This window comes from Bidens hawaiensis, unplaced genomic scaffold (assembly GCF_021521415.1).
Source record: "Bidens hawaiensis isolate Kalapana, Puna unplaced genomic scaffold, B.hawaiensis_p1.1 tig00012474_1, whole genome shotgun sequence".
NCBI lineage: Eukaryota > Viridiplantae > Streptophyta > Magnoliopsida > Asterales > Asteraceae > Bidens > Bidens hawaiensis.
Window position 1 is genome coordinate 1 of NW_027492021.1, and position 62,620 is coordinate 62,620.

Sequence of the window (62,620 nt, forward strand, 5' to 3'; positions counted from 1 at the left end):
GAAAGTGGCAGAGACGTTATAATGACTTGGTAGGTCAATCTTGTAGGCATTGTCGTTAATCTGCTTCACAAATCGGAATGGGCCATCTGCCGCAGGTTACAAGTTACCAAACTGCTGAAAAAATGTATTCGTCTCAAATGGGTGCACACCGAATCTCCTTGCTTAAACACAACTTTACGGTGATACAAATTGACCTGAGTTTGGTATTGCAAGTTATGTTTAATAATCTGATCATGAACCTGCTTACGAATCTCCATAATTTGATCAACGTGGTATGATCTAACGGGGTAAACTTGTTATGTCCGTATACAACAATAAAGGCTCCTCCTGGTTAAGCTTTGGTTGGAGCGATTATACGAAATTTAGCTTGGGCTAGTACCAAATCCCACTCCTTAGGACTATTGATAGTCGAACCATTAATCATGGTTTTTAAAACAATAAATCATAAACCAACAGTATAAATGTCAAACCAATCGAACCGACTAATTTGCTTCGATTTAGAAAGTTAACCAGCTTTCAACGGATTATAAACACACATACGTATATAACACATACATTATCCAACTCTACAAATTAAAAGACATTCAAAACTAACATTAAGGGGAAAAAAGGTTCAAACAACCAAAGTGTACCCCTAAAACTTTATACCAAAACCTGCGAAACTGATCTAAAATTTTATCAAAACATGTAACACCAACACGCATGCATTCTAGTTTTAATGTGTTTTATGAGTTATTTTATTTTCAACTAGGCACTCTTAGATTTCATATAAAACAGCACACAAACAGTGGCGAAGCCACCCTTTGCTCACTGGGTTCGGCCCCCGGTCTTTTTTCGGTTTTATATATAACCTATGGTATCAATCCATTAAGCGAACCCATTCTTTTTCGACGAGCGAACCCAGTGTCATTCTAAAAAAAGTATTCGAACCCATTAATTATGAAAATTTTAGTTAAAATTTTTTAGTAATGAATATTTTTTAATATAAAATATAAAAAAACTTTAAAAATTGCTAATAAATATCATAAATTGGCCAATAAAACTTATATATAGATAATAAAAAAAGGTCCAACTTATTCATAGAATTATCTAGTGAACTCAACCCAATTAGCATTCTTAAACATAATACCTAAGTGAAAATTAAATTAAAAAAAAAACAACAAGCATCGCCTCAACGATCAATAAATTATGTTTCTATCAACCAAACAACCATCGCCTCGTCTCCTTTGTCAGTTCGCCTCAAGGCTTCAATCAACGCCTTACCTGTCGCACTTCAACGATCGGAAGACTGACTCTTTCTTTGATGAGCCTTCAATCGATCCAGACCTCACGACGAATCTTGCTTTGATTTTGCGTAATTAGATGGGTGACGACTATATATATGTGTGTGTGTGTGCGTGCGCGTTTGTTATATTGAAAATGAGTTCTTTTTTTGAGTCGCGATTAAAGATGCTATGAATCGTTTCCAAAGCATGAATATGCGTAAGAAACAGTTATAATATGTAATATATTTTTTATTAAATATAACTTTGGGCCCGACTCGTTGGGACCCAAAAAGACGTCAAACCGAGCACCGAAAATGCCGAACACATGGGAAAAAATTCCTAGCTCCATCACTGCACACAAATAACCATAAAATTAAAACATAACCAAAATCAGTTAACTGATTATCACGCATTTAAAATCACAATAATCACGTTTCACGGTAATCACATTTAAAACGCAACACCAATCCAAACACCCTATTTCTTACTAACAACCATCCCTAGACAAACACTAGACAAAACATGCAGAAACACAACCAAACTACACTTTCAACTTGTATTCATATTCATAACATACGAAATTTGACCTTCACACGTTGACCAACAAACCATCATTCGACTTTCTCACTTTGACCAACCGTCGTTGACCCATCATCACCCTCAGCGAACACCTTCGCAATTTCATTAATCGGAACCAACGGTAGATACTGTGCCACCTGATAACCATTGTCTGCCATGTAACAGACAATGTAGTTGTATTTGGCAAGCAAAAAGGCGATGGCGGGGACCACTATTTGAGCTACTTGAGGGAACACTGGAAGCTTGTGCAGTGACCGCCACGCAGAGACCGCATATTTTGTGGCTACTGGCTCGTACGTTTTGTAGAGCTCTTTAGCAGTGGGCTCGTATTTTACGTACAATGCATTAGCTACTTTTGACGTGGATTTGAATGACTTGGAAGCCAAGTTCTTAGAGGCTCCGGGAAGATTACGGGCAGTGTATTTGGCTCCGCCTGACACTTTTTTCATTAGTGTCGGCAAGTGGCGATGGAGGGCGGCCAATAACTCGCCCACCTGCACAAAACAAGAGCGTCAACATGTTAACTTTTAGTAAAACCGTCAAGTAAATTTACTCCGGATCGAATTGCTACAAAATCGAATTTAACTCAAGCTAAGCTTAAACCAAAATTTGAAAAGGACCTCGAGTCTAAGCTTCATGCAACTTTCTTTTTGTAACCCTAAGAACTAAGTAGTAAGAACTAATACAACACAACTTAACAAGTAAAGATTAAAGGTAGAGTTGTTCAGATAAAAAGAAAAGATTTAAAGGTAGAAAACAACATTAGTTATATATGAACCTTACACCGAGTCATTGTTTAGATTGGTATTTACCCTTTTAATGGATTTACATAATATATCATATAACGAAATAATAAATATTATTATGTATATAACTATAGTTGAAGGAAATCAAATAATATGTATTATGTTGTAAAAAGTATATACAAAATAATTATATATAAGAATAAAAATCAAATAATAAATAAAAACGAGTCGAATTAATCAAACCAGAATTTCCTTGATGCGCACGCACCAAGTTCAAGGGTGTAAACGAATTGAGCCGTTTGTGAGCTACTCGAGATTGGCTTAAATCGAGCTGAGCATAAATGAGTTCGAGCCTAAAAGGCTAAAAACAAGCTCATCTAATAAACGATCCCGAGTCCGAGTTTTAGTTATCAAGCTCAAATAACTTCACGAGCCCAAACAAACATGTTATTTTTATAATTTTTATTTAATACACACACAATTTTTACTTTTACATACACACACATAATTTTCTATTCCACATTACAAAATTTCAATAAATACTCAACTAAATGTTATATATTGTTTATATAACAATTATAACTATGCATTTACAAATAACTACAAATGTGTATAAATTAATTAATAAATATACACGAGTCAAGTCCGAGCAGAGCTCAAGTCCGAGCAGAGCTCAAGTCTTAATGAGCTTCGACCAGGGGTGCAAATGAGTCTAGACGTTGAGCTCGTCTGGTTTTGACTTAAAAGAGCTAAAGTTCTACCCATTTTTATCATTTTTATAAGCTTGAGCTCCATTCACTTCAAGACTTTTTTTTTTTCTTTCTAAATCTCGAGCTTGACTTGCTAATTGTTTTTCAAGCTCGAGTTCAGATCAGACTCAGCTAATTTATTATTTATGAATTAATTAATATACATGTTTAGTTATTTTTATAACTTTTTCTAATTATAACTTTTATACATAACATAATATATACTATTTACTTCGTTCTATTAAAATTTATATATAATAAATATTACTTATAAATATATATATAATACATTAAATAAAAATTATTAAAATAATGGAATTGTTTAGGCTTGTGGGCCATCTCGAACTCGTAAATCATGCTGATCGCATTTAATAAGTTTATTTTAGACTCGAACAAGTTTATTTTAAAATTAAGCTGGTTTAACCTCGGCTCATCGAATTGCAGCTCACGAGCCGCTTGACTTGTTCGCACCGTAAACCCTTTCAGCCCATCCACTTTGAGATAATTAGACTGGATTACAGGCAACAAAGGAGATAATAAGAGATCCAACGCTCAAAAGAAATGCATACCTTTATATCCAAGAACATAAGGACCGCAATAGGAATGTCCTGAAACTCATCACAAATTGGTTCGGCGACGGATCTAACAACGTTTTCAGCGGATTCAACACGGGGCTTGAACGAACCGGCATTCTCCTTGGCGTATTTGTAAACCGTGGCTAAGAAAACAACCAAATAGATGACCAAGGTTCGCACAAAACCGAGATACTTGAGATGCTTCTCTCCTCCATCCTTCTGTGCCTACCATTTCACATTCAATTGCATCAATCCAACAAAACTAAAATTAAGAAAATTCTAAAAGTAGAAAAACCAGATCCAAAATCATACGAAAAATAATCCAAATTCGACACATTCGTAGGATATCATCATCGTTCCTCGTTGTACATTTTTGCTTATCGTATTGTGAATTCATCCAAAAATTAGTTTTCATCTAATCGCGAAAGCTTATATTATGCAATATCATCTAGGAAATATGTAAATGTATTTTATTACGTAACGAAAGAAATTAAATTCACACGGAAATCATTTTGTTTAGATCTAAAGCAGTCTTTTAGATATCATGTACAACACGAAACACAAGAATTGAATTAATGTAATTGTATCTTATTACGTAACAAACAAACGAGTTCATACAAATATCATTTCCTTGATACAAGAAAACGAATTCATATACATCATCTATTAAATTTATTTAGTTACCAGAGGCTCCGACGTGGTCTGAGTGGCTTGAGGTTCCGCCATGAAGAGAAGCTGACGGAAATGAAATTGTAGAGGAAGAAGAAAAAGAAATTTAAGCGATGTTAATGTGTTTAATACAACCACCCTCAAATTGTGCGGAATATTCGTCAAAACTACAGGGTTTTAAATCAAATTCCACCGCTAGTTTCTAATGTTTACACGTGTTACCAAGTTGCTAGTATGCACAAATTAAAATATGTCCACCCACCCATAACTCCATTACAAAATACTACTCTTTATGTATCTCCCTTTATATTCTGGATTCAGTTCACTGGACATTCCCTTATTGTGCATATATCTCATGTGATAATGCAAAAGCTTGAGAATGGCTAGCATTATATCATTCACATTTAGTGAGGCTATTGGCCTGCTTCTTACTAAGTGAAAATTGTAAATGTAGCTTAGTTGGTTTCATTATTACATATATTATATAGCTATGCTTTTAAGAAATGGTGGTATGGAGTTATTTAACATATATTGATTCAATGACAAACAATTACCCCAAATTGAACGAGATCAACAAATATTTGCATGATTTTAATTTGTGTAAATAATTGTAAGACAATTAGGCTTATTATAATACAGAAGATGCTCTTTGTCACATTAATGTCTTGCCTTTAATTAGTAACTTTTCTTAACATAGATCAATGTCACTTTCATATTCATGCTCCAAAAGGTAAATTTGTTAAAAACTTTAATTACTAGGCCAGGGACTCAAAGTTCATCTATGTTTTAGTCTTTAATTCAAATAGTAGATGTTAATTTAATTTATGCATTAGTGACTCCTGTTGCATTAATTGGAAAAGATGTGTAAAATAACAAATTCCAGTTTGAAGTAAAAGAAAATAGCTTAAATATCAATAGCTTAATTTTCAACTTCAAGATCAAATGTATTCATGTTGCATGAACAGGAGGTTATCTTAACAAACATTCAATCGAAGTTGTTTTGTTTTTCTTAGGTGCCATCTCAATCACTTGACTTTGGGAAATGGTGTCGGCTTCTAAACCATCACAAAGTGGTATTTCATATTTGTTCATCAAGAGCCTATGATGACTAAAGTCAAGATCGTTCCTTGGCATTGCATAATCGAAGGAAGGCAACTGTGGGGTTTCTGCTTGCAACCTCTATTGCAGCCAATATCTAGCCCAAACTTTTACCCGTTCAAAACATTAATATATATATCGTATATAGAGACCTTATTTGACCGTCGGGCATGAGTTACTGGGTAGAGATAAAAAAGTATTGGTTATGTTGAATTTTGCTATATGCCCAATGATCTTGCACGTTTGTTGACTTTCATTTTATCTTATTGATGTGAAAAATTAAGCTATTTGCTTTTACTTTTGTGAACATTATGTGAGATAGGGGCGGTTACATACTTGGTGCATCTTTACGTCTACTCAGTTGCAGTCTTTTTCAACATTTTTATCACCCCCTCCCCGCAACGCGGGGGTTTTACCTACTAGATGCATTTATTTCGCCTAAAGCATTTTGAGCAGTGTCTCACCGAATACCACCCTATACCGCGTCTTTTAAAGGCACCAAATCTTCATTAGACATACCACGTATAACACTTTCGCTTGATGATAGATTTATTTAAAATAATAGTATTCATTAAAATAACAAACCCTCTATTATAGATTTCTCTTGCTTATTAAGCCATGCATAGTAAAAATTTCTAAGCCTCTGGACATTTTGCGACACACAACATGCAGTTAGCTTTTCAGAGTTTTGAAAAAAAATGTGTAGTCAAAACTCTAGCCAGATTTCTCCAACAATCATTACTCAATTACTTTTTTTTTTCAATTTTCATTTGTAACTTTTTTAAATAAAAATTAGACAAAATATTTCATTAAATAAAAAAATCACATTAATTTTTTTAAAGCTACACTTAATTAAAAAAAATACTTAAAAAAATTACATTAAAATAAGAAAAAAACATAATACTACTTAAAATAATTAAAAATTACTTAAGGTTGTATTTTTTTTCATTTATTTGGTATTTGACTAAATGCTCAATTTTCGGGTCAATTTCGGGGAGCTCTCTACTTAAAGGTTAAAACTTCTAGATCCGAGTCAATTTGCTTCGCTACAAGGACACCTGCGACTTCCTTACGGACTTGAAGACGTTCATACCCAAGGTCTTGTATGCTTTGGAGTCGATGGTTCATTTCCTCGAATTGATTGGTCATGTCGGCACTCGTACCGGCCCGTCGCCGACGACAACCATGCCTCTTTCCCATTTCCCTTGCTCCTTCTACCCCTCAATCGAGTCATCTCGAAGACATCCTCATCGACATGCTCTAATTCATAATCATTTAAGTTGATGCTTCGAGCATCAGAGGTCGGCGTTTTTGGATCAACCGAAGACGAGGTTTTGAACCTTTTTGGCCTATGACCTTGGTTTAAAAAAGCGTACTTAAGGCGAGGTGAGGCGAGAAGCGACCCAAGGCGAGCACCTCAACGCTTTTGCCTACCCAAGGCGAAGCCTGTGCAAAAAGCGAACGCTTTTTGCCCTTTTGTGCGAAGCGAAAAAGCGAAGAGGCGAAAGCTTTATGTATATAAAAGCGACCAGTTAGCCCATTTTCAACTTAACGTTTATAATTAGTCATTTCTAGACTTTTCGCATTTGACAATAAACTTTTGAAAGCTGAAACACTTTTAAGTTGTGTTCTTTTGGAAACACTTCCGAGTAATTTGGTACTCGATAACTTGTTTCTATGCTACTTTTATATTTTCGGCAATTAATGTGGTACTCGAAAAATTGTTTTACACTACTTTTGAAATTTTGGGATATATATATGTTGATGTATTAGACGTTTAATATATATTATAATGCGCTTTGTATATAATATATGGCTTATAAAAAATTAAATATTTTTTTAAATATGGTCGCTTCGTGTTCAAAAAGCGTTCGCTTTTGCGCTTTTCGTTTTTCGCCTCGGCTGAGAACCTCTTCGCTTTTGTTCGCCTCACACTTTTTTAATCCAAGCCTATGACTTATGCGTTTGCTACGAGGCCCCATTTAGGGTGATCCTTCATACAATTCCAACAACTCATGTGAAGGAAGTTCCATTTGATGGATTGGAACTCTATCAACGTCTTTCAGTGACTTTCGCATCAGCCGCGCTGCTTCCCCACGCCTTTTTATTTTGATAGTAAACCGTTTGAAAACGCTGGCATTTGTTGTTTATGTCGGTCAATATTGAATCATTTCAGGGTACTCTCCCTTGTCCGCAAGGTTATGAAAGTCTTCCATAACTTTGGTCCAAAAAATGTCGTTCGTTTGAAAGTTCGCTATAAAAAAAGAAAGTTTAAAAAAACATTACTATGAATTTAATATTATTATTAAAACTAAATAAAAAGAATAAAAAATAATATTAAACTACTTACCGGATCTTCCGATATCAAGAGCCATACCTGAGCAAGTAGCTGATCATACTCGCTTGGTGTCTACGATAAAGTGGTCTTTTTAGTCCTCGGTTTGTTGAGGGGTTTCTTTATGTGTTTTCCCTTGCGTCCGGCTCTTCCATGTTGGCTCGGCCCGGTTTGTGTTTCCGGCATCGTCTCATCTTTCTCGGGTTGAGAACGGCTATCATATGAATTTCTTTTATCGAGTAGTTTTCTGCTAGTATATTCAAATGAATTTCTTTTTTAAGGCAGTATGAATGGAAGAACCACCGGTTTACCTATTTTGTTATTTGAAGTGTTTGGTGGATATTGTATACCAAGCTTCTTCTATCGGGCTTTAGGCACTTTTGTGTATAAATGTATAATAATGCCATTTATGTGCATGATGCGTTACGCTTTATGAGCCTTAAGTTTTACGCGGACTCTTGTCGCACATGCTTTAGCTTTTAGTTTGATGGGACTTGTTTTACACTTTGTTGTAATTAGAATTTAAGCCTTGGGTGTTAAGGATTTATAATCATTCACATTGGGCTACAGGTTAAGGCTTTGACTACATACATATGGGCTTTAGTAGGCCTTTTGTGCTTTAGGCATTGAGCACATAGAAGTTTTATATTGAAAGAAGCAGGCCGCTTACAGGCAGGCAGCAAACCCTAGGAAAGGAAATGGAGGATTACCAGAGGAGGCTTATTGAAGAGGTGTTCGGAGAGTCGTCGGAAGAGTCAAACACTAGTATTAGTATTAGTATTAGTATTAGTAGGAGTGATTGTAAATGGGAGCGAGTGAATGAAATAAAGGGGTTAAGCTTATGCACACATTTCTTAACTCCTCATCAACAATCAGCACTGCTACAATCCATTCGACAAGGTGCTCGCTCAGACGCCCACACACTCTTTTTAAACCTCCTCTGTATAATTAAGATTAATATTTCTTCTTTCTTTTTCTGCCTGCCTGCCTGCAGAAGGATGGTTCACTGATGCATCTCACAATCAGGTTTCATAATTCACTAACTATCTTCATTTATTATTTGAATTTGAATATATCTACATTCAATATTCACTAACAATCTTTATTATTGAATATAGCTTTAGTTTTGTTAATCATAATTTGGTGTTGCAGGCTATGAGGTTTGGCGATCTTCCAGCATGGGCGAACGAGCTGTCAATGTGTATACGCGAGCTTATCCTGTATACTAATTATGATCCTGAATCAATTGGTGAAATGGACGGACAAGATTGCCTATTTCCATCGAAGCTACTTAATAGAGAGCCTCTTTTTGATCAACTCATTGCTAACTCATACCAGCCAGGTGAGGTGCGAAATCAACTGTCTTTTGCTTACCATTTTCTCGTTATCAATTTACACATATGCGCACGTACACTTTATGAATAATTTCATGACTATTTCTGAGGCCTTAAACCGGTTTATTTAAATTTGCAAAGAATTTATTACTTATTTTATTTTGAAGAACCGGACAATAGTTCGGTTAAACTTCTTAAAATGTATGTTTTTATAACGGCTAATTTCACAAAAACATTACCATTTTCTTGGGTCAAATCTTAGTACTTAAGCAATCAGTTTTTAGTACGCCCAAAACAAGGGCTGTTTATGGGTCGGTTTGCATTGATTTTGGGCTCAAAACAAACCAAAAACTGGAAAATTGGTTTTTAGGTTTTCTAAAACCGTTCGGTTTCGGTTTGCATTGATATGCCCCCTAAAGGTTGCAAAAGTTTTTTTTGTGGTTTTATAGTTTGCCAGGCAAATGCCCTTTAACAACACCCCCCCCCCCCCAATGAAAGTTCAGGTTCAGTTTTACAATAGTTTCCACTTGATTTCAGTTTTTTCTGTTTTAAAATTTGGGCTTGGAATTACTAGGATGAGAAAAGAGGCAAAAATAATGAATCTTTGTGTAAATTGTTTTTGGTTAATTGATTATTACACATTTTAGCTTTAAGCTAAAATATGTAGCGTGCACAATTTATTAATGTTTTGTAAATGATTTAAAATCCATTTTTCGGTATGGTTCCAATCGATTTTGTTTTTTTCAATTTGGTTTGGTTCCAATCGCAAAACCGAAAAATCTAATTTTCAAAAAAACATTAAGCCAAACCGTCGAATTTTTATTGGGTTCAGTTATTTTGGTTCCAAGCCATTTTTAGACTGGTTTATCGCCTTTTCTGACATGCTCATTATTTTCCATTGTTCGAATTTTCAGGGGATTTGTGCACATGTTGACTTAATGCGGTTTGAAGACGGGATAGCCTTAATCTCGTTAGAATCATCTTGTGTGATGCATTTCAGCCGTGCTCAAACTGATGTAAAACAACCTGAGCTCAAGATCCCAGTATACTTGACACCTGGATCTTTACTATTAATATCAGGTGAAGCTCGATACCAATGGAAGCATGAAATTAACCGCAAACCCGGGTTTCAAAAATGGGATGGCTTGGAAATTGAGCAGAAAAGAAGAACCTCCATTACATTAAGGAAGCTCTGCAATAGTGAGTAGTACCCCACTGCAGCTTTGGTTGTACTTTCTTCTTTACAAAAGTCTTACCTTATATATAAGATTATCATTTGATCCTGAAGTACAAAATATAGATTTTATAGACATTAAGAACCCGGTCCAGATGAAACAAATCTTCACTAGGTTACCGGCAGGCGATTAGCTAAAGCTCACGCCTAACCCCATCTTGAAAAGCATCATGTCTCAAACCAATCCGAGCCCAAGCTGAGGCAGATACATAATAGCAGTGGGAGTGTGGTGAAACCCGCTCTCACATGAGCCAAGCTGAATGCTGCGGTAGTCTTAGGTAACTGAGTTCACTTAAAAAGAACCATTCTCCATTCCTGGTTCATCAAGACACTTAATCGTGTGACCAATCACTGATTCTTAGTCTTGATCACAAGTTTCAATTGTTACTATGAACTCAAGAGTTGCAGATCGCATCACCAAATCATTGTCATGCCGCCTTTTTACAAATTGTAGTGCGATAAATCCTAACCCAACATACTATTCACCATTTAGCAAAAGAAATCGCATAAATTGACAAGAAAAGTGAAGCAAAATTGCATATATACATGTTGAATGGACAATACAATAATATTTTTAGGTGGCATTGAGTATCAAAAATGAGCATACAAAAATATGGAAGGCAAAGGCTAATATGCAGAAGTGAAAGCCTCTTCTGCATCAATATTTTCAACAATGCCACTCATGTTCTTTCCTTTCAAAAAACCAGCATACCAATGTGCAGAAAGCTTAGGATATCGAGTCAACTCCTTGTCATCCAAGTCAACATAGTACAAACCATAACCGGATTTGTAGCCATCCAACATCTCAAAGAGATCAAAAAACGACCAAGTAAAATATCCGAGCGTGTTTGATCCATTCCTATTATCACGTCACAAAGAAAAGAAAAAATTTGTAAAAACCGGTCAAAATAACAATTCAATAATTTGATTTGGCTTATGATTTATCCTAACGACCTAATTGGTAAAATACTTTTTTAAACAATAAACATGCTAAACTGGTTTAAAGTCGCCCAACGTGCATTTTTTATAGCCTCCTAATTCTTTATACTATTAACGTTTGTGTGCAAATCACCCCTTTCTATTTATCAATATATGATACGAATATGCTATCGCGTCTTCATTGGTGTACTTACATAACTTATTTAACAAGAATAGTTGAGTTGTACCTTATTGCTTCCAACACAGCACCGATATAGGCATGCAAGTACTCAACCCTTGGGGTGTCAATCAGTGTCCCATTACGCGGTTGTGTTTGGCCTGTCAATATATATATATATTTTACTTTTAGTATATCCCGCGGATAGCGTAAGTGAAACACATGTTTTCACTTGATATATATATATATACCATTTTCATGGATGTAAATAGGAGGATTTCCATATTTTTCCTTCAGATAGTTAAGTAGCTTTTGCAGACCCATGGGAGCCACATCATACTGAAATATATATACAAATTAAAGTTAGCACTACAAGTGGAGGTTATGATAAGAAGAGAATAACAACCAATATCCAAATATTCAAACCTGACTTGGAGAGTATATATTTCCACTGTCTGTGTTTCATACAAAAAACACCATATGTCAGTATTTAAAGAATTATTCTACTTATAGGTATCAATTTCAAACTAATTAGAGGGGATTTATGTGTTCAAGTTCTGTAATTATACAATAACTTGTTATATAAAATTACCAGTTACCCGACACACCCGACCCATCCATTTTGCCACATCTATTGTGTGCTAGCTTGTACTATCATAAAATCAATACACACATATAAGTGTTGCTGCTATGTCAGCCATATTGTCCCTAGTCTCCATTTCAAGACTAATGGGGTTGTCCTTGATTCCCACTGTGCAATAATGGTTTATGCCAATGAAGTCAAATGAACCCTTGACTCTCTCTGATTCAAGTTTGGTAAAATTTGGAATTCGGTTTCCTGCATTTTTCTTCATTATTTCTGGGTAATCCCCGTTCACCAATGGATCCAAAAACCTGAAAATTAACCACTAAAATAACTCAATGTACAACTATAGAAGAAGCTTAGAGAAACAAAATATAAAAACAAACAGAGAATGCTTTTTTATAGAGTATTACAATATATAAAGCAAAAGAAATCAAAAATGTTTTTATTCCACTCACCAGCCCACATAGAAATCTTGTGCTCTTTCGGCAGCTTTCATATCTTCAGTCGTATTTGCATAAGGTTCAAACCAATAGGCAAACACATTTATTCCAACAAAACCTTGTTGTGTGGCCTGCATCATTATGCAGACAGGTATGAATAACCACTGGCGGGCTGATTTGGGCTATATTTTCTCACTAAGGGTCGAACGGGTAAAATGAAAAATATAAAAGAATTAGCTTCAAAGGAAATGGGCCAAAAGTCACTCTAGGTGCATTTTCAATGCATAAAACCTCCTAAATCGGCTCGTTAAAAAACTAGGTTCTCTTACAGGTCTACAACTTTTTCTCTTACAGGTTCAAGTGTAAAATGAATATATATAAGAATTAATTAATAATGAAACAGATCAACTTGCTCTAAATCATCTTATTAACAAACTTCAGACTGTTATTAGATACGAATTTTGTAGTTGTATTCGACACACTAATTTTATAAAGAGAGAGTTTAAAATTATGGGTAAAATCATTTCACGCCAAGCCGGTCTGTTTTGACATGAAAAGTTCGGCCCATTTTCAACCTACCCATTTCAAGACCTCTATAGATTTTAGAAAAGATTTTACCTTGTATTTTTTATGGTACAACCTTACAGTTGATGCATGCGCCAACAACAGATGGTGAGCTACAATGTACGGTTCAGATGTGGAGTCGCCTTTAGTACAATTAATTTGCCCAAATGGGTAAGAACATCGTAGAGGTGGCAAGATAGCCACATCATAACCACCAAGAGTAAACACATTAGCTTCATTAAAAGTAGTCCAGTGCAAAACCCTGTCACCAAATTCTCTGAAGCAAACACCAGCATATGCAACAAAGTCTTTCCTGCATTTGGAAAACAGTAACCGATAAATAACCAATGGTTACGAAAGCAAAGTTCAAGTTTGTATGTACACTGATTGTCTACTAAGCCATCCTCCATATTCATCTTCAAGAATTTGTGGTAGGTCATCATGATGTAACGTAATATGTGGTTGTATTCCTGAACAATCAGCATCGAAAAATTACAAGTCGAACTTCGTTTAGTGGAAAACGAGTAATGATCCAACCATTTTTACACTTTATTTATTAAATGTCACATATGGTAAGCTTGAACAATAATTCAGTTATACTTAACCATGGCTGATAAGCCTGTCGATGAAATCATTGTAGTATTGCAATCCCTTTAAATTCACGGATCCTCTGCCATCTGCATATATAAAAAAAGTTAAAAAAAAGTTGCACATAAGCAAGGTAGGCAGAATTATTAAAGTTTTGTAATAACTGATATTTAAACAAATAAGTTAAACATACTTGGGATGAGTCTGGACCAAGATATCGAAAACCTAAAAGCCTCCAAACCCGTGTCTGCCATAAGTTGAATGTCTTCCTGCACATATTATAATATATATGTTGAGCTAATTAAGCTGATGTTATAAATTGAGGTGTAAATAGTATGTATGTACCTTGTATTTATGGTAGCCATCACATGCTACATCACCATTTGCTCCATTATAGTAGCCTGAGATCGATGGGTTAGATCCAAAAAATTAACACTTGCACCTTAAAAAACATAATGTAATGAAATGCCATATATATTTTCTAGATCCAAAAGAAATAGATAAGTGGTCATGAAGAGTTACTATAAGATTAGCATCAAATGCATAATTCATAAAGTAATAGCTGATAAGCAGAAGTTCCGGAACCAAAAACGAAATGAGCAGGGAAATCATGTCGTTCGTAATCATCAACATCACCACCGTATGCTGCAGTGTTTCCCGTTACTTTAAGAAGAAGAAGAAGACGAACAGAATTCGACATGATGGAGCTGCTGCAAGTGGCTGAATTTCCCTCTTAGGTTTCTTGGCGTCACTAGTGATTGTGACGACGTTGTCTTTATGTAACCATGTGGATTCGTGGTCCAAACATAGAAAGACACTTCAAAATGGGAAAAATAAGGTTCACAAGTTGTCCATAGGAGAGAGAAATGATGTCCTGGGATTTTAGATGTTCCGTTATTTTAAATTGTGAAACTCAGTAACTTTTAGATTATGTCATCGGGTGTTATGTCATTTCAAATGGTGAAACTAGTATAGTTATTTTGTGATATGGCGGATCTCACTGCTCTCTCTTCCGCCGTTTTGACAGATGGGTCTCACAACCCGTCGTAGTCTACCCATATAGAAGCATTTGACATGCATCCGTCATTTGAAATGGCAAATGTGAATAATATCTGGCATCCATCTGTCATTTAAAATGGCATACATCTTTCACCTTTTTTTAGGGAAATTCCTAAAATAGTCCAAAGTAAGAAAGAGAGTCTTCAAATAGTCTAATAAATTTCCTAATTCTAGAAATAGTCCTTGGAAATCAATCGGCGCCAATAGGTTTGAAAAAAGTTGAAAAAAATCCGATGGTTTTCAAAGATCCAATACCAAGCTGCCAAGTGTCCCACCCCCGATGGTTTTCCAATGAAATCCGTCTGGACCGATAATTTTGAAATAAAAACCATCTCTCATGAAAACCATCTCCAAAAATCATGAAAATCCGTGTTTTTTTGAAATTCATCTGAGCCAAGGAATTTCAAATGAATTTCGTCTTCGAAGATGATTTTCAAAAAAACATGCACCACCACCACCACCACCATCATGATCTCCACTTTCCGGCCACCACCCCACCCACCGCCGCCGCCACCACCACTCCCACTTTTCCGGTAAACATCACCTCCATTACCCGCCCATCATCATCACACCTTTCCGGCCACCACCCCAACTACCACCGCCACCACCACCACTCCCACTTTTCCGGCAAACATCACCTCCATACCCGCCCGTCATCATCACACCTTTCCGGCCACCACCATCACCATCATCACACACGGAAAAATGTTCATCAGATTACACTTTTGGTAATTATTAGAAACTTTGAAGCTTCATTCAACATTTCGTATACACGTTTGGTAATTACTAAAAACTTTGAAGCTGATGTTTGTCTTAGTTTGTGCCAGATCATCATTCGTTTTATTGCTACAAGATGGTTGCTTAATAATATCTATTGCCCTTTTTGTTTTTTTTTGTTACTTTTCTAAATCTGAGTAATTATTTTGCAGGCTGCGTAGCTCACTTTGGCTTCAGTTTAAACCGCACCAGATTGCTGCTGGTGCAATCTGATGATGGTGGGTGGGGTGGTGGCCGGAAAGGTGTGATGATGATGGGCTGGTAATGGAGGTGATGTTTACCGGAAAAGTGGGAGTGGTGGTGGCGGCGGCGATGGGTGGGGTGGTGGCCGGAAAGTGGAGATCATGATGGTGGTGATGGTGGTGCATGTTTTTTTGAAAATCATCTTCGAAGACGAAATTCATTTGAAATTCATCTGCTCTGATGAATTTCAAAAACACACGGATTTTCATGATTTTTGGAGATAGTTTTCATAGGAAATGGTTTTCATTTCAAAATTATCGTTCCAGACGGATTTCATTGAAAAACTACCGGGGGTAGGTGGGTAGTGGTACACTTGGCAGCTTGGTATTTGATCTCGAAAACCAGTGGCGGACCCAGGATTTTTTGTCGATGGGGTCCCAATTTTTCGGTTTACAAAATTTTTCGGGTCGGTCGTTATTCGGGTCGGGTCGAGGCGAGGAACATAATAAAACACGGAACTATGGTGTCATTGGAAACGAGTAAGTAGAAAGAATCTAAATTAGAAACTAGATGAAACATACATTTTTAATTCATACCCGAAAAACATGAACGTAATCTGATGGAAGGTCTTCCAAATCAATTTTCTTAGATGTATTACTTGAAGAAGACGAGGGCTCAAACTTTCTTTTCAATGATTCTTGCATAATTAACCCTAAAGTTCAAGTTTTTAAGAAAACTAAGTCACAATCTAACAACAATATACAACATACAATAAATATACAACATACAATAACCAACATGAGTATAAATGTATAATTATATATAAAATCAATCAACTAATTAGCCCTAAAATTACCTTTAGTTTGAGACAAAATCAGAGGAAACAAAGACTTATAAGACTAAAGAGGGGTGAACGGTGGCTGGAGTGAGGCGGATATGGGCGGAGATGGGCGGAGGCTGGCCGGAAAAACTGAGAGAGGCGTGAGTTAGGGATAAGCAGTGGGGTTGAGATGTGTGTGGAGGGTGTTACGTCTGATGAGTTGGGTTGGGATATGTTAAAACCCATGGGCCAAAAGTCAAAACTAAAACTAATATAAAGTAAATTTTTAAAAAACGAAATACATAAAAAAACGGGAAAGAGCAAGGCTCGAACTCGGGTCATTCGTGTGGTATTGGAAGGGGGTTTCCACCAGACTAGAATGGTAATATTGATATGGGGTCCAAGTGTTAATTTATATGGGGTCCTTCAAAAATTTTCTATATCGCTTCTAAATAAATTTTAAAAAACATTGGTGTCCCGGGACCCCGACGGCTACTATGTAGGTCTGCCCCTGTCGAAAACCATCGGATTTTTTTCAACTTTTTTCAAATATATCGACGTCGATTGATTTCTAAGGACTGTTTCTGTAATATGGCTTTTTAAGTGACTATTATGGGAACCTCTCTCCTCATTTAAACTATTTTCAGAATATTTTAATAATATTTTGAAATGACAAGTGTTAAGAATATTTTTATATTTTAATTGTTTTTGTAATAAATCATATTAACTAAAATATACATATATTTTTTGCAAACTTTTCTTTTTTTATTATGGATATTAAAAATCATATTAATTTGTAGTTTAATTACTTCACTTTAAGCTAAAATTCATTAGCATTCAGCTAGCCAATCATGAATAGCTCACAATCAACCTACTCGTATACTACTTGTCACACTCGAATTTCATATATAATTCAAGTGAATATATAACTATTTAGAAACACAGCAGATGACATCTAACGTCTTTAATCATATCAGCATCATCCGCTTAGATAATCTTAATCTCTTACAGAGGAAACTCAAAAGCAAATATTATGAAACCATTCCATTTTTATAAAAAATCCTTAATTGCAAAGGCATTAGCAGTGGGTTTGAAGTGACAATCATCCAGCCCAGTAGAAACCAGCTTCTTCTCTGTCAAATCTTTAAGCGAGATCCTGTTAATAACAGCACGGATTTCTCGGTCAATATTAATGTAATTCGTGTGTATTGTACAAACAAAGGGACTAAGAAAGTTACTCAATTCGGCGCAAAGGGATCGCTAGTTCTTCAGCAACTTCCATTTGGTGTACCCCTGATTCCGTGTCTCTAAAACACACAAAATTTCTCACATTAGGCAAACAAGTTTAATCATTTAGATTTAACTGCATATTTAAAATGAAATACAAAAAGAAAATACTTACCCACTAGCCAGCAGATAATGTAACACACATTCATCACATCCGATGAGTTCAGCAGCAACATCTTGACCATGTTGACCAGTGAACTAACAGTCAACAAACAAACATGATGCAGCTAGTTATTCTAATGGTGGTGGCTGAATGAGTGGATTGAGTAATGATGGTGCGCCCGTAAACAAACCGAACAAACACGAACGTGACATGTTCGTGTCATGTTTAAACACAAACACTTAAAAGAACAAGGTTTATTTGTTCATGCTCGCTCATGAAGAAAATGAGTTTGTTCGTGTTCATTTATGTTCATTTGTTAATATTATAAATAACTATTGGTTTTTATTGGTCCCAAGTATTTCATTTTTGCCGGCGCTGGTCCCAACTATCACTTTAACTGCCAACAGTCCCAACTTTCACACATGTGTCTGCCACCAGTCCACGACTAACCGAGTACTAACTCCGTTATGTTTTAGCTAACGTGTCCATCCTACGTGTTAAAAAACGTTGACGTGGCTGCCTGCGTGTATATTAATAACAAAAACCCTTCCCTGTATATTCTCGCAAAGTCCTCGAAGCACACGAACCCAACCTCGTTTCTTATCAACCTCACTTATCATACGCCTACACTCCTCTAACGTGCACCGTCCCTCACCAACAATCATCTCAAACACCGCAAACAACTCCTCCGCCGTTATCATCCCGTCACGGTCCGTATCAAACACCTCAAACGCGCCTCTTATCTCCTCCTCACGCGCCGCCGGACCAAACGCCGCACCGATCACTCCAAACTCCGTCAAGCTTATGCTTCCGTCGCCGTCGGTATCGATCTCGTCGATCATTAGCTTTAACTCCTCAGCCGGAATCGGTTCGGATCCTCCGATCCGGTTTAGTAAGGATTCTAGCTCTGATCTGGTTATTCTTCCGTCGCCGTCGGTGTCGAGTAGGTTGAAGGCTTGGATTAGTTCGTCGTGTGGTGGTAGGACGCTCGTCGGAGTGGTGATGCCGGTGGATTTTGGATTACGGTGAGATGATTCCGGTGAGGTGGATGACGTGGCGAGTGATGAGTTGGAGGAGTGGAACGACGACGTATCGGATCTGGAAATGGAGGTTCGTTTCTTTTATCTAAATAGGTTCTTAGGGTTTATTTTTGCGACGAGTTTCATGATTTATAATATTTTTGTTATTAATATACAGGAGGAGAAGGGTTTTTGTTATTAATATACACGCAGGCAGCCACGTCAACGTTTTTTAACACGTAGGATGGACACGTCAGCTAAAACATAACGGAGTTAGTACTCGGTTAGTCGTGGACTGGTGGCAGACACATGTGTGAAAGTTGGGACCGTTGGCAGTTAAAGTGATAGTTGGGACCAACGCCGGCAAAAATGAAATACTTAGGACCAATAAAAACCAATAGTCCTAAATAAACAATCATAGTTGTCAAAGACGCTAGACGCACTTAAGGCACATAGGCCTTTCATGAGTCCTAGGCACAAAGCGCAACAAAAGTGAGGGTTATATAACATTTAATATCATCTGATTAGCACCAAAGTTCACGAATATTAAACAAAAGTTAACAAACAAGACATGTACAACTTTGGTCGTGTTTTTAATAAACAAACATAAATGAACTTCCCACAAAACAGTTCACGAATAGTTCATGGACCTAGTAATTAATCAAAATGGGTTGAGGCGACCCATTAACACATATTATCTTTTTTTTTAGTTTTATAATTAAATAAATGTGCTAAATGCCTGTTTGATTTTCAGTGAAATGATTAGTTAACTTCTTAAAATTTGACCTATTATATTTAGGAAAATTGGTTTTTATTGGTCCAAACTATTTCATTTTTGTCGGCGTTGGTTTCAACTTTCATTTTGGCTGGCAACGGTCCCAACTTTAATATTCGTTTCTTCCACCAGTCCGCGACTGACGGAGCACTAACTCCGTTATGTTTTTGCTTACGTGTCAATATGAATTGTCAAAAAACATCTTACGTGGCAGCCATCGTGGATTATTGTATATAATAATACAGGTTCATCCATAATTCTGCAAACCCTAGAAATCTAATTGATTAATCCAATCCATGTTTGTTAAAATTAAGTTAGGGTTTTTGATTAGTGGATTAAAATGATTCAAAACCATGTTTTAATTACCTCGAATGATGCCGGGAAAGGGGTGAACAAAGTTGGCCGAAGCTCCGAGCTTGGAGGAAGGATTACGGGTTAAAGAGGATATATCAGTGAGATTTGAGAGGATGAGCAAGTTTAGCTTGGTGTGTGGGTCCTATTTATACTAGTAATTGCGATGAAATTCATTAATCAGTGTTAATTGCTTATGGCCGATTTTCCGGTGAAGGTTATGGGAATTAGTTCGACGGTTAAGGCGTTAAAATATAATTAGAATGTTAATTATTGTTGTTTATTGCCGTCTAACTACGTTATTCTAAATTAACGGATCAAGAACGGCTGAAATGGGGGTGTTTTTTGATGGTCGGAGCCTCACGCCGTTGCCGGCGGCGGCTCGCCGGGAATACAGGCTACAGGGGGGGGGGGTTAGGTTATTTTCTATTAATTTAATATATTTCAAATTTACAATTTCAGTTTAGACCCTAAAGTTTGAGGTTATATTAAGTATAAATCAATTATCCACGGTGGCTGCCACGTAAGATGTTTTTTGACGACTCAGATTGACACATAAGCAAAAATGTGACATTCGTCAATTTCGGGTCTTGTTTGTATTCGTTTTTGTATTTGTTTATTATGTAAACCGACCCGATTTGTAAACCGAAGCTTATGTTATAATCAAAATGATGGATTTATGTTACAATATTGTTTCACACTTGTTGGGTCTTGAAAACATTATATTTTTATTTTTATTTATTTATTTATTTATTTATTTTTTTGTTGTTTTGTGTTTTTGTCTTGATCCATTTTGCATGAAAACTCTTGTGTCTCACACCCATATTTGACCACCAACATTACCCTATATATACACCACCTTTCCTCTTCATTTTCCCTTGCTACAACTCCAAAAAAAAAAAAAAAAAACTTTCTCAAACATCAAAGATTCAAGGTTATCTTCTTAAGTGTTCTTGAAAGATTTTGGTCTTTCATCTTAATTAGTTTATGTAGCCTTATTAATACTTGTTTATGGTTGTGCAACATATATATAATATACACCCCTTATTTACCTTTGGTAGTTACTTCTCCGATTCCGGTCGGTGAGGTTTCGGGCCCCATAAGGCAAGGCTTCATGGAGGACTTCGTGTCCTTGATATATATACATCTATATAACTTGTTCATACATATTAATCTTGCTTATTTTAGTTTGTTGGTCATGTTAACAAGTTCCATGGTTATGGGTTTTTAAGTCTATGCTTCGGTTTAACCGTAAATAGCTCTAAACCGTAAACCGAACTTTGTTACTAGTTTTGTTTGTTTAAACATACTTAGTGTTAGATCTAAGTTTCTAAAATCATTTTTACAAATTCTATGGTTATGGGTTTGTAGAATCTTACCTCGGTCTTAACCCGAAACACGATCCGAACCGAAAACCGAACTTTTGTTTAAAGACTTTATTGTTAACTTTTGGTATTTTTTTTATTTGTACATTATTATACAAGTTCTTTAGTGTTTGGACATGTGAAAACCATCTATGAACTTGTTGTGAGATGGAAACCGAACCAAACCGATTCTTGCTCGCTTAAGACACATAAGTTTTTTTTTAGCCATCAAGACTTGTATATTTCTTTAAAAATAGTTACATATTGATTTTTAAATATTTTCTTAAGTACTTGGAAATGTTGGATCCAACTTGATCTCATAACAAAGTTTGGACCGACAAAACCGAACACTCGCTTAACGTGCGTTGTTAGTTCTAAAACAATGGAACTACATACTTGGTTATGTCTTATTAAATTTTATTGAGTTATCTCATAACATTCAATATTTTGGAAAGTTGTCTTTGGGTTTGACCAATTATCAAGACCCGAACCGACAACCCGAACACTCGATAAAAAAAACCCGTTTTAGTATCTTTATTCCAAAGGGATTTGCATTCTTGCATTTTACCCACCTTATTACTTAACATAGGTTGAGTAAATATTAAGGTTAGATACTTTAACCCGGTTTCGAGCAAACTTACATTTTTAAAGGGTTATTATTATAAATTCTTAAATAATCACATTTTAAACCTTGAACTTTAATTATTTACATTTCTCAACATTTATTTTGTTTAAAGACCTTCAAGACAACCTTTCTAAATTCAAGACTTCTTTTCTTTTTAGGCATTGTGCGTTAAACTCGTCGTTCCAACAAATCTCCAAATTATCATCTTTCAAGTTTACCACTTGAAGGTGAGTACTTCATACCCCATTTTCCATCTTTTATTTTGGGGGTGACATTTCATACTTATTCAACAAAATGCTTTATATTTGAATCTTAAACCACAAACGTAGTTGTATACTTTACCTAAATAATTGCTCGATTTGGTGTTCTATGCTTATATGCTTATGTGTTTATCGCTTTTGGTTGGTGGAACTATAAAATCTTAGACTATTTGGCATCCCCTTATAACAAGGTGTCGTTAATGTAATGTAATTAACGATAACTATAAAATCCTAGACTATTTGGCATCCCCTTATAGCTAGGTGTCGCTAATGTGTTTAGCGATATCTATTTATCCAAATTACCACTTTTATTTATCGTTTCGTATGCAAGTTTTGTGGCTATCTTTATTATATACTAATATGATTAAACTTATGAATTGCTCACCAACCTTTGTGTTGACAAACTTTATTTTATGAAATGTTGCAGGTTTGCATCTTGGTTGATTTATGATTGTGCAGAAAACGACATCAAAGACCTTAGGATATTAGTAAAATGAACAATATCAATTTGCCATATTTTGTGATATCTTGTTTATGGTTATTTTATGGATAATTGTTATGTGACATTTTCGATGTTGTGAAATGAAATGAGTTTATTAAATACTGTCACTTTAATTAGTGTCATGTGCTTATGGACAATCGTTACACCTCGGCATGTTCCGCCGCCTTTGGTCGGGGTGTGACAAAAAACATAATGGAGTTAGTGCTCCGTCAGTCGCGGACTGGTGGAAGAAACGAACATTAAAGTTGGGACCATTGCCAGCCAAAATGAAAGTTGGGACTAGCGCCGACAAAAATGAAATAGTTGGGACCAAAAAAAACCAATTTTCCTTATATTTATAGATGATACATAACCCGAACCGACCCATTTATAAGTGAAACTGAGTTTATTGACTTACTTGATTTGATGAGGTGGTTTGGTAGGTTTGTGTGTTGAGAGATGAACTTGGCATATGAGTTTTGATTACTTGTGCTGGGTTGCTGTTTCTAACACAAACAAAACACATATATAACCCGAATCGACCCATTTATAAGTGAAACAAAGTCTATTGACTTACTTGATTTGATGGGGTGGTTTGGTAGGTTTGTGTGTTGATAGATGAACTTGGCATATGAGTTTGATTACTTCTACTGAGTTGTTGCTTCTAACAAAGACAAAACATAATATTTGTTACAAACAAATACAGTTAAAAGTTGCAAGATTTCATCTTTGAATATCACATATCAAATAAGAAGAAACCAAAGTGAAGTTATGAGATCTTACCATTAACTTTGTGTAACAAGAGTGGACATGCATGCATTTAGCAAAGTGGCGTGTTATGTCGTCAAAATCAGTCACCGGCCTATCAATTTACAGTTTTTCTGTTATCATCTATGCTATTTGAGAAAAGAAGATTAAAAGTAACTAAAAGACTACTTGATAGAAGTGACCAGTAAATGCTTGTCCCCCTGAGAGCCTTTCAGGTGACCATAAACACGAGCATACATGCGTTCCCTAAATTGTAACACAAATAAGAAAAAGCGAAAGACGAACAATGTTAAGATTCACAAATCAATAAAAGAAAAGAAAACGAGAACGTACTGTATCGATTTCATCTCCTTTGTGTCAACTGGTCCATGAACCCTAAAACATCACACAGGACAACATTATATATGTTGTGAAACCATGTAGCAGGAATGAAACTTAAACACGAGATAAGTTGCAAGCATACCATATTTTGCAGCGAATGCGACCAGTACCATCATGAAGCTCAAAAGAAATAAGAGTAGCTGACTATGTTCCGCACCATCCCCACCAGTTTAACCTAATTTGAGAGGATTGAGTAAATTAATTTAAACCTAATTTTGACAAAATAAAGACAGACAGACAGACAGAGATGAAATCCAAAGGAAAGGAAAGAGTACGTACATTGTAGACGTCAACAGTACCATAGGTGAGAATATTGACTTTATCTTCCTTTGATGACAAGGCATCGCTGATTTGCTTCACGGTTAGTGGAAGCTGCGTCTGCATGCAACAAAACCCTAACTAGTATCAAACTCTTAAACTGCTAATTATAATATTGTTGAGAAAGATTGATACCTTACAGTTACTAGGTGCAGTCTGAGATTGCATCTATTCCGATCAAATTCGTGGAACCCTGTGATAGGCATCTAGGCCCAATTATTAAAATTGTCGGGCATGTTCAATATTAGCATATATAGACTTTTATATGTAAAAAACTGAAAAAATAAAAAATCAAAATGAGAAAAAATGGAGTCAAATTGTTTTCTAAGAGAGATAGAGATAGAGAGACAGTTTTAGGTTTTTATGCAGTCTGTCATTTCAAATGAATGAATCTAAAAAGTTTCAGACTACATCATCTTTTAATTTTTTTCAAATTTTGATAGGTATCTATCATTTGAAATGACAAAGGGTAATAGTGTTAGATATATCTTATTTGAAATGATGAGATTAAATAGTACGACTAACTAATTTGTAACTAATTTGAATGACACATCTTTCACTTTTTTTAATATACACTATTTACTCTTTGCATTTCAAATGATAAAAGTATTTTTAAATTATTATTGTTTTTGTAATAATTCCAGTTAACTAAAATATACATATATTTTTTGAAAAATCTTTTTATTATCGATATTTAAATCCTATTTGTTTGTGGGTTTGGAGCCCGCCCTCTCATCTTCATTCCTCACATGAGTAGCGGAGCACCCTCAAGAGCAAACCCACCACAGGTAAGAAAACCTCACGGTGTAATCTGAAATCCCCTATTTTTTAGTCACTTCTGAGACTTGAATTCAGGATCTCCTCCATGTTTAAAACTAAAGTGTTGGTATCTTTCACCTCAACCACTTATGCCAGAGATCATTAATTTGTAGTAATAATTAACTATTATAATCTCATAATTTATTTACTGTTAATATAAATAATAATAAAAATAATAGTATTAATAATAAGAATAATAATTATTATATTAATATTAATATTTTTTTTAACCATAGCTTTTTTCTGTCTAGGCCACCACACCCCCAAATTGAATAATAATAATAATAATAATAATAACAACAACAACAACAATAATACTTATTCACAATGGAGTCGGGACGGAATAATCACCCAACTTTGGGGTTGTATCGGAGTAATTGTCATGTTAGTTGTGATCTGTACGTGGTTGTTATCATGTGTATATGGATAGGTAGGAATAGTATGGTACTATTGGATATAAACTTTTGATACTCCATGCAAGCATCTAGTAGCATGCTATGCTGATATGGAGGGCGATTTGGATCTTCTATTACAAACACTGACCCATACCGGGTTAAATTTACTCGTCACTTGGTGGCAAATGTTGATACGTATATGCAAGCACTGGTCTTATTCAGGCCAAGTCTATATGTTATTTTGGTATATAGATACAGTAACGGATGTGTGTGATACATGTGTGCTATTTGGTACCTGTGTATTAACTAATATGATTACCTTTGTGATGAGTTATATAGTGAATTACATCTCATAGATATCCCTTAGGTGATAGATATCATAACATTCTGAGATAGACCCAAACTGAAGCTAGTTTTGTTTCATAAGTTTTACCTTAAATGGGTCATTACGCATGCAACAAATAGTATTGCTCTCCTTTAGAGGATAATAGGATCACTGAGATTACTTCCTCATGCTTCATTAAGTAAGTCTTATGTAGGTTCAAGTCTATACTCGATCAGATATTACTCAAATTGCAACACACTAGATATGTCTAGATTAATGCGAAGTATTTAAAAGAATATTGAAATATCTTTAAAGGAAACGAGATACTATAATTTAAAAGAAGTGAAAATTCAAACCAGTTGATTACTCTAAGCATCGATATATTCAAATATAACATAATATGATTTTTGGGATATATTCTGATGTCAGCAAATATATCTATCTAATGGAGGAGTCATAATGAACTAATAACAACCTAATCAATAAATGTTGTTGAATATTTATCAGTGGACTCATAAGTTTATTAGCTCCATATAAATTGTATATTGAAGACTTACTGTGATAAAGTCAGCTATCATGTTTTCTCAAACAGTAACAGTTCGAGAGATGTATTAGAATTCGACATAAAAATAATTATTCGTTTTTTAACGAATTGAGGAAACTAAATTTTCGTATCAAATACATTCATGATATGCTTAAGGATTCTATGAATAAAGGTCTATTGCCCATAAACATTATGAAAGCACTTATAATCATGAGAGGTTTATTGATGACCATGTACAACTGCATATCGTGTCATGAATAATGAACTATTAAATTTTCCTCACTAGTTTTGATTTTGTATGTCTCTTAATATGTTTTGCATGCATGATGACATATAGACAAATTATTATACAAATCAAACGTTTTAAAGGGCTTACTTGAAAAAGTTTATCATAACTACTTAGGTTTTAAATAAGCACTGCAGCATGATTAATGGGGGGTCCTGAGCTGATGTTCAATTCAATGACTGTATTTATCTGCTCTAGCTTAAGTTTAAAGCTAAAATGAGTGTTAACTCTTGATCAGGCTTAGCTAATACTCATAATAAATGATTACTCGGCCAACTATTATACAAATCAAATGTTCTGAAGGGCTTACTTTAAAAAGTTTATCATAACTACTTAGGTTTTAAATAAGCACTACAGCATGATTAATGGGGGGTCCTGAGCTGATGTTCAATTCAATGACTGTATATCTCTGCTCCAGCTTAAGTTTAAAGCTAAAATGAGTGTTAACTCTTGATCGGGCTTATCTAATACTCATAATAAATTATTACTCGACCAAATGGGAGAATGCAAATATATTTATATTTATATTTATTTATTAATATGGCCATAGTTATCATTCATATTATAGTAGATCAAAATTATTAATATACCTTATTATATACTAGGTTGGTAATTGTTGACGGGTCAGATTCACTCTACTAGCTAATAAAGGGTTTCCTCTTAGGTGTATATATAAAGAGAATAAATTAACATCATAACCTAATCACACACATATACAATTTTATGTGCCTCCTCTCACCTAAACCAGGTCCCTTTTAAGAACCCTAACACCATCCTTAACTATACATCCTAAAGGGGAAGTCGATTAAGATGAAAATCATGTCGACTTACCTCGTATGCAGTTTCTACTCTCCCTACTGTAACATATACCCATATAATTATAGGTTTATCATATTATCATGTTTTTTCATTACTAACATGAAGAATTAATCAACATGTTGGTGGTGGTTGTAGTTATAGTCAATGGTAAGAAGATTTAGGGTTGGGTGTTGTGTGAGGTTTGAAGAAGTACACCCAAATAGTATTTTGAAAGGATCTAGGATTAAAACGATTAAAAATAATAATTAATAAATAATAATACAAATAAAAAGATGAAAATACCCCTGACTCAAATTACAAAATAATGGGGTTAACAATTTGGACGCAATTGGCAAGATGTGGGAAACGTTAATGGTCCAATTGCATAAAAAAATAATTTTTGGACGAAAATCGCAAAAGTGACCAAACCTCAGGAAAGATTTTGGCACTTTACTCTTTTAATTATTTGTTTTGTGATTGGATAAAATGACCGATTTGCCCTCATGTGTAATGCACATGACTAGAGTTAACAAGAAAAATTAACTGGGTTAGGGTTAAAGGACAAACAATGTAAAAGTTTGGAAACATAAAGTACAAATCATGCCAATTTTGAAGATAAAGGACAAACAGTGAAATCGAATACTAACATAAAGAACAATTTATGTAATTATGTCTTTAAACATATATTTGTTTAAGCCTTATAATTTCTTTTTTTACTAAAGGTCCAATTTTTTTCTCGATCTTTTACCCAAAAATTTTTAACAACTTTCGGGACGGTCCGTGAGCATAGGAATAATAAGGTGGGCGTATGAAGTCCAAAGTCAAAGTGTTACTTTTAAAACTATCTCCAATAAGAGATTTTTGAATGTTTTTACATTCTATGTGAAGATTCTTATCCATATAGCCATTGGAGTGTCAAATTCTTTTGAAATTTTTGTAGGTTAAATTCTTTCTCTAGAATCTTGTTATAACTCATTTGTGTTGAAAAGACTGGCCCATAGGTTGGGTTTTATACTTTAAAAAAAAACATATTCTCTCTTTTAAAAATCTATAAATTGTAAATTAAAATTAAAATAAATCTAAAAGGTGATGATGATGTGGAAATATGTGGGTGTTTTTGGGTTTTATGGCCGTGAAGGTTTTGGAGATTTTAAAGAATAAGGGGGTGTTTGGGATTCCTTATTTTACCTTCTTATAACTTAACATTAAGTTAATAAGTTATAAAAATATAACTTATTAAACTTTTCCTCTTATAATATAGGCAATCCCGAACACTTTATTACTTTTCAAAAAGTTATTAAGGCATAAGATCATTCTCATTCAACCCCTTATATTACGTGAGGGGTGTTTTTATAATTTAGAGAGTGATTCAGGGTATTGAGAGTGAAAAGTTTTTATATTTTAGAAAAAATAGTTATTTTTCTGTATATTTGAAAAGTTACTGTTCATCCCATATAATTTTTTAATATATTTTAAAAATAGTTGTGAGTGAATAAAAGAGAAAAAATAATGATAAAAGGTATAAAAAGCATCGTGAATTTCTGAAAATAAGCAATCCCAAAACACCCCCTAAATATTTTTCTGATGTAGTGATGTTGTAAGTGGTTACCAGTAAACTTTAGACACGTAAGTCTGTTATGACATTAATCGTGGTTTGGGTACAAGACTATACATGGACCACAGTTAGCACGTGGTGTTAGAGTCAGTCACCAGTGCACTAACAGAAGATACAACGAAAATGAAGTCCAGGTCATGTCGAATTCTGTTTTCATTCTTCTTCTTCTTCTTCTACTTCTTATGGTGATCGGAAACAACGGACGATCCAGTACTGTTGTTGATGAGTACAGACGGGATGACTTTCCGGTTGATTTCGTGTTCGGTTCCGGTACTTCTGCTTATCAGGTATTTGATTGATTGATTGATGTTAATTTTATTATTATTATTTAAAGTGTAATTAATTGTGTGCTATTACTGATTAGGTTGAAGGAGCAGTGCTGGAAGATGGACGGAGTTACAGTATTTGGGACACTTTTGCTCACGCAGGTAGCTACCTAATTATGCAATTAGCTAGCTTCATTTTCTGATTCTATCGTTTTCGGTTAGCTGTTTCATTGGAGTCAATTGATTGAATGTGCCTTTTCAATTATTAATTGTTTCATTGTAGCTAAACAAGTATTATATGATAATAATAATGATAATGTGATGTTACAAAGTCTATATCTTGTTGTTTGGTGCAATTAGCCTGCTACAACATGGAACGCGAGTGACATGCCACACTTTCCTGTTGTAGCAGTCTATGGCGTGTAAGGTTGTTACATACAATGATTAAAAAGATGTGACATTTCATTTCATTTTGAGTCCATCCGAGGACTCTTTGTATGTTTCTCTTATATGAGAAAGAACCTGCCTGCTATATATATACAGCAACTCTTAAATTTCAAGATGATTTTTTTCTTGAGGTTGGTTATGTGTTGTCAAAGTATTTGATTCAATAGCATGATGTGCTCATAAGATGATTCTGTTTATCCTTTCTATGCTCTGAGTGTTAGTTTTTTCGATGCTAAATCTCAGGCTACTATAGTGGAGCAAATGGTGATGTAGCATGTGATGGCTACCATAAATACAAGGTACATACCATTTACACCTCAATTTATAACACCAGCTTAGGTCAACATATCATAATGTCTCACTGTGTTTAGATGTGCAGGAAGACATTCAACTTATGGCAGACACGGGTTTGGAGGCTTTTAGGTTTTCAATATCTTGGTCCAGACTCATCCCAAGTATGTTAACATAAACGTCTAATATCAGTTATAAATAACAAAACTTAAATAATTCTGCTTATCTTGCTTATGTGTAGTATCTCTTTTTCACAGATGGCAGAGGGCCCGTGAACATAAAGGGACTGCAATACTACAATGATTTCATCGACAGACTTATCAGCCATGGTTAAATATAACTGAATTATATGGTCAAGCTTACCATATGCGACTTTTAATAAATATAATAAGATCATCTTTTTCCAAGTCGTAAATATTTTTTATTCTAATTCTTTTCACATGCCAAATTGTTTGATGATGTGTAAGTTGGTTCATATGCGGTTAATCCAAAATGGTAACTAGAACAAAGAAAAAGGTGTAAAAAAGGTTGGATAACTCGTTTTCCTCTAGGCTTGTAAAGAACCGAACGAACACGAATGAAGCATGTTCGTGTTCATTCGTTCGTTCGATAACTTCAGCTGAACAAACGATCAAACCCGAACAATTTAACGATTTTTTGTTCGTGTTCATCTGTTAAGAAAGTGAATATGTTCGTTTGTGTTTGTTCATTAACAATATAAACAAACGGTTCACAAATGTAAACGATGCGAACATAACTGAACATATATGAATGAACATAACTGAGCTATAACCAGTTAAAAGTAATATGAGGAATAATGTATTGGGCGTAAAAAGTCATTAAAACTATACTAAGTTGTAATGGACCAAAATTTTAAATGAATATATTAACGAACAAACTTAACAAAAGTAAACTAACAAGCATACATGAATGAACATAAACGAATTTAAAGAACGAACATTCACAAACATAAATGAATAACGAAACATGCATTCATGTTCGTTCATTTAACTCAATAAATAAACGAACTTTCAGCCTAACAGTTCACGAACTATTCATTGAGCGTTTGGTTCAATTTACATGCCTATTCTCCACTCAACGAGATTCATCTTCTAATTTTTCAGTGCTAATTGTTTAGGAATACAACCACATGTTACATTACATCATGATGACCTACCACAACTTCTTGAAGACGAATATGGAGGATGGCTCAGTAGAAACGCCGTGTACATTTCAAACTTAAACTTCATAATCTTTTAAGTTAAAATTATTTATCGGATACTATATTTCCAAATGCAGGAAAGACTTTGTTGCATATGCTGATGTTTGCTTCAGAGAATTTGGTGATAGGGTTTTGCATTGGACCACTTTTAATGAAGCTAATGTATTTGCCTTTGGTGGTTATGATCTCGGCATCGCACCACCTGGACAATGTTCTTACCCATTTGGATTAGGGGCAATTAATTGTACTAAAGGTGACTCCACATCTGAACCGTACATTGTAGCTCACCATTTGCTGTTGGCACTTGCATCAACTGTAAGGTTGTACCAAAAAAAATATCAATCAATCAATCAATCATGCCCAGTAAAATCCCACCGACAGCAAAGCTATAAGTAGGGTCTGGGGAGGGTGGGATGTAGGCACACCGTACCTCTATCCAAAGGAATAAAGAGGTGGCTTCCAGAGAGACCCTCGGCTCTAAGTACATGTGTATGAAGCAAAATAAAGGAAAATAAAGCAAAATAAAGGAAATCAAAGTTTAACAGTTATATAAAAACTACTACTAATTATAATAATATTAATAATAAGATCACAGTTTAACAGCTATATAAAAGCTAATAATAATTATAATAATAATAATAATATATGTAAGGGAAATACCATTATGGTATGTGGCCTAAATAAGTTAAGTCTAAGCCTTAAGGTATTCAATTCTCTCTAAAAATCCTTAACTTTAATTGTACCAAAAAAAATACAAGGTAAAATCTTTTTTAATGATCTATACATGTATGGAGTATGACTACAAAATTTGTATTCATTAACAGTCTAATTATTTTTTAATAAGATGATCTAGGAGGTTTTATGCATTAAACCTACTTAGAGCTTTTGACCTGTTTGACCTATTTGAACTATTTGATAATGGATATCGGTGACGATGCAGGCTGTGCAACATGGTTTTGTTGGAATAAATGTGTTTGCCTATTGGTTTGAACCTTATACAAATACAGTTGAAGACTTGAAAGCTACTGAAAGAGCACAAGATTTCTATGTGGGCTGGTGAGTCATCAAATGTGATATAACCAAAATAATTTAATTATTTATAAAGTTGTAAAACTATGACGTTTTTATATACCGATCTTAAGCGTGTCACATCAACCTGTTAACCCATCTCACATGATTACTTGAATGGCTATGCGTATAATCCTAATTGTCAAGTTAAAGTTAAATAAAAATTTTATTTTAGTCGATTTGTATTTTCTGTTTATTTTTTATTTATAATATTAAATTCTTTTCTGATTTCTTCTGTTTTTATATTATAATACTTAAAAAAGTTAAAATGACCAAACAACATGGACAAAAAAGGAGCCTATGGTCAAAAGAAATGATCAAATATCTCTGTTTGTCATATATTAGGATTATATCCAAAATAATCTAACAGGTGTATTTTGGTAATAACTAGTTCAGTCCAAAAGAAATTGATAACAGGGGTATTTTGGTCAAGTTCATAAGAACTAACAGCATAATAAGTTGCGCATTTCATTATACGGTTCCTTTTGTCAGGTTTTTGAATCCATTGGTGAACGGGGATTACCCAGAAATAATGAAGAAAAATGCAGGCAATCGAATTCCAAATTTTACTAAACTTGAATCAGAGAGAGTCAAGGGTTCATTTGACTTTTTTGGCATAAACCACTATAACACATTTGTTGTCAAAGACAACCCCAGTAGTCTAGAAATGAAGACCAGGGACTATTATGGTGACATGGCAACAACACTTATATGTGTGTATTGGTTATATGATACAACTATGCTCATTTAAATACCGACATAATGTGTTTTTTTTTCTGCAATGCAGTTGATGGAAATCCATTCACTCCAAGTGAGGTTTGAAAGTTTATCATCTGTTGGTATTCTCTTCTTATCATTACTTCCACTTGTATTACTAACTTAATATATAAATGTGAGAGAAAATTGCACAAATGGTCCATGCGTTTTGACCATATTGCGAGTTTAGTCCCTAGATATTAAAAATTGCAAACTTAGTCCAAAAATATGTGAGTGGGCTGCACGGTTAGTTCTCAATGTTAATCCTAGTTAGTTTTTAATGGAAAAGTGATGTCATGTGCTATTCATGTGAGGGTAATTATGTCTTTTCAAGTTTGGAACTCTCAAAATACTCTTTTAAAGTTTGAACTCGAAAACTCCTATGTGGAACCTTTGATTATGCGTTGAATCTTTGATTTCGCACCGACTTTGAGGAAACATCATCACCTTCGAGCACAAGGAAGGCAAAATGCGCCGGTTCCAAATTTGAAAAGACACGATTATCCTCAAATGACATGACATCGCTTTTTCTTTTAAAAATTAACTAATTGAGATTAAAGGCGGGGACTAAATGTTCAACTCCCCCACAAATTTTTGGACTAAGTTTGCAAATTTTAAAATCCGGGAACTAAACATGCATTATGGTTAAACCATAAGAGCCTTTGTGCAATTTTCTCTAAATTTGAATCTCAGTTTGAGGTGGTTCCATGGGGTCTGCAAAAGCTCCTAAACTATCTAAAGGAAAAATATGGAAATCCTCCTATTTACATCCATGAAAATGGTGTATACATCAAACAAATTACTTAATAGTTAGGACCACATGAGTGAAAAACATGTGTCTAAAGGTAAAACAAAATTAAAGATTTAGATTCTTTTTGATAGGACAAATACAACCACGTAACGGGACGTTGATCGACAACCCAAGGGTTGAGTACTTGCATGCCTATATCGGTGCTTTGTTGGACGCGCTAAGGTACGCCTCAAATTTTTTTATTAAATAAGTTATGTGATTTGTACACCAACAAACATGCGATAGCGTATCTGTACTATATGTTGGTGTGAAAAATCATATATCAATAGATAAAAAGAGGTGATTTGTACACAGCATACGCTAGTCATTTGACGATATTATCCTTGCACTGAAAAAAAAAGGCAAAAACTGTTTTATTACAAAAATAAAAAGAACTAGGAGGCTTTACACCTTAATAATACACTTTGGCATGTTTGTTGTTTAGCTAAAAAAAGTATCTCTCCCATTTGGTCGCTAGGAATAATCCATAGTCCAAATCGAATTATTGATTAGTAAACGGGTTAAAATTGTTTTTTAGGTCGGTTTATACAAATTTTCTTTTCTCTATAACATGGCAATAGGAATGGATCAAACACGCTCGGGTATTTTGCTTGGTCTTTTTTTGATCTCTTTGAGCTGTTGGGTGGCTATGAAATCGGTTACGGTTTGTACTGTGTTGACTTGGATGACAAGGAGTTGACTCGATATCCTAAGCTTTCAGCACACTGGTATGCCGGTTTTCTGAAAGGAAAGAACATGAGTGGCATTGTTGATAATACGGATGCAAAAGAGACTCTCTCTTCTGCATATTAGTTTATGCCTTCCTTGTTGTATGCTCATTTTTAATATTTATTACCACCTACTAATATGGTTGTGTTGTCCCTTCAAAATGCATATATAGTTTTGTTTTACCTTTTAAATCGCATAGGCTTTATTGTTTGTTCGTACAAGGAATTTGCACTCTCTTTTACTAACTAATTAACTCTCTCTTTTTGGTAAATGGTTAATTATATGTTGGGTTAGGATTTATTGCACCAGAATTGGTAAAATGGTGGGGGTAATTAGGGTGTAAACGAGACGAGCTGGTTGTGAGCTACTACGGATTGGTTTGATAAAAGCCCTAATTGATTCAAGTTTAAATTAGCTTGTGCCTAAAATAAGTTTATTTAATAGACAAGTATGAGCTTCAGCTTGAGTATGATAACGAGCTTAAATGTGCTCATTGTAAATATAGTTTTTATTTAATGCATTAAATATATCATTACTAACAATAGTTATATATAAAGTTACGATAGAAATAACTAACTTTATTTTTTTGTTATATATAAAATTTTTAACTATAAATATATATAAAATAATATAAATGTACAAAATTAATTGACATAATTATTAGTAAGTAATACAAGTTGAGTTTGAGCTCTCGTAAATTAAACGAGCCAAGTTAAAGCTTAAATGAGCTTGAGCTTAGCTTGGCTTGTTTGCATCTCTAGGTATAACCTTGTTTTTGATATACTATATCATAAAAAGGTTGGCAAGTCGATGGTATCTTACCGCTTATTATACGACATCTTGAGGCAGACCCGCTAAGAATGAAGCGGGTCAAGTGACCTATAGTTTGTTTGAAATTTGTAGTTTACATGTACTACCACAACTTGATTGGACTTGGATTTTTTTTTTCTGTATATAGACTCGTTAAAAGTAATTTGTGAAATGAAAATCAAAACTGACCTAGTGATTAACCTGGTTTTCCGTCAATTAAACATGAATAAGGTCACGCGTTATTAATGTTGCGTACCCTGTTCTACCACAAGCCACCGGCGTGGTGTTTTCTTCCTCCTTCACCACGTCAATATATCAGGCCTAGCTCTCACCCCATAGGCCTCATACAAGGCCCGACCGCCATTTCTAGCCTATTTCCAACGTGAGCCTGATTTTTTTTTTGTCTTATAAAAATTATATAAATATTCTTTTTATATTTATATAATGGCGTGGGTTTATGTAAATGGCCTAAAAATTATCCAAAAGTTCAAATATAAACAAAATAATGAATTTGGGCCTTCCAAATTTTAATAGATCGGTGATAACTTGGCCCCAGTTTTTAACTTTTTATACTGTTTTGAGCATTCGAAATCTCGAAGACAGGTATGCAATTAATTTTCTTGATTAATTTAGAACTTCACACTTGATAACTCTCATTGCAGCCAATTGCAAAAACATACATCCTTTATTATTTCAATCAAATCGAACCCAAGGTTTGTGGAGATTAATGACCAATGAAGAATATAATACTAATAACAATCACTTATAAGACACTCAAACTTTCATACATTTACAGTTACTGGTGTGTTACTACGTTGTTTCGACGAACTGCATTTCCGGGTGATGAATCTGCATTTCCAACAAAATATAAAAATAAATCAGAACTGTGGAAAATTAGACACTAAAAGTTGCTCAATCGATTTATTATTATATGATAATATCTCAAAAGAGTTAATGTTCAAACCAAAAGGCTTAGCTAAAAACGAAACGGGTCAAAATAAAATCTTATGTGTATTCAAATGTTACAACTTACTATAACTATACAAGATAAAAGATGAGAAACATCATACGGGATTACCCAACCCGACCCGATTCAAATTTCAAATTGTCAAAGATGTGTTCAAATGTTTACAACTCTCTAAATCATTTTACTCAACTAATCAGATTATTGCTTAACTATACTTTATAAATGAGTATTTATAAACTTCAAGAAAAAAAGGATAAACAGTATTGGGAATCAACCCTGATTCCAACCCGACCCCAACCCGTTTCAACCAGAATTAACAAAACGTATATCAATTCATTCACTTGCCTGAAGAAATCCCTCCATACGAGCTCATGCATCAACCAGTTCATCCCCGAATCACCATCTTTTCCACTCGAGCCAGCCGAAATCGTTCTAAACATCATTATTTTTGTTAATACAATAGACAGATTTGAAGAAAATGCCCCCATTATTTATGGTAAATAGATGGGTCATGCAAGTATTCAACTTTCATCGTTAAAGTCGGTAGTGAACCATGTATTTAAAACTTTTACTAATTTATAGACCACCAAAGTATGAATCTAGTTTCATTTACATCAATTCTAGCAAAAAAACATGTCTAATGACGAAAATGTCCTTAAAGTTGAATGCGTGGGGTGACCTTCACATACATTATCCCGATAAAAGCATAAAGTAAAAAACGCGGGCATACCTAGAAGCAGATTTCTTAAACTCATCCAACACCGCGCGAGGAGAAACACATCCTAATGCAAGCCATGGAGAGATTTTGCAAGAAAAACTAGCACCGTAAACACTATCACTATTTCCATCTTTAGTTTCTTTTGGAGGATTGGCTCGGCATTCGGTTGCAAATCTTTTAAGCCTGTTTAGCGCTTCGGTTTCACCGCCTACAAGGGAACCATTATTGACCTGTTTGACCTACACAAAAGTCAATGATATTATCAATATGCAGAATTTTGGTGGGTCCCTTGTCATTTTTACTAAGATGTAAGATCCATTATGTTCCTTACATATATAAAGTCTTGAGGCTATATGGATGTTATTGAAGTAATTAAGGGTTGATCTGCAGAATAGTCAATGATATTTTTAACTAAAAGTCACAAACTTTGGTGTCCAAATGAAGTCTTGGGGCTATTTGGATTGTTCTTTTTGAAGTAATTATTGTGAGTTGAAGAATCAGAATCAGATAATTAGTTAATTAAAGAGGAGCACTAGAAACCGGTTTGACCTACATAAAAGCCAATGATATCATCATAACAAACAACTAATCAAAACCTAAAAAAACGATTAATCTTGGTTTTAACCCGGATGCAAACAAGTTGAGCACTTGATCTAGGGCAGAGTTCGGCCTAACAAAGATTGAATCTTGATTCACAAGCACGGTATACTATAGTTACTTCAAAGTCAACACAACTCAGTTATATGCTTAAAGCCCGTATCTAGTTATAATTAAAGTTGGTTGTGGCAGGATACTGGTGGGTCCGCGAGTTTTCTGGTAAGGGATTCAATCAAGAAATTAGAAAATTAAGTAAACCCATTTTAGTTTCGTGCAATTTGCCCAATTTTTTGTTATATTCAAAGTCAACACAACTAGTTAGACTGTTAGAGCATTCACCTTAGGTTTTTCATATTTTATTAAACTTGACTTATTTAATCTTTAGCTAGTTAGAACCTCGAGTATTGCACACATTGAGTAAAGGAAAAAAAAATAGTTAGTAATGAAGATTTAAGAATTACAGAACGATATTTTGAGAAAATAAATGATTGAAAGCACGTATAACTTACTAACTAATACTTTAATATACTAGAAGTCAAATATCTCACATAAGTTACTAGCTTTATTACTATAAATATGAAAATGGTGACAAAAAAAAAACAGGAAAAAAGAATCTTGTAGTAACAGTGACACGTGACACAACTAGTTACTTATTTATTAGGTAGCGATGGATTATTACCCACTCGCCAAAAAACTGAGGAATATATATAGGAAATAAATAGTGAATCTTTTTACTTAGTTGAACTAGAGAATCACTAAAAGGGAGTGACAGCGCAGCTTGTTGTTCATTTACCTGACTCTCTTTAGTAACATGATCCTTTTACTATCCACTAATACTAACTCATTAACCAATGACCTAGATATGCATAAACCTCATAATATATATCCAAACATGAATTACTCTACTAACCCTATTCTTAACCAAACACAAAACCTCAAATTCATACCTGAGTCATATGATTAATCCCCAAATCAGCCAAAGATGGAACCTCACCAACATCCACATTCCCACAAGATGGCAACCCCTTCATCTGATCAACAGCATTAATAACATTCCTAACCTTAACCCCCTTCACTTTCTCCTTAAACCCCGCATAATTCGTCGGCATTTCCTCCAATTTAAAGGGCAAATCCTCCGAATTATACAATGTACTCCCCCAATAACCCTTCACCTCCACCCCTTCGTCTTTCAACAAAGTTTCAATCTTGGCCTCACTTTTGATCTCATCATTCGACACCTCCCTATGCATATACACCGCTTCCGTCCCAACTTCCTTCGCCAACTCCGGTAAAACTGTCTCGGGTTTTCCGACCCGGACCACAAGATCCGACCCTTTTGCCCGAAGGCTCTTTCTCAAATCCGAAACCGATTCGATCAAGAACGACGCCGAATTGGCACCAATTTTATTCAAATTGTTGGGGTCGAAGCAGTAAACGGGTAAGACCGAGATGGATTGGTTATTGGCGGAGGTTAAAGACTCGTTGTCGTGGAGACGGAGGTCGGAGCGGAACCAGACGACGGAGACACGGCGGAGGGCGGCGGCGTTGGATGGGTCGGAGGGGCGGCGAGGGTTTGGAGAATGTGGGTAATGAAGAGGGGTGATTGAGATGGTTGATTTGGGGATGGTAATGGGTGTTGAGGAGGAGATTGAAAGGTTGAGAATTGATTGGATTTGAGATGGGATTTTGAAGGTTGTGGGTAGGATGGTTGGTGGTGGGTGTGAATTTGGGGAAAGAGAGTGTGATAGAGGTGAATGGATTGGAGGTTTGAAGGTGTTTTGGGATCTGGGTGCTCTGAATCTTGAGATTTCGGATCCATTTTTGGTTGATGAAGGTGGAGGTTGAAGATAAATGAATTTGAAGGTTTGATGGTTTATTTTTTTTTTTTGTTTTTGTTTTTGTTGGTGTGGTTGGTAAGAGGAGGTAGGTGGGAAATATAATAATTTAAAAAACTTGGAAGTTTCAACTTTAACAAATTATTATTATTATTATTATTATTATTATTATATTTATTTTATAAGGTTAGGTTATAACAGGAAGTATCGTTTTTGTAGGATGGATAAGAAGTAATCTTGTCTATTGATTTTAAACATTAAGGGTTGAGATTAGTTTAAGTGAAAATAATGTGTGAAAATAAGGAGAGGGGCATAAAAGGAATAACACATTTGTTGGCTTTTTCTTTCCACATGCAAGGCACATGTCAAATTTCTCAATCATTTTAAAATGCCCATAACTTTTTTTACGATGTTTTTATTGAAAAACAAATTCATCATAATAACAATTGTTTTTTTATCTTTTATATGAGTACCATATTGTTATATAAAAATTAAAAAAAAATTAGTGGGTTTTTTACGTATTATGTTTTACCAAAATTGTGTTATACAATTATATCTATCATTGTGTTTTTTTCCATTGTGTTTTTTACATTGTATCATACAATTGCATTTTTTATTGTGTTTTTATCATTGTGTTTTTCATAGTGTTTTTTCGGACTTTTCCGGCGAGGTGGTGACGGTTGTGATGGCGGTGGGCGATGGAGTGGTGGTGGTTGTATGAGATGAGTGAAGATGTAATTGGGTTTTATGTAAGTGGATTTTTAAAATTAATGTACGTGAGTTTTGAGATTAAAGTAAGTGGGTTTTGATATTACATTGTTAGATTAAAATGCCATGTTGGGTTTTGATACTACATCATCACTTGTAAGGTTTCAACATATTGTATGACACGAATTATTATAATACACCCCATAGTAGTAGATAAGGTTTAAGAGGTGTATGGATCATGATTAGGACTCCTAATTAAATAATGTCTATAGATATTGTGGCTGTGGTTAGTTATCTTATCGCTAATGTCTCTAAAATCTAAATATTAGGTAATGAAGATATATGTAGAATTGATGCTTTCAAAATAAATATTGATTTTTTTCAAAATTTAAAAGCATGCAATGAAGCTGAGAGCTGACTATTGTGGTCAATTGTGAGGTGATTAATTGTACACAAAGGTTCCTACCAAAAAATTTTTTGGGGGTTGGTAGCGAACTAGCGATGTAGATGCATGGTCTAAAATTCTCATTTGTCAAAGCTACTATGGAAGGTGCTTTGAAAGTGTATCAATTATCTTATGGGTCCAATATTTATTTATTTCTTTTTCCTTGAATACGTTACTAAATATGCTTACGGTTTTCAACAACCATAACGGAAGCTTTGAGGGTGGGTAATGTGAGTGTTTGGCCGAAGCACAATTTTTTCCGGCCACAAAAATTTTAAAAAATTCCTAATATGATATATAAATACTTTTAGAATATCCGGACTATTACAAGACCACTATTTTTATAATGCCCAAACACTTCATATGTTCACTTTTTTAAATTACTCAAAAGACTTAAAATACTAAAACACTTTATACACCCATTTTTATTTTTCTTTTTTTACATTATTTAGTCCGTTAAGGCTTTAGATACATATTTTTTCTTACTCGATCGGGTACTTCAATTCTCAATAACGTCATTGTTAAATAATAACCTTTTATGCAATAATTTTTTTTTTACGAAACGCAATCTGTTTTCTATGTGTAGCTTTTCAAAAAGATTAAGATGGAAATAATAAAACCTAGATTCGAATACAAGGTATCTTTTTTTATCTACACAATTGGTAAAGGTTGATGTGAGAAAATCAGTCTCTTAAGATAGAACTATTTGAGCAAGTTAAATTCCAAGGAAATAGAGAGGATGAGACATGAGACATATTTACTTCAATTTTTTTCTTAATTTCATAACGCAAAACCATGATTACATATAGAAGAATAAACGTAAACGTGCTTGCTAAACTAATGCAACAATAGATCATGTTGTGGAAATGAATAAATGGGAAACTACTACTTAACTTCAGTCTTTTCTTAATAACATGCATGAAATAAACTAAAAAATAAACGTGCAATGAACCCGTCATGCGGCGCCAGACTCTTGAGCCCCATCAGGTGCTAACAACGCCGTTCCCGAGAATCGTTAAAACATTTTGGGTGGAAGATGAGAAAAAATTTGGGCTTTAAATAAAAGAGTTTTTTTATTGAGTTTAAACAATTAAGTTTTTAAATGGGCTTATTATTGGGTTGTGCAAATTTTTTTTTATAAAAATGACATTAAATGAATTAGGTAGTTGAGTTTAAACATTAAAAATATTTTTCAGCAAATCGTTTTTAAAAAATCCAAGCTTACCAGGATGATCGAGCTGGGGACGCCAACCCCTCCAAAATGGCACTGGCTAAGGGGATGGTGGGCACAAGGGCTCTTTGTGTAGGGCCATAATCTTTTCCGACCAATCAAACTACCCCGCTTAATTTTTATTTAAAAAAAAAGACTAAATAATAATTATGTTTTTAGTTAAACCATTACGGGTATGTTTGGTAGGAAGCTTTTAAAAAAAACTCATACTAAATAAAAAGCCTTGTTTGGTTGAAGAAGCTTGAAGCTTTTAGGTTACGAGAAAGCTTGAAACTCCTATTTGTAACGTTTAGAAAAAACTATAAACTTTTAGTATTTACAATTACTTAAATAACCTCTAAGATACATACATTTAATATTTAATATTATGTTTTTTTTTTATTTTAGTTTTGCCAAACATACAATGAATTTTTTACAGAAAAGTTAATGAAAACCCGACTACTCTATAACTGATTTCCAAACAATGTTCTTCGGTTCGGTATTTAAGGACTGTTTTCAAAGAATTGAGCCCAGCCCACCTATTTAAGAGGCTTAGTTTTTGGGCCTATTCTATAATTACAACAAGCCACAAAAAGAAATTTTCTTGATAGGCAACAAATCTCCAAAAATGGTTCCATTAACTTTCAAAATAAAAAAATTAAAATTGTATATTGTATATAAAGCTAATATATAAGCCTTTTCAAAAGCATAAACTATTTTTCTACCAAGTAAAAAGCGCTCGTGATATTTGATAACATGTACGACTTATCACTTAAACCCCAAGATTTCTTTCTCTTTCTTTCTTTTCTTAAGTTTTTATTTACCCACACATAATTTGATCCCTTACTACTTGTAAAAACAAAATTTTATTTAACACATTGATACTAGTAGACCAAAAGGCCATTAGCCCCAAAATTTCTATTTTATGAAAATTACTAAATCGTAACAAAATAAATACCTTACCCAAGTGATTTAAAATTATTAAATTAACCATTCTTCATGCAATCATGAACGTATTTTTGATATTCAGCGTTGCGTCAACAAAAGAAAAACCAGGTTTAAAAATCTATGATTTATGAAACTTTTATGATCTAAAACTGACTTGAAACTTTTCAAAAGTCATTGTTTAGGATAACAACTTTCGAATACTTTTTTTCTAACATACATAAATTATCTTTTAATACAAATTGCCCATCTATATTTCATGATAGTCAGCAATAATGTTGACAAATAGTTATTTAAACATTACAAACCAAAAGGTTTTTAATATGAATAAATGCCTATGCATGCATTGACACATCACACAAGCTACTAAGATTTCCACGGATACAAGTACCACAAAACATGAAGAGAATGATGATAAGATGAGCGAATTATGCTGGAGATGAAGAGCACATGCAATAGAGTACATATATTCGTTGCACGTGCCCTGCTTCTCCAACGCAAGCCTCTCACCTGGACATAAAACCTTAGTCCACAAACATGTTTGTAAATTTAAGGTTTGTAATGGTGGTGATTGTTGTCTTGGTAGTATTGCATTCTTATAGTTGCACACAAAGAGTGGTGTCAAGGGTAGATAGTACTGTGGAGTAAAAGCTAATTAGTTTGTGGGACCATGCTACCATCACATGGACAAAAAGGAAAACTTGTAAGAAGAGATATGAGTTCATGAATCATGATGCACCTACAAGAACAAATGGACTGTTTGTGGGTTTGAAGGATGGGGTGTGGAATAATGATGTAAGTGCTCTTTTTTCTTTTTTCAAGTTTTTAAAAATAAAAATAATTTCACACAATAATCTATAACGATGATACATACCTTTGCCTTATACATACGCATTAAAGCATGTTCATTTGTAGGTGGGAAAAAGGTAAGAGAGACATAAATACTTATGCTTTTACGTTATTTCTTGGTTCTTTATGATATGGTTTTACCTATGTATAACCATGTAATATGTGAACAGATTTCGTAAATATTTCGTATGTCCACCTTTATATTCATGAATGTCGTAAATGATGTGAAGTATACAAGTAGCATGCTATAGTTTTACAGAAGATATCCCATTTCTTGATATAAAGTTACAGGACAAATATGTGCATTCTTGAAAATAAAAAGTGAAAAAAGAATCAAACATTACTTTCGAAGAGTAATTGTGGGTTTGCCTAAATAAAATAGATATGGGAATTTCTTAGCGTTTTTAATATTTCACGAATTATTTCATTATCAAAGATTTTCACGACTCAAAAGAGACTATACGTTGTATATTTCATAAACTAAATTATAAATTGTTTATTGTATATATATTTAATATTTCACAACCAAAAAATCAGATATGTTTACTATAAAAAAATAGCAATAATTAGAAATTAGATTCTGGATGACATCATACAACCATCATAGTGTATTGTAGTGATGAGGATTTAACTGAGGGTGTGAGGTTGGCGTGTTGATGTGCCTTAGTATTACTTGCTCATATATAGCAAATCTATGAACAGATGCACCGTACGTACAATTGCTAATGCAGACGGTACAATTCAATGTTCTCTGCCAAAATTGCCAATGGTACCCTTTTAAAACAAAAACATTTCAACCAGTGTTTTATGCATGCGCTTGGCTTGCTATTGAACCCAAATTTCCTTAAATTTACATAACAACAATCTTGCTTAGCTATGTTATTAGGGATCTGTATCATGTGACAATTTCACCCCTAGTTTCATATGTTATACATTTTGTGCACACCCTTTGAACGATCATGTAAAACATTATGTAAAAATATTAAAGATATTTTAACCCGATTACTGGCCCAAATGATGATATGGTGGTTAGCGTAACAATAACTTTGATTATGTAATATGTTGACAATAAGTTACTTTGATGTGGTGTCTAAAAGTAGCCAACTTGCTAGATTATTATTGTAAATGAAAAGTTTTTGAAAATTTGAGTTGTTACATGTGTTGTAAACAAAGTGTGTTAAACATGTTTATCACCATTGAATATGTTTTGTGAGGGAGATTTAGTTACCAACATGCTGTTTGGGAGCACCGGGTTGGGTATGAGCATCGAGTGTGATTGTGTTAGCACATTCGTGACACGTGTGTTAACTTCCCCTACAAACTTTATTGTAATTGTTTTGAGTTTAATGAGTAGCTCCACTAACAGAAAGAATAGTTATGGATATAGTTAGAATTTACATGGCGTGATAGTTGTGTGTCCACTTTAATTCATGTATACGACCGCATTTCATAAGATTGGGCTGAAAATCACATTGTACGAGATGTAACGGTGTATTCGTGTACCATCAACGAAATGCATGTTATGCTAACAAAATTCAATACATATGCGATAGTGATTGTTTTATTTGTGTATCCGGTTATTAGTATTATTATTTAAAGCATCTAAGTTCAGCCAAATTTAAATACCAATTCACAATTTGTCTAGACACGCACAAACATTAAGCAATATGAGTCATCGGTATATTATTAAATAACGTTATTCAAGCATATCATCGCTTTTAAGTAGGGGTGTCATTTTTGTCCAAACACCGAACCAAAATAACGTTTAGCCCGACCCAATTAAACCCGAGACTAAACAATCGATAAAGATGAAATTGGAACATGTAGTATTCAGTTTGGTAATTAGGTTAAAAAAGGTTAACCAAGTTTACACAATTAACCCAAATTTACACAATGCGTAAAGATGCAAGCGCGCACACACACATATGCTGCTTCTATCTTCAATCCATATTTATATATATAAAAAAGGTCTAGTTAGCTTTTAGGATAATTTATTTACACTTGAAATTATACATAGCTTATCTGAGGATTTTGTAACTTTATGCTTCATATTTCGAAAACTTGTTCTTGTTTTGTAAATTTTTTTGTCATATCTTCCAAGTCCCAAGTGTGTTCTTATCTTGCTAATTTTTCTTTTCATGTGTTGTGGGCCTGTGGCTGATAGTCTGATACAGGCCAGAGCAACGCCACTAAGCTAGAGAACGGGAGGCCCAAAAGAAAAGCAATGAAGCATTGAAGCCTGCAACTCTGCAAGACTTAGAGGATTAAAAGCCCAATAAAAAAAATTGTTTCTTGCACGTTTTCTTAATCTGTTCACTGTATATTTAAAGTGATGTCCTTTCGTTTGTTCACTGTATATTTAAAGTGATGTCCTTTCATTTGATGAAAACAATTAGTAAAGTGACGATCTTAATTTTTATTTAAGGTTCCATGATACCTTCAGTAAATTACTATTATATTTTTCTTTCAAAAATACTTTGAGAGGTTATTGTGACATCAACCAGATAATAAATCTAGGCCCATGTAGTAAAAAAGTACAGCTTTTGCTTAGAATCCTATCACACGAGAATATGATGAGACACATTTTTTAATAAGATTTAAAATGCAAAAAAACTCACGAGTACAACAGAAAATTCAAAAAATTGTGAGTTGATAGTGACGTGATTGAAGAAAAATAATCAAATGGGAAGTCCTAAAAAATATTTAGGGGCTCTACCTCAAACTTCAACTTATTATTCCTGTTTTTTAAAAACAATCGAAATACGCAAGGAGTTCAATTGTGAGTGCCGACAACCAAAATGAGGTTTCTCGTTGATGCTCACTGTGTTATTGACGGTCTATAGATTGGATATAAGAAATGAATGAAAAAACTAATGTATGGGTCAATAGTATGTTGTTACTGTTATGGGTGTGTATGGGTCCATTTAGGTAGGTTTCGTGCTTTAATTGCACCAAAATTGAAATTTGAGCTTTCACAAAATTGGCTGGTTGTGGTTTTTGTTTTACGTATAGGCACAGTTTGTTTATGGGTCTGTTTTTGATTTTATATTTGATCTTGAAAAAAAAATCACCCAAAATAATGTATCTGAGACGCTTAGGCCAAAATAATAAAGTTGGCCCATATATCAAATAACAAACATGCAAACAAGTTTGATGCGGTTTTTATACGTTTCAATGTTCTGGGCAGTTTAGTTCCCATGCTTGCTTCGGTTCATTTTGCTGTTGGTTTATTCTAGAATGATGTATAAGTGAAATTGAACTGTAAATTTTGGTTTAAAAGAACAAAACAACCATCAGTTACCTTGATTATAGGGTTTATCAGGTAACTTCTTTTGTTTATGTTTTTTATTTTCTAATGGAAAATTGGATTTTAATAATCCAAACTATTGACCTTTGGTCAATATTAATCTAACTAACAATGTGACTAGTATTAATCCCAATTTTTATTTTTGTTACCAACAACACTCCCAATCTAACAGACCGTTAACCCCGTTAAAATTATTTGCACGTATAGTCCTTAGGGTTTGGTCAATTTACAGTTTTGGTCCCCGTTGTTTGTCCAATTACCAAACTAGCCCTAGCATAAAATAAATATAAAAACACAACAAATTGAAACATTCCTTATATTTAAAAAAATACATTTTTAATAGATTTAAAAACAAAAGATATACATATATAATATTAAATAGGCAAACATCCCACACCCCCTTTATCATCTTCATTGAAACAGCTGATCCACCGACCGACCACCGTTTGCCACCACCAGCCGACTACCATTGACCACTGCCACCGCCGTTGCAACACCACCGCCGTGCACCCCTGATTTCCCATTCTATCACAAATTCACGGGTGATTAATATTAAAAATCGTTCCTATTCTCCAGCGCCTCTTATTGAGTTAATTCGTGACTGCTTTTTGTTAGAAAGGGGATGAGATTGAGGGTTGTTTATTTATTTATTTATTACGATTTGGATTGTGAGAAATTAATAGGAATCATTTTATTTATTTATTTTTTAATTGCAGCTTTAAGATTGATGATCTTAAAATTTATTAAGAAGGAGAGTGGATTACATCTCAAATGAAGTACCAAACCATGATGATCCATCAAAGGCATACAACTTACCTTATTTTTTTCATTTGCCCGGTCAAGTTTTTACAAAAATATATTGTTATTTTTCTTAAGACTGAAATGGTTGTATATGTGTAGGATGAAGGATTTGTAAAGCAATTGAAAGGTGTTGAAGATCATGATATAAGTAAGTAACTATAAACTTCTATTCTTTTAGTTTGGTGCATGCTGTAATTATTATGAGTAAGTAGCAGTCAAAAAGCACATCATTAGTTTTAAGATTTTTTATACGGTTTTCTGTTTATTTGTTGTTACATTATTGATTTCCATATTTACCCTATGTTCTAACATTTATTTTTCTATATGAACCTATATATTTACCTTATAATGAGCTCTCTTTAAAAGCTTCTATCAACAATTGTCTGATCTGTAAAAGCAAGAATGAGTTAACTCACATTGATTTTGTGCATTTTATTTGTAGGGAATTAAGTAATCCAAACAGGAGGAAGTCATATTTGTCATTTGATAAACATTTTTTTATCACTAGAAATGGTAAAATGGCCATGCCTTTTGAATTCAGATTTTATATCACTATGTTAGAAACAATATAATTACATCTCATTAAGTCCTTGAACTTTTTTTTTTCTCTTTGGCTTCTTTATAGTGAAGACTAATTGTATTTTTGTGTATGGCACTAACATAATTAGAACTTTAGTTTTGTGACCTTAAAATAATGGACAGATTTGTACAGAATATGCTTCTAGCAATCTTTTTAAGTTTAATACAAACTTTATTCAGTTCCTTGTAAGGAGTTGCATCAATATAAGAGTTCCTTATATGAAGTTATCGATGGTGAAATATTGCTTGATGATGAAGATAATGATGGCTGGTTGGCTACTTACGGGCAGCCAAAAGGTATGCATAATGCATACATCCATCTAGAGATCTTTGTATAAACTTTTCCAGTATATTTTGAAGTTGGTTTAGCTATTTTTTATTCTTTATTGACACCAAGAGTGATGATGAGGAAAATATACTTTCGATGCTTTTTCCTTATGATTAGCTTGGATGATATGCTTTTGTAGCGATTGAATGCTTTATGGGAGGGTATTTCGTTTTTGATGCTTGACTTTTATGGTCAAACAAACCAATAAACTTTTACTTTTAGTAAACGGGTCAAACTTATCATTTTTAGTAAACGAGTCAAAAATGCTATTTTAGTGAACGAGTCAAAATTATAATTTTAGTGAAATGATAAAAAATTGTTTTTTTTTTATTAAATGGGTCATGAAAAACATACTTTTAACTATCTTTGACCCATTAATATTTTTAACTATTTCTTTCTTGACTTTAAAATTTGTACCTACTTTTTTTCTGTTTGTATTTATTAAAAGTTTTCATGATAAATAGAATCCCTTTGACCTGTTACCAATAAAATGGACTGAAAGTTAAAAGTCATCATTCTTACTCGTCTTTTAAGTTCTCCCTCCCTAACTTGTAATTGTTGAACATGGCCATTTGATTCATGGTTAAGTTTTAACAACTGATTTGGAAGTTATACTCTAAGGTTACTTTTAACCAACCAATCTGAAGATTAAATTTGGGATCGTATTTTTTATTCTTAAAGTATAATGGCTTTTAGTTTAAACAACTGAGCAAAGAAAGACTGTATGGCCAATTTGTAGCTTCATTTTCATGGCTATTAGTTGACATTTAGTTATACTCAGGGGGCTCGTGTGACAGCGAAAACAAGTCAGGGTTTTAGGCCCACACTTAATTAAGGCCTTGAAGTCAAAAGAACTTTATATATAGATATATTATAATGGGTAAAGTAAACTCAAAGCAATGTATTGGTGTGGTGATAGGCTTTGTTGTTACTAAAGTATAGGTTATGAGTTCAAAACTTGTATTAAGCAAATTTTTTTTCTTGACAATTGTGATGAAAATGTCACAAAATCTTGTTTCGATTTAGGCTTCCACATTCGTTGAGCTGGCCCTGGTTATATTATTTTCTTATGCTCATGTTTTTTATGGTCATATATCACATTTCAAAATCAGTATGGTTTTGATTTTTGGAGGTCAAAGTGACTTTGTGACTCAAAATGAGTTAATGTAGTTTAGACTCTTGAGTCGAATGACTAAAGTTCACACTTCAAAATCTATATGTTTACTTCATAGAACTTGGAAATTCTTAGTTAAAAAATACTTGAACATTGTGATACGCATTCATTTTGAGAATATTGAGGTGTTAGTTTTTGTTATTTAACAACTATTCTCTATAATCTTGATATGAAAACAGTTTTCATTGTGATCTCTGTTTAGATTTGTGAACATTTTGAACTTGCAGGTACTATTTTTAGCATAAATTTGTGAACGGCCTAGCAAAAGAAAATCTCCAACAATGTTTGTGGGGTGAAGTGGTGAACCAAGTTTGTGAGGACATGCAAGCCATTAGAGTTTTGTGAATTATAATTGTAATTACATTTTTACAATCATATATAACTTGTAATATAATAATTTATAATAAGTATTTACATATTTATGGTATATATATCGTTTTCATTATTCAAACGATGTGATATGACGGACAATAGAAAATATCAAAATGTAAAAAATGTTAGATTTATGAATTATTTATATGTTTGTGAATTATAATTGTAGCTTAACATTTTATTTAATTAATCTAATATGTTTTCATTTTTATAGAGTTTAAGTTGTTCAGCCCGTGTATCATACGGGTACTTAACCTAGTAATATTATATATTAAATCCATAAAAAAAATTAGATTGTATTATTCTTTTTATATTTATTTTATGCTATGGCTGGTTTGGTAATTGGACAAACAACGGGGACGAAAACTGTAAATTGACCAAACCATAAGGACTGTACGTGCAAATAATTTTAACGGAGTTAACGATCTGTTAGATTGGGAGTGTTGTTGGTAACAAAAATGAAAGTTAGGATTAACACTAGTTACATTGTTAGTTGAGATTAATATTGGCCAATGTCAATAGTTTGGATTATTAATATCCAAATTTTCTTTTCTAATAATTACTTTTCATCACGTAACTAAATATACACAAAATTTGTTAGCTCTTTTCTTAATCCTCACTTATTCAATCTTCCTAAACCAACGGAACTGATTCGATAATTGCTTTGAATAAAGGTGTTTATTTGTCTTCTATTTAAAGGGCATATATAAACTATCATACCTATATTAGGATATATAAGAACATGAATCATATAATGGAGTAAGTGGCTCTAGGTAGCCAATAAATGAGAAAATTCCATAGACCATGAAGGGGGTATCTTCAATATTTTACAAATTTAGTAACTTGTTTATCACAAATTGCCTTCTCAATAGAATCGTTTTGTGCCACGTATTTTAAATTAGGTGACTAGATTCATAGTTCAATCATTAAGATTGAGATAAGTATTTATAAAGATTATTCATTTGTATCCAAATTAAGGAATAAATAATAGCAAAACCAAACTTTGCCAAATAAAGATTCTAAATACTACGTAACGTAGAACGGATTCTAGCTGCACTTACGCAAGTTCATTTCAGTAAAATAAATTCAGATAATTTAAGATAAGCGCCTATGCACAGTTGTAATTATATTATACTATTATAGTACATATTTAAAATAATTTATTAATTGAATTTAAGAGTAAATTATTAGTTGTTTGAAAAAGAAACTATGTATCGCGAACACAAAGTTATGAGTTCTAACTTGTAAGATCAAGCCGAACTTTTCTTACGGCTTCTCGTATGTCAAAATTTTTTTCCGTTTTATAACATATGTTTCTCTTATAGTATCAGATATCATATTTGTATGAAACATTTATATCATATAATCAAATAAACTATTTGAAAACTACAAACATCACAATGAATTTTAAACCATAGTGAAATCATTTTTTTATTCAACTTTTACATTTTACTAGCTTAATTAGTATATTATAAGTTAAATCATATAATGGTAAATGAACGAGCCAGTATATATTATGGTGTTGATTACTACGACTTAAGGTTGTTTATGGTCTACTTCGATCGTTTTGGTGAAAACTAGGGGCCAAACTAATAATTACTACTTTAAATACCGGTATCAATTAAGTGGTTTTGTGTGCCAGCTGAAAAGTTAAACTAATCTTATTTAGACAAGCGTTAATACTTTAATGTGATAAAATCGAGATAATAGATTATCTCATATTTTTCTCTTAATATTTTATATAGCTTCATATGCTAAAATTATGTCTTTTTTGAAGAGCAAACTCACACACTCTATATCCATACTACTTGTTCACGGTAGACCTATAACTCATGGCCTATTTGGAAGAAACGCCTTGCATCACATCTTGATATAGTGGTGTCACATATTGACACTATCGATCTAAAGGCTCTTTGGAGTTGAAATTATGTTTAAATCCTTTTTTTAAAATACCGACCATTAAAAAGCGAAATTTAAAACCATAATCAATGAACCAAGTCTTATAAAACTTAAAGTGAGCCGCCGACAGATTTATTCGATTAAGTCCGTTTTTAATGATTCTATAAACACGACCTATTCTAGGATTCTTGCTAGTGGATTGACTTTTGGTTGACGTGGTTTGAACTTTGAAGCATACAGCTGGAGAACCAACAAGCCACTTGCCCAGTCAAACGTGACACATGGACACAAGGGCTGAGGTCCCTTTTGCAAGTAAAACTAATTGTTATTACACGTAATGAGATTTAGAACTATATTAAAATTTAAAATTTAAGTACAGCTAATGAAATATAAACTATATTAAATTTGAAATCATAATAAGTAATGAGATTTAGAACTATTTCAATGTATGAATCTTTTAAGAAATATTTTCTAATAATAATTATAACAATAATAACACACATTAAATGTTATAAATCATCCCCACTTGTGGCCACAATAATTATGTATTATTAGAGAACACAATAATAATGTGTGTTATTATTGTGTGTTATTAGAGAACCCAATATTCATAATAATGTAGTATAATAATTATGTATTATTAGAGAACCCAATATTCATTAGAGAACACAATAATATTGGGTTCTCTAATGAAGACTTAAGTTCGAATACCATCTGTGTCACTTTTAGGTGGATAATGACAATGGAGGATTTGAGTTAGGTTATGTGCAAAGGTTGTCAATTCGAACTCTAAGCCCACCCAGGTTTTCGTCTCACCGTGGATTACGTCAGAGAGCTAGGTGGGCGCGCAACATGACATCAACTACATAATCAGTGTCGGTACATGATTCACCTGATGACGGTACACACATAACCTGAATGTAGACATGTATTTCGTGTAAAGGCAATACACATGTAACTGGTGACGAAAATTAAAAAACAAAGCTGAAATATACAGTAATTTCAAATAAATAATTTTTTAAACCAACCTATTTTAATCCGAATCTCTTTCCAACCCTATATTGTTCTAATCTGAACCCTATTCTGACCTGACCTCTTTTGACTCAAAATCGTACCAACAAGAACCAAACTAAATTAACTCTTTTGTATCAACTCGTTCCGACCTTAATTTGGTCTTACACATGACCCGAGTTCGTCTGACTCAATTTGTTGCCGTCCTAATCGGTAATCACATAATATGCTAATTATTTAAAGTCAAAGAAGTATAGCAATATCATACTCAAATTAAAGAGAATAAAATGCTCATTTTTATGATGTAATTTTTTTTAAAAATATAAGCGTGTGAAAAATTTATGGCCTCTTAAAAAGTCATGAGGGTAGCTGGTTTTGACTAACATGTAGGGCACGACGTGTTAGTAGTTAAAGCAGGTAGGTCACTGCACATTAGTAGTTAAAACATGTAGGCCACCACGCGTTAGTAGTTAAAACATGTAGGTCACAGCATGTTAGTAGTTCAAACGTGTAGGCCATGGCGCGTTAATAGTTAGAACATGGAGGTCGCGGCGCGTTACCGTTGAATATTAACTCGTCGTCTCGATAATCTAACAAGCCGTCGACGACAAGATTACTTAAGGGCAAACGTAGAAACTTGAATTATGAAGAACATATTTGAAATCACCGTCAATAAATGGGCCAATTTAAGAATTTCCCCTAGGTTCCTAGCTAAAACTGACCTCGACTAACCGTTTTCAAGACTAATGACTCGATTCTTTTTATAACATGTTTTATATGACGTTTATAGCTTTATCTCAAACTCAAGACGATAAAAACAACTCATATGGATCGCAAAAACCTACCTGGCAAGTTTATACTCAACATAGATTTTATTTAACTTCCTAGTATCTACTTACAATATATCAAAGTAGATTTATGTGATTGGAAACTTGGAGTCCCGTTTATAGACATATGTAAACCACCAATATTATTATACTACATTATTATGTATTATTATTGTGGGAGATGCTTCTTTTAACTACGAAACAATAATGCTATCATCTATACAAGTTCGCCGTGTGTTAGAATATTTTATAGTTTATACACGCCAAAATAGATATTTTAGTGCGACTTTATGTTAAAATTAGTATGTGTTCGTTATTTTGTATTTTTTATTCATATACAACGAGACAACGAGACCCATGAATACGACATGTATGGCTCTATTTCATTCACATAATTTATGTTTTAACTTGCAAAATATATATAGCAAATAAAATAATCATTTTAAGTAAGAAATAATAAACAAATGAGGACTACAGCTTAATATATATGAACATCTTGTTTTGTATAAAACATTCGATTGGCCTCATCAATCAAATGGTTTAACTGTTTTTATATCTGATATCTCCCTTTGTTTTTATTTCCTTTTTTTTTTCTTGTTTGACCTTTTGCTATTATTATTATTATTATTATTATTATTATTATTATTTTTGGAACGCCCTGTGTTAAACTGTTAGTAACCACATTACATATACTTAAATAAATTAAGAACTTTTAATATACTAAAATATACAAAAAAAAAACTTTTAATTTATAAATAGTAGCACAAGTACCCAACCCAACCCATAAGACTGCCCACTATGGGCGTCGAAGGAGGGGGAAAAGGGTGCCGGAGGAAGGGGGAACACCCCCGGGGAGCGCGCGAAGGGCTCAACGCTTTCTGGACGGCCGGCACGGAGGAGGGTGTGGTGGACCCTCTCTTTCTCCATCTCTCTCACACATGCATATATATATATATATATGTATATATATATGTATATAGGCAAAGTATAAAATGAAAACCCACTTCAGTTGTGAAAACCCTATGTAACATCGTTTTTTTTTACATGTAATATATATTGTTACATTTAATACAAAACATCGAAAACATAAAAAAAAATATTTTCTATTTTTTTAAAAAAATTTTAACTATTTTTATTTATGTTTTCATGAGAGAGAAAGTGTAAATTAACTTTAATATTTTTTATTAATTTTAATTGTGGATCACAAGATTTAATCTTTAATTAAAAACATATGGTTGAGAATGAGTTTTTTGAGTTTTCACAACTCAAGTGGGTTTTTATTCTAACCTAACCCTATATATATATATAGGGGCGCCCAAGGGACTTTAAACCATAGCGGGGTGGGTTTCGAAGCCCCGTGGTATTGACGTGGTGATGATGTAGAACAGTGGAGAGGCTTCGATGCCCCTCACCATAACGAATAGGCTAACAAAGGTAGTAAAGGTGAGTTGTAAACGCCAATAATCATTATGGGATTATCTGTTGCTATTTGATTGATGTAAATAAGATTGTGCTAAAATTTTATTAAATTAAGCTAGCTGATTTAACTTAAATACAATCGGCTTGATTTGGTTTGGTCAGTTATTCGATTTGAAACTGAAACTGAAACTGAATATCTAAATATAGGGTTAGTCTCATTTCAGAACTTCAAAAAAATTAAGAATTTCTAGGAACTCAAACCAAACAAATATTTTTATTTTTTTTAGACAAAATTACAATTTTTGTCCTTTAAACAGTGTCAATTTATGGATCATGTCTTTTAAAAAGTTTACTTTCATTCCTTGTCCTTTAAATGACAAAGTACCTTTATTATCCAAAAAAACATGTTAAGTCAAGGCATGAGAGGGTAAAACGGTAATTCCCAACCTCTATTATTAATAATTATTAAAATTTTTAATATATATTATTTTACTTCTCTCTGTCACACACACACAGTTGCATATCTTCCACATCCACACTCCCACCCCCACCCCCAGTCCCCACCTTCTTCTCCGGCCAACCCTCGCCGGCGCACAACATCGAACATGTGCACACACTCTCTGCTCTACTTTGTATGCTCTGTCTTTTTACTCCAACCTTAATTCTAACCCTTACCTTCCTCCTCCTCATACTGTTCAAAGACATATCAGAGCATCCACAATCCTCACCATACAGCAACCGCCATCTATCTCGTTCGTCACCAATCACCATCACCTAACTCGCCGCTACCACCATCATCTCCAAAAACTAGCAGCATAACCAAATTTTGCCACCGCCGGTCACCGTCACCATCCCTAAAAATCGGCCTCTACTGCCGCAGCCCACCACCACCGCCACTCTGGGCATGTTCCTTGGTCTATGAGCAGCAAGAAACGAACAAACTGGTCAATTATCATAGATTTTTTTTGCAAATTGGGTGGATTTCTTGGGTATGTTAACGAACATGAAGATGATTCCCACAGTGCGAATTGGGTGGATTCCATGTGGTGGTCAGAAAAGCGAGATTTTGTGCATCATTAGATGCCAAAAAACAAGATGATTTTTATTCAAAAAGGTTCTTAATTTGATGATTTAGGGTCCATCAATGGGAACTTATGAATCCATGGAAAAAAGATAGATATGAACCTTGGTGTGTGGTAAGGTTGAATGAGAGAGAGAGATTTGGGTCTAATAATATGTATTAAAAAGTTTATTAAAAATAAAGGGGTGCAATTACGATTTCACCCTTACATGCCTGACACATGTAATGACTTAACGTGTTTTTTGGATGATCGTTAAGTTAAAGGACAAAAATCAAGGTACTTTGTCATTTAAAGGACAAAGAATGAAAGTAAACTTTTTAAAGGACATGATCCATAAATTGACAATGTTTAAAGGACAAAAATTGTATTTCTGTCTTTTTTTGAATATATTAACATTGTTTGTGACTAGTTTTATCATAATTTATATAAAAAATTTTTATTACATATAAAAATCACAAGTTTACATATGCGTAAATTTATGTAATAACAAATTTATATATATGTAAAAATTGTAGATATGCGTAAAAACTAATTTTCATATTTGTAATTGTAAATGTAGATATGATAAGTGATAAAACTACACTCAATTAACATTAATATACAATTTTTTTTATAAAAAACGTTAGTTATTAAGAGTTCTTTCAAATTTGTAAATAATTTAAGAGTTCTGTAATGATACTTATTTTGTAAATACATGCCTCGAATGTACATTATTGTTTCTTAGGTTTTTTTATTTATCTGAATACTAGCTTTTGAACCCGTGTATTACATGGGATATCTCAAAGGATAAAAATAAATAAGGTTTGTTATTTAGTTATGATTCTCAAAATATTTATGAATGTACTAAAGTTGTGTAGTTAATTAAACCTCAGGTATGAAAATGACATTTAACTTAGTAATGAATAAAATTCACACTATGTTATAACTCAATTGACAAAATGGTTTTAACCCATGACTCAAGAATACATGAGATAAGAGATTATAAATTAGAAGAAATGCAGGTTTCACACCTAAGCTTTTAACATTTTCTTTTATTATTAGTACTAGGTTAAATACCTGTGTAAACACGGGCTGGATAAAAAAAAATATATATATATATATATAAAAAGAACAAAACAATGTAAAATACTTAAAATAATTTTAATTTGACATTGAATGAATGAATATGAATATGTATTATGACGTTCAATATATTAAAAATTAAATAAATAAGAGAAAAAATAGATGGAAAATTTTTGTGTAAAAAGATTATTAGCTTTGTTTACCCTCTTCACTGAATATTAAAAGTTTTATTTCATTTTTGGTTTTTAACTTTAGAAAGCGCAAAATAAATCTGTAAAACTTCCTCCCATATTAAGACTTAAGAATATACAAATAATCTGTAAAACTTCATCCTTAGGAGATTTCTTTTCAGTCTCTTTCAGTTCCACCAACTGTCATTTCAAAAATACAAAATATTAAAAGATATATATAAAAAATAGTTAAATTATATGTGTCGTATAGGGTTTCTTTTAGTGTGTCAAACTTGGGTTTGTACTCTAGAGCAGTTGAACTTTGGACTTTTAACACATGTAAATGGAAAGGACCATGAGTATATATGTTATAAGGGTTCAACATCTATAAAAAATTCTTGCAAGATAACATGTAACAACACATAATTCATAGTTCCAATCTGTTTAATATGAACTGAATTGTTTTCTAAACATGATGTCATGGTATATGCGATCTGCAAGAAAGTATAAATGTTAAATCACAGTAAAGAAAAACAACACATTAGTATATCCATGTTTAGATTTTGTGGATGATGTTCATAACTATTTGAAATTATATACTATAAACTATTGATTAATAATATATATCTAGTATGGTAACTTCTTCTAATTTCTATTTCAACATTTTTTAGAAACCTGCATACTTGTGAGCACACCATCAAAGGATGCGTTAATTAGGGAAGTGAAATTGGAAAGTGAGAGAGAGGCGACTTGAATGAAATAATACCGGGCAAAAGAGAATTTCCAAATACCAAATTAATCACTAGATTTCAAATATGTATGCCACTTGACACAATTAGATTTTAAATATGATGGTCTAACAATAGGCCACTAACATAATAGATTTTTGTTTATTATAATTCTACATAGTAATACTAGTTGATCAAGGCACAAGAGTTGGCCGTCAAAACGGAAAACGTCTCTTCATCACGCGTTACGGACGCCCGGGCCTAGCTGTCAAATTTTTGACCCGGCTCAATTTCGCCACTTGTTCCTTCCAAGTTCCATCTCATCCTTTAAATGCGCATGCTCTTCATACTCCTCATTCGTCAATAACAACTTCTTCTAAGTCTGTCTACAACACAAGCTTTCATTCTCGAAGCTTCTTTCTATATTTCCAACCTTTAAGCGATTCGAATCCTCACTCGACGCAATGGCTAGCGTCAAGCGTACCTCGTCCTTCGTCGTTGATCAACTTTCAGTTGTTGCCGTCAGGTAACTTTATGTTTAATTTAAGTTCAATTGTTTGTTTGGTTAATTAATCTTTTCGTTAAATAAACGTAATGATTCAATCTAATCTAGTGATAGAATCATTACGTTGAACATTCAGTTATTGTTAAAAAAAAAAACGTTCGGTTTGTGTTCAAATTTCAGTTTTTTCTGTTTCTGTCTTATAAAAAAGAATTAGATCGTCAATCCTTATTTTAATTAAATTATTTTATACAGTTATACTAAAATAAAAAATTTGGGTAAACATCATTTATTAAGATTTTGAGGCAAAAGTTTGGTTTTTCGTAAACATAGAAAACCAAATGGTCGGTTTTTGTACAGGGTGATTTTTTTTGTTACCGATCGGTTAATTTGGTTTCATGCACACCTGTAAAAAGTTGTGTTGATTTGTTATCTAACGATCATATGTTTTGAACAGACGTGGATATGCGACTGCGACTCAGGGGATTGTAACCGGAAGCTCGAGGGGAAGCGGAGTTGCGATGATGAAGAAGAAAGCAAGTGATCAGGAATCGAAGAAGTCGACTCCATGGGTTCCGGATCCTGTAACCGGTTACTACAGGCCGGAGGGCCAAACCAACGAAATTGATGCGGCTGAGCTTCGTGAAATGCTGTTGAAACAGAAAAACAGACGCAACTGAATTAGTTGAAAATGGATCGGTTTATTAGAAGATGAAGATGAATGAAGCTTGTTGGGTTTATTCATCCGATACACATTACAAAGTTATGTAACTTGTCTTGTTGATGTTTTGGTCAGCAACGATGAAGGATTAGTTTGCTTGTACTTTTTTAATAATGCCTTGTTACGTGTTGCGTATGGTTTGTTTTAGATGTTTTTATTTCTTATGAGTTTTATGGATGTATCTATAATTTGATAAGGATTATAAATTATTAAGGTGTTCATAGAATTGGTTCTGGTTATTTGGAATGCTACACTTGAAATTTGATTTCTTGAAAGGGAATTCAAATCTAATATGAATTAGAATTTTAAACAAGAATCGAAATATAAACCGGAATATGAGAAAAAATAAATAAATTATAAACAATATGCACAAAACTAAAAGATATTTATTATACATGGAAAATACTGTATATATAATTTAGTGTTTTTTAATGTAATTATAGAGATGAGAAGAGAGGATAGACTGGGATGGTAACCAAGTTTCAAAAGTGTTCCAATTAACTCACTCAAGTTTAAAAAGTGTTCTAATTAAGTCACTCAACTTTCATATTTTATTAAATTATAGGTTTTAACATGTTTTTATATATTGTTTTGATTTTGTTTTAATGAGGAAATCTTTTTATCTATATTTTTTATGTTGATGTTGAGTAGTAACGTGAATTTTATTTTATTTTTTTATTTTAAATATAATTAACACTTTTAAATTGTTTTTAAGTATAACTACATATATTGTAAATCCCAACCCCACATGTTCTCCGGCATTGCTTTCTAGATGCACAAAAAATTAAATGAGGCTTAATTTGAAGATTTAGTGATCCGATTTGAAAAAAAATTGTATTAGTGACCTAACCGGAACATTTTTTAAACTTTATTAGAGATGTTCCAAAAAGAAATATAAAATATATCTATTTATACATGGAAAGTAAGTTATTTATATATTCGAATTTGAATAATTGGCTCTCAAATAAATTCTCTAAATCGGAATAATTGTGTTGCTTTAGTATAAATACCATACCATATTTAATATACTAGTTTGTTTAATATAATCTATTGCTGTTTAAAGAAATATAATATATCTGAACTTGAAAATCTATTTAGATGCTAACCTGATTAGAGATGAGAATTGGTACCCGCTATCTTGCCGGTACCAACTTTTAAAGAATATCAGGATTGGTACTGGTCGGCACCACCTGCTATATTGATAATAAGTTTTTTAGAAATTCTGGATCGATACCGGTCAGTACCGTTATGGAATTCGGAACATAAATCAGGAAGATAAGGAAATATATTATGTTGTTATAATTATTAAAAGAAATATAGATTCGCAAATAAATAGTTCAGAAAAATCATAATTGGATGATCGAGTTGCAAAGTTAGGTTATTTGGAACTTGGAACACATATTAGGAACGTATGTCGACCATAAGATATTATGTGTGGGTGGAATCTTTTTAATTCTAAACCATTCAATATAAAATGTTAGCATGTTACCCCTAATCAATATATTTATGTTATGCCCTACCTTAGGTATGGTAAACCTAACAAAGTGATAACAAGTTAGCCATTCAATTAAAGAGATCAGTTTTGATTCATAGCTTTGAAGTAAATTTGGATAACCCATAAACTGACCAATCAAATTCATTTAAATCCATATGCAATAAGAACATGTATAATGGACGGTAAATCAGTGCCATATCATTTAAAATTGGCGTTACACACCAATACCCCATTGCATTCAAAGAAGGGGGCGTCAAAGAAAAAGGAGCGCCAAGGCATTGGAGCCGTTAGGGACATTTTGTGAAGTTGGGTTTATTTCTAACCAATCAAATTTTTTCACAAACAATAAATATAATTATCTTTTAGATATATACTTTTAATTTTTTATAACTAGACAATTGTTCTTTTACATTAACTTTGAGTAACTAATAAATTTATCACACGTGCATCTTTATATATATATATATATATAGACACAAAGACACTAGACAAGTGTCTGTGTGATGCGGCGCGAAACACAAATTTTGATAATCATGTAACAAGTTTATGGGTGTTTATTGTTCAGTTTAAAATCGTAAAACCGATCATTGGTTTGATTACACGGTTTATTTTTTTCTTTAACTTTTGGTAGGTCGTTTTCAATTTTCGAAAGTCAGTTTCGGTTTTCGATGACAAAAAACCGTTTTGACTCACGGTTTAATTTAAATACAATCAAAACCATGCTGCAAAACACCCCTATGTAATAAAATGCTATTTTTGTAATTAAAAAAAAAAAACTATAACAATACCATACTCAATTGAAATAGAAAAATATGCTCGTTTTTATGATGTGATTTAAAAAAAAATTAACGTATGAAAAAGTTAACTTTAAAAAATCATGGGGGAAGTTTGGTTAAAAGTGCAAATAAAAATAACATATAGATAAAAGATTTAGGATCATGTTATAACTATTTTTTAAATTTACAAAAGTTGATCATAGTTGAGGGGGCATAATTATAACTATTTTAATGAAATCTTTGATAACACGGATTCCTATTTATCAATGATATTCCACGATCAATACAATTGGCTGAATCCCGTGAAATCATTTCTTAGAAGTTCACTGAGATCTTCTTTTTATAAAGGAAATAAACTTCGATTCTTGAATAATTTCCACATAACTTTTGCTTCTATTGTAACAAGAGATTCCTCTTTTATGTGGAAAAGGGCCGTATCAATAATTATGATTTTAAATATGTGCTTTCTTACTAGTAAAACTCATAAATTAAATTGTCTTAAT

The 62,620-nt window shown here is 33.4% G+C and overlaps 5 protein-coding genes and 2 pseudogenes across 7 annotated transcripts; 3 read left to right on the forward strand and 4 right to left on the reverse strand.

Annotated features, from left to right (window-relative positions):
• Positions 1-1,876: 1,876 nt before the first annotated feature.
• On the reverse strand, positions 1,877-4,640 carry LOC143541183 (stress-related protein-like). Its single transcript, XM_077034068.1, has 3 exons — positions 4,599-4,640; positions 3,909-4,139; positions 1,877-2,338 (listed from the first exon to the last, which is right to left on the reverse strand). The coding sequence occupies exons 1-3, from the start codon at positions 4,638-4,640 to the stop codon at positions 1,877-1,879; spliced, it is 735 nt and encodes a 244-aa protein (XP_076890183.1).
• A 4,074-nt stretch (positions 4,641-8,714) lies between these two features.
• LOC143541182 (alkylated DNA repair protein ALKBH8 homolog) lies at positions 8,715-10,602 on the forward strand. Its single transcript, XM_077034067.1, has 4 exons — positions 8,715-8,916; positions 9,011-9,042; positions 9,169-9,363; positions 10,265-10,602. Exons 1-4 carry the CDS (start codon positions 8,715-8,717, stop codon positions 10,556-10,558), a joined length of 723 nt encoding a protein of 240 aa, XP_076890182.1. The 3' UTR covers positions 10,559-10,602.
• A 490-nt stretch (positions 10,603-11,092) lies between these two features.
• On the reverse strand, positions 11,093-14,260 carry LOC143541213 (beta-glucosidase 11-like). Of its 2 annotated transcripts, XM_077034093.1 has the most exons (11): positions 14,204-14,260; positions 14,052-14,127; positions 13,876-13,947; positions 13,653-13,740; positions 13,325-13,583; positions 12,722-12,837; positions 12,354-12,574; positions 12,107-12,135; positions 11,932-12,019; positions 11,751-11,841; positions 11,093-11,443 (listed from the first exon to the last, which is right to left on the reverse strand). In XM_077034093.1, exons 2-11 carry the CDS (start codon positions 14,110-14,112, stop codon positions 11,212-11,214), a joined length of 1,257 nt encoding a protein of 418 aa, XP_076890208.1. In that variant the 5' UTR covers positions 14,113-14,127; positions 14,204-14,260; the 3' UTR covers positions 11,093-11,211. The 2 variants fall into 2 exon arrangements, with proteins under 2 accessions (XP_076890208.1, XP_076890209.1); XM_077034094.1 differs by lacking the exons at positions 11,932-12,019; positions 12,107-12,135 and having other exon boundaries at positions 11,096-11,443.
• A 3,487-nt stretch (positions 14,261-17,747) lies between these two features.
• LOC143541202 (putative calcium-binding protein CML35) lies at positions 17,748-19,253 on the reverse strand (annotated as a pseudogene).
• Positions 19,254-29,348: 10,095 nt separating this feature from the next.
• On the forward strand, positions 29,349-35,015 carry LOC143541214 (beta-glucosidase 11-like). Its single transcript, XM_077034095.1, has 13 exons — positions 29,349-29,498; positions 29,576-29,639; positions 30,168-30,223; positions 30,304-30,379; positions 30,473-30,544; positions 31,354-31,441; positions 31,515-31,800; positions 32,378-32,493; positions 32,998-33,218; positions 33,293-33,321; positions 33,955-34,042; positions 34,144-34,234; positions 34,633-35,015. The coding sequence occupies exons 1-13, from the start codon at positions 29,349-29,351 to the stop codon at positions 34,862-34,864; spliced, it is 1,569 nt and encodes a 522-aa protein (XP_076890210.1). The 3' UTR covers positions 34,865-35,015.
• A 1,357-nt stretch (positions 35,016-36,372) lies between these two features.
• Positions 36,373-39,691, reverse strand: LOC143541203 (blue-light photoreceptor PHR2-like; annotated as a pseudogene). The gene is made up of 4 exons (XR_013136720.1): positions 38,820-39,691; positions 37,288-37,514; positions 36,903-36,989; positions 36,373-36,439 (listed from the first exon to the last, which is right to left on the reverse strand). The product of XR_013136720.1 is annotated as a blue-light photoreceptor PHR2-like (transcript).
• Positions 39,692-59,066: 19,375 nt separating this feature from the next.
• LOC143541185 (protein SENESCENCE-ASSOCIATED GENE 21, mitochondrial-like) lies at positions 59,067-59,848 on the forward strand. The gene is made up of 2 exons (XM_077034070.1): positions 59,067-59,149; positions 59,583-59,848. The coding sequence occupies exons 1-2, from the start codon at positions 59,088-59,090 to the stop codon at positions 59,803-59,805; spliced, it is 285 nt and encodes a 94-aa protein (XP_076890185.1). The 5' UTR covers positions 59,067-59,087; the 3' UTR covers positions 59,806-59,848.
• The last annotated feature ends 2,772 nt before the right edge of the window (positions 59,849-62,620 follow it).

Coding starts and splice junctions, on each gene's coding strand:
- LOC143541183 (XM_077034068.1), bottom strand. CDS start 4,640: ATGGCGGAACCTCAAGCCACTCAGACCACGTCGGAGCCTCTG. Junction 4,140..4,598: donor AGACCACGTCGGAGCCTCTG/GTAACTAAATAA, acceptor GTGAAATGGTAG/GCACAGAAGGATGGAGGAGA. Junction 2,339..3,908: donor TTATGTTCTTGGATATAAAG/GTATGCATTTCT, acceptor TGTTTTGTGCAG/GTGGGCGAGTTATTGGCCGC.
- LOC143541182 (XM_077034067.1), top strand. CDS start 8,715: ATGGAGGATTACCAGAGGAGGCTTATTGAAGAGGTGTTCGGAGAGTCG. Junction 8,917..9,010: donor GCTACAATCCATTCGACAAG/GTGCTCGCTCAG, acceptor GCCTGCCTGCAG/AAGGATGGTTCACTGATGCA. Junction 9,043..9,168: donor CTGATGCATCTCACAATCAG/GTTTCATAATTC, acceptor TTGGTGTTGCAG/GCTATGAGGTTTGGCGATCT.
- LOC143541213 (XM_077034093.1), bottom strand. CDS start 14,112: ATGGCAGACACGGGTTTGGAGGCTTTTAGGTTTTCGATATCTTGGTCC. Junction 13,948..14,051: donor TTGGTCCAGACTCATCCCAA/GTATGTTTAACT, acceptor TTATATATGCAG/ATGGCAGAGGATCCGTGAAT. Junction 11,444..11,750: donor GCTGTGTTGGAAGCAATAAG/GTACAACTCAAC, acceptor ACGTGATAATAG/GAATGGATCAAACACGCTCG.
- LOC143541214 (XM_077034095.1), top strand. CDS start 29,349: ATGTCGAATTCTGTTTTCATTCTTCTTCTTCTTCTTCTACTTCTTATG. Junction 31,801..32,377: donor CAATCAATCAATCATGCCCA/GTAAAATCCCAC, acceptor GTGACGATGCAG/GCTGTGCAACATGGTTTTGT. Junction 34,043..34,143: donor TATTTACATCCATGAAAATG/GTGTATACATCA, acceptor TCTTTTTGATAG/GACAAATACAACCACGTAAC.
- LOC143541185 (XM_077034070.1), top strand. CDS start 59,088: ATGGCTAGCGTCAAGCGTACCTCGTCCTTCGTCGTTGATCAACTTTCA. Junction 59,150..59,582: donor CTTTCAGTTGTTGCCGTCAG/GTAACTTTATGT, acceptor TGTTTTGAACAG/ACGTGGATATGCGACTGCGA.